This window comes from Microcaecilia unicolor, chromosome 2, assembly GCF_901765095.1.
Source record: "Microcaecilia unicolor chromosome 2, aMicUni1.1, whole genome shotgun sequence".
NCBI classification, from domain to species: Eukaryota; Metazoa; Chordata; class Amphibia; order Gymnophiona; family Siphonopidae; genus Microcaecilia; species Microcaecilia unicolor.
The window spans coordinates 264,979,617-265,051,705 of NC_044032.1; the positions used below are offsets into that span (position 1 = coordinate 264,979,617).

The 72,089-nt window shown below is 44.7% G+C and overlaps 1 protein-coding gene across 1 annotated transcript; it reads right to left on the minus strand.

Annotated features, from left to right (window-relative positions):
- Positions 1-4,223: 4,223 nt before the first annotated feature.
- On the minus strand, positions 4,224-28,271 carry OPN1LW (opsin 1, long wave sensitive). The gene is made up of 6 exons (XM_030192059.1): positions 28,160-28,271; positions 23,979-24,275; positions 23,668-23,836; positions 9,578-9,743; positions 5,856-6,095; positions 4,224-4,340 (listed from the first exon to the last, which is right to left on the minus strand). Exons 1-6 carry the CDS (start codon positions 28,269-28,271, stop codon positions 4,224-4,226), a joined length of 1,101 nt encoding a protein of 366 aa, XP_030047919.1.
- Positions 28,272-72,089: the final 43,818 nt, after the last annotated feature.

Sequence of the window (72,089 nt, forward strand, 5' to 3'; positions counted from 1 at the left end):
AAGGATTGGGGAGAGAGAGGGAAAAACAGATGGAAGGATGGGGAGAGAGAGGGAAAAACAGATGGAAGGATTGGGGAGAGAGGGGAAAAAACAGATGGAAGGATTGGGGAGAGAGGGGAAAACAGATGGAAGGATTGGGGAGAGAGAGAAAGAGGGAAAACAACAGAGGGAAGGATTGGGGAGAGAGAGAAAGAGGGAAAAAACAGAGGGAAGGATTGGGGAGAGAGAGGGGAAAACAGATGGAAGGATGGGGAGAGAGAGGGAAAAAGAGATGGAAGTATTGGGGCGAGGGGAAAAACAGATGGAAGGATGGGGAGAGAGAGGGAAAAACACAGATGGAAGGATTGGGGAGAGAGAGAAAAACAGATGGAAGGATGGGGAAAGAGAGAGGGAAAACAGATGGAAGGATGGGGAGAGAGAGAGAGGAAAAACAGAAGGATGGGGAGAGAGAGAGGGAAAACGGAAGGATAGGGAGAGAAAGAGGGAAGACGCTGGATGGAAGAATGCAGAAAGAAATAGGGGAGACACTGGAAGGATGGGGAGAGAAAGCAGAGCTGCTGGATGGAAAAGGGGAATAGAGAAAGATTGGAGAATAAGAGGAAGGGGCATGGGGAGGACAAGGGTGAGGAAAAGATGAAAAGCCACGGGTAGATGAAGGAAATTAAAGAATGGATAGTAAGAATGAATTAAATCTGGACAGAGAGAGAGCCTGAAAAATATTGAAGAAAGCAAAGAAAAAGGAGACAAAAAATGACAAATGGCACAGAAGAGTTAAGCGAAAACAAAGGAAAGGAGAATCACAGACTGGGACCAATATGGAAAGAAAAACAGTCACCAGACAACAAAGGTAGAAAAAAATCATTTTATTTTCATTTTAGTGTTTGTAATATGTCCAATTTGAGAATTTACATTGGCTGTCTTATTCACTGCTACTACTTAGCAAATCACGTTATTTTTTTCTCCTATAGTACTGTAATATTTTCAATGATGTCTGTTTATATGCGCCATGGCTGGTATAGGGGGTGTGGTTAATGTGGGTGTGGCTATCATAGGGGTGGAGCCATATGTGGTGACCCCGCCCATAATGAGTACCGGCACCTTTTTTTCTACAAAAAAAGCACTGGCTATGCAACACGTCGGGGGGGGGGGAGGAGGGATAGGAGGGAGGATGAGAGGGAAAGGCCAACTTTTAATTTGTGTGGCTCCTGGTCGATATTCACTGCCAGGGCCTGCGTAGCTAAGCAGGTTAATTTAGGATAGCTTTTGAGCTGTTGTGAATGAACTCACTTAGCTATGCCGGCACCCACAAAACCCTAGTTTAATGCCACTGAATATCAGGGGTTAGGTGGAAACAGGCAATTTAAGTGGGCAGGAGCCTCTCCTGCCCACTTAAATTGTTTTGAATATCGGGTGGGGGGGCATTGTTTTTCTTCCAACACCAGAAGCCATTTGCATATATGAATTCACTGTTTGCATGTGAAAATTCCACACATGCCTTAGTAGCTTAACTCTGTCATGGTGAGATGGCAGTCTGGTCTCAGCTTTTCAACTCCTACTCAATGATCCCGCTAAAGCTGTGTGAGAGGACACCAGGGCCGCCGAGAGACTAGGCCGGGCCCGAGGTAGTCGTCACTGCCGCCCCCTGCCGCCCCCTGCCGCACCTCAGTCCCCACCCACCCCCCTCCGTCTGCCACCGGGCCAGGTCCCCTGCAATGAAATCATCATAGCGCCTCACCTGTCACCTTGCTCCGTGACAAAGCGCAGCAGTGGCAGATCGGATTCGCCTCCCTTCGGGCCTTCCCTCCCTGTGTCCTGCCCTTGTGGAAGTTACATCAGACAAGGGCGGTACACAGGGAGGGAAGGCCCGAAGAGAGGCGAATCCAATCTGCTGCTGCTGCTGCACTTTCAGTCACAGGGGTGACAGGTGAGGCCCTGTGATGATTTCAATGTGGGGGGCCCAGCCTGGTGGAGGACGGTCGATGGAGCAGAGGGCGAGTAAGATCAGGGACTGTGGCGCCAGGCCCCCCTTGGAGGCCCGGGCCCAGGGAATTTTGTCCTCTCTGCCCCCCCCCCCTCGGCGGCCCTGGAGGACACCAGTATTCCTGCCAGTGGGAAGAGATGCTACAACATTGTGCTGTCCCTCGTGATTGAAAGCGTGATATTGTAGCATCTCCACCCCCTCCCCTCAACAGGAATATCAGCTGAGGATGCCTGCACAGCTTGAAGCTGCTTAGTGAGCACATTGCTTCTACCCCTATCACACACAATGTAAGCTGGAGAAGCAGGTTTGTGCTGAAAATTTTATAAATGGCACCCATTTAGGCTGAGACAATTGCAGCACTGAAAGATGGCTGTCTTTGCTCCAGTACGATTGTGTCCTCTGCTGGTGAAATGGGTGCAAGAGAGGAACTGCATTTTCTTATTAGCTACTAAGATTTTCTGTTTATAAGAGCGCTACAAAGACAGATGGAGGCCTCAGACCTTGAACTGTTCCATTTCCTTACTAGACAATGGCAAGGGGTAAGGAAGGAGGAAGGGGAGGCGTATTCATTATCCCACATCTAAATATGCAGTGGTAAGAGCATATTGTTTCACAAGAGAGCTATCTTGTTACTATAAATTCTTCATCCAATATTTTTGCTCACACCTTTTCCAGTAGTAGCTCAAGGTGAGTTACATTCAGGTACACTGGATATTTCTCTGTCCCAGGAGGGCTCACAATCTAAGTTTGTACCTGAGACAATGGAGGGTTAAGTGACTTGCCCAAGATCACAAGGAGCAGCAGTGGGATTTGAAACGGCCACCTCTGGATTGCAAGACCGGTGCTCTAACCACTAGGCCACTCCTCCACTCAGTAAAGCATTTAGGGCTAGATTCTATATATCACGTCTAAAATATTGGCCATGGAAAAAACTGCCTAGGCACATACCTCTAAATCTAGGCATAGTTTATAGAATATGCTCAACACTCATTTTCTGCGACTATATTTAATTAAGGCCATTTACACCAATAAAAACGTGGTGTAAATGCTGACGCCTACATTACGCACGGAATGGGCATATTCTATAACAGTGCACATAAATTCTAGGAATACCCCTTTTCAGGTCAGCATCTTAGAGTTTACGCACATCGGTTTATAGAATACGCTTAGATATTTGTGCATGTAAATTCTAATTAATGCCAATTAGTGTCAATAATTGCTTGTTAAGTTCAATTATCAGCACTGATTGGCTTGTTAAGCTAATTATGTTGCACGCACAAATCCAGAATAGGTCCAAATTTGCATGCGCAACTCAAGATGCACTATATAGAATCCAGGGATTAAGGGTGGAGCTTCCAGGAACCATTACTGAAATAAGGTTTTCTCAGGATTTCAAACAGCAAGGACATAACTTATAAAACAAAGTGTGCTGAGAATGTTATAATTTATACAGTCCTTTCACTTTAAAGATTATCTCCCTGCAGTTCAATAGCATTGTTTGAATGGTGTAGATTTGGGGATGGAGAAGGAGACACAGAATCACACATGTATGCCAGAATGGTGCAGATCCTGTTGCATGCATTCTTCTCATCCATTGATGGGATGTTAGAAAGTAAAACCATGTTCACCAAAGATCTTATACATCTGTCACCATTTTGTACTTGGAACAAGATCTGAGCAGTGAAAATGGCAACCAACGTATTAGGTAGCCATTAGCCCCCTAAAGCTATAGCTCTAGGGAATGCCTAGATTTATTTTATCCAAGGTCTATCTCACTTGCACTATAAAATCTCCCACTGTGCCAGTTCAGCTAGGATGGAAAGGAGTGTTTCACAATGTAATCTAGGGTGCTCATTTCACTGCTTTCAAACCCACCAGTTGCAGAACCTCATTTTGATTCCTGTCCTCATTTCCCTATTTACAAGGCCCCTCATATCTTGAGAGCAGTATCTCAGAGAATCTAATGTGCCCTATTCTGCAGAAGCATCTAGAAATTTTACCTTGCCCATAGCTCAACAATTTTGAAGAACAAAGGTGAGTCCAAGAAGTTAATTTGGAAACTGAGTCCCTAATACCATAAAGGAAAACTGTAAGTATGTTTCTGTGTTTACATGTGTGTATTTCTGTATTCACTATGCCCAGAAGATGGGACAGGATCATCACCGTGATGGTAATAAAATTAAGAAGAGGCAGTATAAGAAAGGAATTGAGCGGGCACAAAGAAAGTGTGAGAGCACCAGGCCTATGCTGGTGACACAGAAGAGTTGGAGACAGAGGACACTTCAGTTCTAGATGTAGTAGACAGTTCAGATCCATCATCCACCTTTCTGCCGAAGAGTTGGTATATGCAGTTGCGGAACTGGAAAGACACAGCAGGAGATGTTAGCACTTACACAATGGGTACTGATTCCTACAGTGCAAGAAGAAAAGACTTCTAGCTACTCTAACAGTGATAACATCAAGTCTACTTCTTTAATTAAAACATAACATCAGGACTATGGTGAGACTGTGTAGTTTGTCTATAACACATGTTTTATCAGTTCAAAAATGAATTATTCCTGTGATGGTGACAGTCCAGCTCATTTTCGAAAGTGATCGCTAGCCATCTTCCGACATAAATCGGGAGATGGCCGGTGATCTCAGAAAAGCGAAGAAATCGGTATAATCGAAAGCTGCTTTTTTGACAGCATCGCCACTTTCCCGTCGCCTCGCCAGCGAAAGTTCAAAGGGGCATGTCGCCGGCGAAGTGAAGGCGGGACATGGGCGGGCATGGGCATGGCTACAAGATGGCCGGCTTTCACGGATAATGGGAAAAAAAATGCGGCGTTAAGCAGTATTTCGCTGGCTTTACTTGGTCCTTTTATTTTCACGACCAAGCCTCAAAACGGTGCCCCAACTGACCAGATGGCCACAAGAGGGAATGGGGGATGACCTCCCCGTAGTCCCCCAGTGGTCACCAACCCCCTCCCATACGAAAAAAATAAAAATAAAGCACTTTTTTGCCAGCCTGTATGCCAGCCTCAAATGTCATACCCAGGTCCCTGACAGCAGTATGCAAGTCCCTGGAGCAGTTTTTAATGGGTGCAGTGCACTTCAGGCAGGCAGACCCAGGTCCATCTCCCCCCCCCCCCCCACCTGTTACACTTGTGGTGCTAAGTGTTGAGCCCTCCAAACCCCCCAACACCTGCTGTACCCACATGTAAGTGCCCCCCTTCACCCATAAGGGCTATGGTAATGGAGTAGAGGTGTGGGGAGTGGGTTTGGGGGGGATTTGGAGGGGCTCAGCACCCAAGGTAAGGGAGCTATGCACCTGGGAGTTTTTTTTTGTATTTTTTAAACATTTTTAGAAGTGCCCTCTAGGGTGTCCTGGCATGTGAGGGGGACCAGTGCATTACAAATGCTGGCTCCTCCCACGACCAAATGCCTTGGTTTTCGCCGGGTTTGAGATGGCCGGCATTTTTTTCCATTATCGCCGAAAAACAAAACCGGCCATTTCAAACCCGACGAACTCTAGCATTTGGCAGGGCTAAACCGTATTATCGAAAAAAAAGATGGCCAGCCATCGTTTTCGATAATACGGTTCCGGCCAGTTGTTGCGCCGCTGCCAAAATAGATCACCGGCGATCTATTTCGCCGGCGACGTTTGATTATACCCCTCAGTATCTTCCTGTAATAGTGATAGAACTTTCTCCTTTGTAATGACTGAAGCTCCCTGCCTTTGTCCATAGCATAGCATTATAACCTTTGAATAACTCCATAATAATTCCATCTGTACTGTAACTACTGAATGGTTCATGTACCTTATTGCCTTCACCCCATCTTCCGCCTTCTCTACCCTTTGATAAAGTGCAGGCAAAACATTAGCCACACCCACCTGCCTGTTCATGAAAACATATATAATGGGGTTATAAATTGTGGCGCTTTTGGCGAAGTAAGCAGGTAGAGATGCAGTCAGTGGGTGGAAGGCATAGCCAGGATTGGTGGTAGCAAAGCAAGCAAAGAAGGTGTAGGGTCCCCAACAGAAGATGTAAGCCACGATCATGACCACTACCATTCTGGATACCTCCCGCTCTGCCTTCTGGGTGGATTCTGACTCTTTCTGCAGCTGAGCCACCTGTAAAGGGAGAAGCTACATTGGTCATCTTTTAACAAATTACCATTCCCTTCAGAGCTGTAGCCAGGAAATGTGGCACCTATGACCAAATGAATGAGTATGCTCTTACCACATGCCACCTGTCCACAGGCCGCCTTCGGGAATTCCAGGGTCCCCTGGAGATGGTTCCTCTCCTGGGGAATACCGCTACGCTCTGCCCCACAGGTAGATTAATCCCACTCAAAGAACACAAAATACAGGCTCCTGTGCACCAGTGCTATTTATTGATTCAAAGTTGGCTACAGTTTTCCCTTATCATGGCCCTCCACCTGGCCGGCCTGGGGAATCCTCCAGTCCAGGGATTGGAGGCCAGAATGCTACGGGCCCTGCAGAGTTCCCCCTTCCCTTCTAGCACAGGGCAGGTGATAGTTTTAAGGGTCACACAAATGCCTTTCCCTTAAGCACAGGGACATGCCACAGTTCAAAAGTCTAAAAGTCTTCTCACCTTAAGCCCAGGTCAAGGCTGCAGGTCAAAGTTCCAGAATGACTTTCCCTTAAGCCCAGGGAAAGGCCACCGTTCAAAGTCAAAATTCCTTTCCTCCCCAAACCCAGGTCCAGGCAATAGCTCCAAGTCCCAAGAGGCTTTACCCTTGAACACAGGGAAATGCCACAGTCCAAAAGGTTCAAACAAATGCCCTCTTCCTTGGAGCCCAGGGCAAGGCTACAGTTCCAAAATTCTCTCACTTAGCTGCTCACCTTCAGCTGCCTCTGAAAAAACCCTTTCAGCTGGGGCTGGAACAGCTGCTTGATTTGCCTCCCCTGTCTCACCAGCTTAGAAGCCAGGTTGGCTAGGAGTCCTTTTAATTCCCTTCCCTGCCAAAGCAGTCACCTCCATAGGCTCCGGATCATCAGCCTCAGAGGTTTGAAGCACCCCTCCTCCTCCCATCGCCCCCAGTCCATTAGTTCTTCTCCCTTTATATTCCCCACCTGTTCCTCCCTACCCTTCTTATTTGCCATTCCCCAATCCCTCCCCCCTCCCTCAGCATCCTGGGATCTGTAGTTCCCCCTCTGTTCCCTTTCCTTTTCCCTGTGAGATTGCACAGGATCCTGGTACTTGTAGTCCTCCCTCCGTTCCATGTTTCTCAGATACCTATACCTCCCTGAGGGCGTGGCCTCCTGGCTTCCCTCCCTTCGGGACTTGGGGTTAACCCTTGGGCGGGGAAATCCATCCACTCTACTCCTTTCCCCGGCTCCTTCTTCCCTCACCCTCCTGGGTTCCTCACACACCACAACCTCGCCTCCCCTTTTTAGTAAATACATTCGAGAAGCATCTTCACATGCACATTTTCACATACAGGACTTTTGTATGTGCATTTAGAAGATGTGGTTATCACCCCACCAAAAAAAAAAAAAGTTACTTAGATACGTGCAATTCCTTGAATTCCAGATTCCATTTTCTGAAAAGACAGATATTACAAACTCCCTCATTCTGGGGTCCTTTTACTAAGGTGCATTGAAAATTGGCCTGTGCTGGTGTAGATGTGTGTATTGGACATGCACAGGTCCATTTTTCAGCATGCCTGCAAAAAAGGCCTTTTGGGGGGGGGCTGAAAATGGACATGCGGCAAAATAAAAATTGGTGCATGTCCATTTTGGGCCTGAGCCCTTACCGCTACCCATTGACCTATCAGTAAGGTCTCACGCATTAACTGGGCAGTAATGGTCTACGTGTTTACAATGCTGATTATCGCTCAGTTAGCGCCGTGCACTGGAAAATTTCTGGCACGCTTAGTGAACATGCATAAAAAATGAAATTATCACCCGGGCCACGTGGTAGCCAGGCGGTAGTTTAAAACTGATGCACGTAGGATGCATATATGCGCCTATGCGGCTTAGTAAAAGGGCCCCTCTATGAAAATCCAAACAGATTTATCACAACCTACAAAGACTCCAGTATTCTCCAGTATCAACACAGCTAATAAGAACCTACACCAGTGTTCTAATGAAGAAATTCCTGTTTTCCCACATATTTCGTACGGTATACTAGCATAGAAATAGAAAACCTGAACTAAATATACCAAGCACATGCAAGAGGTCAAGTATGCAAAATATTATTCTGCCCTCCACTGTTTCTAATCTTGGTATCTTGTAAAGTAACAAACTTCACTCAAATATTTTCCCAATTTTGCATTTCATGCTCTTTTATTCTCCATAATTTATTTTTCTTTATTAATCTCTTCTCAATTTCTTTCTTCTATTTTATTTATTCTTTTATTTCTACTTTTAATGCTTTATCTTTTCATTAATGATTCATTTTCCATGTTTTTTAAAAAATATTTCCTCTTCCCTCTCACTCATTCATATCCTTACCCATTCTATTCGCTCAGACTTTCTTCTAGATTTTTGCATCCTACTGTCTCTTTCCTCTTTCTTCTTCTTTTTAGGTCTTCTTTCATTTCTGCTTTTATTTTGTTTTGTTTTTCCTAATCATTCATATTTCATAGTATTTACTACACTCTTCCATTCTATTCCTCCCCCCCCAACTTTTGTTCTTACATACATACCTACTTCTCTTTCCTCTCACACAGTGCTCACTTGCTTCTCTCTAATACATACATCCTTCTTCTCTTTCCCTCACTTCTCTTCTTCTCCATCCTTCCTTTCTTGCCCCCTCATCCTCAATCATGCCTCATTTCTCCAACCCCTCCTTCAATAGCTACTGTACCTGAAACTACTGGAAAAGAGTGAGCTAAAAAAAACAATTCCGTCTCAATTTATTCCTCATTTTTAAATTCCGCCTTACTACCCTTCACACCTTTTCATCTGCTTCTTTTCTCTATCCCTTCTTTCTCTCCTTTGCTTTTTCCTCCACTTTTTCCTTTATTTCCTCTTCCCTTGGTGCTTCATCTTTCCTTCTCTCACCTCTCCTCAACTACTCTCCTGTTAGTCTGTCTGTTTGATGGGTTAGTTTTGCGCAAACCATGATAGGAATGAACTTCACTCCTAAGCCACATTATGCTGAAGATGATCTCAGTCTCTCCAATTTACTGCAAAAATGCGCATCTCAATACATGTATTGTGCCACAGCAAGCCTCCTTCTGGAGTTAATTAAGAGTAATACATACAGGCAACTTATTAAGATTCTTTTTAATTAGATTGCTTGCTGCCACCCAAAACAATTGGGACAATTTCTATGCCCTGCTCAATTCTGTTGGTCTCTGATTGCATTTGTTGGTACCTGAGGCTCTTTTCTTTTTTCTCGCATAGTATAGAATAGTGCTTGGCACCAATACTATTACTACTAATGCTGTTCTTGTGATGCCCAGTCTCCCAGTCTCATAAGGTCTTCTTGTAATTTTTCACAATCCTCTTGCGGTTTAATAACTTTGTGTCATCAGCAAATTTAATTACCTCACTAGTTATTCCCATATCTGCCACCATTTTGATCGTTTGTTAAGGTTGGATGGAGGGGAGACAAATATCTGTTATTATTGGAGGTTTACCTGTCGGATGGCCCACCAAACTTGCAGGTAGCAGAAGAAGATTATGCTGAGAGGAATAATGCAGCAGGTGATCATGAGGACTACCATGTAGGACTGGACACCTAGGTCACTGCTCCCACTGAAGACATCTGGACCACAGGAGGTCTTCAACCCATGAGGCCAAAATCTGCAAGGTAAAAGGAAAGCAAAGGTCATGTGATCGTGGAAGAAGATCTGCAGACTACTGGCTCCTGCATGGCAGAGAAGTTTCATGATTGGAGATGTGATTATGAAATACAAAGACTTAAGGCTTCTGCAAGCATGACCTATAGAAATTTGAGGTATGAGATCCATCAAAAAGTCAACTCAGATCTTAGTGTTTTTGCTAACAGTGCTAAGAACACGGCCTGAGCCAATTCTAATGAGAGCTGACAGTGAATAAGTGAACATTTGGGATTGAATTGAGTCCATGGACTGATACTAACCAGCATGCCAAACAGCTTTTGATCTGTAGGGACTTTCATTCACCAGCTGCCAGGGCCAAATAATGCCACTGAAAATCATTACAGACCATCACAGGGACGGTACAGTACAGAGATGAAACTTACCCAGGAAGCAGCAATTTTCCAGTCCTAACTTTGTCCAGGTAGTTATCTGGGTAGTGGTTTGACTATCCAGATAGCAGCCGTCTCTGAATTTCCATTGATAATGTCAAATACTACAGACAGTGTTTAAATCGGGCTTGTCTAAGTTCAGTCCTTGAGGGCTGCAAGCAGACCAGGTTTTCAGGATATCCCTAATGAATATGCATGAGAGACATCTACATACAACGGATGCGGTGACCATGCAAATGTTTCTCATGCATATTCAGTAGGGATATCCTGAAAACCTGGTCTGCTTCCAGCTCTCAAGAACTGAACTTGGAGGAGCCTGCTTTAAATGAAATGTTCACCGTGGAGTTTGAATATTGACCTATTTAATTTTACCTATGTACCTGATATTCAGTTTCCAGTGGTCAGCAATTTTTTTAAACGGCCACTGCAGGCAAAAAAATCTGGATATTCAGCAGCAGTAGTCAGATAATGGCTGCTGCTGAAAATGCATATAGTTCAGAGAGTGTCCGGGTGATATTCAGCTACTATCTACAGAGCTGATTCCGATACACTCGGATCTGCTCTTTTGCTGTCCTACATTTTCTGGGTAGTGGCGCTACTTGGATCATTTTGGTCTCTGTCCCAACCCTAGTCTCAGACCGCCCCGGCACTCTGGACACTGTCATGGAGGTCTGTAAAGATATTCATTGGTACTGTCCGGAACACGCCACTTAATATATTTCTCAGAGCATTTATCTGGGTGGCAGGTACTGCTAGCCAGATAAATGCTTTTGAATATCGATCCCATAATGCATTTTACCCTTGATCAGTTATTTAAAATGGGCCTGCTGTGGAGGGAGAAAAGCCCCGTATGAAGCTTCAGTTACTTCAGGTTGCCAAGGATGAGGGTGGCCTTGGTCTTCCTGATATTAAAAATTAATAATGTTGCATGTCTCTTGAGGCAAGTGCAGGATTGGGTGGCGGGAGCGAATATCTATTGTAATATTTAATTGGAGCAACAAATAGCTAACCCTTATCATCTATCATATGCCTGAACTCTGTCTAAGACCATTTTTTGATAGATACATGTTAAAGGGACAGAGTTACCACCCAAGATAAGGAGCTAGCTTTAATAGCATCAGTTTGGTGGACATGGAAACGGGTGAAAAAGTGTTATGGTTTTACCAGCAAGTTGTTCCCCTTACATTCCAATAATGGGTAACAGAGATTTCCACCCAGGAATAGAAGGCATGGGTTTCAATAGTTGGTATGATAAAGGAATTCAAGGAGTACAGCATTTGCTGGAGGAAGATACAAGAATACTTCTGCCTTCTGACAGGTGGTATGGACTGGAAGATGGAATAAATATCATGTTCAGATCTCCCACTATGTAAGGGTGGCTGCTGCAACAACACTGACAAGCTTTGGAATTATCAGGCTTTGATAAAATGTGGTCCGAAGAAGGGGAGGATAGAAGGCTAAGAGGAATATATGCCTAGATGCCATCTCTCCCCATTTATTTATTTAAAACATTTCTAGACCGCACTGTCCTAGGCAGGGTATATTTATTTATTTGCAATAACTTTCTATACCACTCTAGCTAACAGGCAGAACAGAGACGTATACAGGCTAAAAAATAGGAAACAAGAAAATAACTCCATTAATGTATAGGAAAGCAGGGTGTTAAGTTTAGAGACATAAGCATTGCAAAAAGAGGGTAAAGCAAACACACAAAAGAAGGACAGGGTGAAAGGGTAACACTCATAATTTCAGCAAACTGTTTCACCAAAAGCTAAGCAGAAAAGCCAGGTTTTCAGCTCAGTTTTAAAATCCTTAAAAGAGGAATTTATACGGAGAGAAAGGGGGAGATTGTTCCAGATATGAGGAGCCAGGAAGAAGAATGCGCTGTGACGGGTTGATTCCAAGTGGGCATGTTTTGGAGAAGGCAGAACTAAGCTGTGATCGTTTAAAAAGGCATACCCCACCGATCCAACATAAATGCCCAATCTCTGCAACACAACTTAACTATGCACGGTTCAACCAGGACACATATCTTCTGTTGCATGATCCCCCAGTGTGGTTGCACCACATTAGCTTTATCTAACTATTTAACCACAACGTCATTTACAGTGGTGGAAATAAGTATTTGATCCCTTGCTGATTTTGTAAGTTTGCCCACTGACAAAGACATGAGCAGCCCATAATTGAAGGGTAGGTTATTGGTAACAGTGAGAGATAGCACATCACAAATTAAATCCGGAAAATCACATTGTGGAAAGTATATGAATTTATTTGCATTCTGCAGAGGGAAATAAGTATTTAATCCCTCTGGCAAACAAGACCTAATACTTGGTGGCAAAACCCTTGTTGGCAAGCACAGCGGTCAGACGTCTTCTGTAGTTGATGATGAGGTTTGCACACATGTCAGGAGGAATTTTGGTCCACTCCTCTTTGCAGATCATCTCTAAATCATTAAGAGTTCTGGGCTGTCGCTTGGCAACTCGCAGCTTCAGCTCCCTCCATAAGTTTTCAATGGGATTAAGGTCTGGTGACTGACTAGGCCACTCCATGACCCTAATGTGCTTCTTCCTGAGCCACTCCTTTGTTGCCTTGGCTGTATGTTTTGGGTCATTGTCGTGCTGGAAGACCCAGCCACGACCCATTTTAAGGCCCTGGCGGAGGGAAGGAGGTTGTCACTCAGAATTGTACGGTACATGGCCCCATCCATTCTCCCATTGATGCGGTGAAGTAGTCCTGTGCCCTTAGCAGAGAAACACCCCCAAAACATAACATTTCCACCTCCATGCTTGACAGTGGGGACGGTGTTCTTTGGGTCATAGGCAGCATTTCTCTTCCTCCAAACACGGCGAGTTGAGTTCATGCCAAAGAGCTCAATTTTTGTCTCATCTGACCACAGCACCTTCTCCCAATCACTCTCGGCATCATCCAGGTGTTCACTGGCAAACTTCAGACGGGCCGTCACATGTGCCTTCCGGAGCAGGGGGACCTTGCGGGCACTGCAGGATTGCAATCCGTTATGTCGTAATGTGTTACCAATGGTTTTCGTGGTGACAGTGGTCCCAGCTGCCTTGAGATCATTGACAAGTTCCCCCCTTGTAGTTGTAGGCTGATTTCTAACCTTCCTCATGATCAAGGATACCCCACAAGGTGAGATTTTGCGTGGAGCCCCAGATCTTTGTCGATTGACAGTCATTTTGTACTTCTTCCATTTTCTTACTATGGCACCAACAGTTGTCTCCTTCTCGCCCAGCGTCTTACTGATGGTTTTGTAGCCCATTCCAGCCTTGTGCAGGTGTATGATCTTGTCCCTGACATCCTTAGACAGCTCCTTGCTCTTGGCCATTTTGTAGAGGTTAGAGTCTGACTGATTCACTGAGTCTGTGGACAGGTGTCTTTCATACAGGTGACCATTGCCGACAGCTGTCTGTCATGCAGGTAACGAGTTGATTTGGAGCATCTACCTGGTCTGTAGGGGCCAGATCTCTTACTGGTTGGTGGGGGATCAAATACTTATTTCCCTCTGCAGAATGCAAATAAATTCATATACTTTCCACAATGTGATTTTCCAGATTTAATTTGTGATGTGCTATCTCTCACTGTTACCAATAACCTACCCTTCAATTATGGGCTGCTCATGTCTTTGTCAGTGGGCAAACTTACAAAATCAGCAAGGGATCAAATACTTATTTCCACCACTGTACATCACTTTGTATTTGTCTACACCGGAGTCTGCAAATGCCTCTCTGGAACTATGTAAGCCACATTGAGCCTACAAATGAGTGGGAAAATGTGGGATACAAATGTAACAAATAAATTAATTAATTAAATAAATGGAGGGTACTGGAGAGGCAATCAAAAATAGTTGAACAAGAGAGATAGTTTGGGATACCAAGTCTAAAGGCCCTGAAAGTGAGGGTGGCAATTTTATAAGTGATCCTTTGCTCAACAGGAGCCGTTCTAACTGAGTAGTTTACTTACAGCCAAAAGATAATAGTCTGGGTGAAGATGAGTTCATTTAGTGATTCTTTGTTGTAGTTGTGTGCATTCTGCTATGCTTTCTGTGTCTTTCATTGCGTACTTTACCGAAACCTTCATGGCAGCGCGTGTCAGTGAACTTCATTTCCACTTGGACCAGCATAGAAAGGGACTGGCAGTCTCGCTAGACCTTTCTGCCGCATTTGATCTGGTTGACCATTCCCTCTTACTCTCATATTTATCTTCCTTAGGCATCACTGGTACAGTTTTTTCCTGGTTTTCTTCCGTTTTATCTCATCGCACATTTCAGGTAATTCCCTCTGACACAACATCTGAGTGGAGAGAACTACATCGGGGTGTACCCCAAGGGTCTGTATTCTCTCCTCTTCTTTTTAATCTCTTCTTGAGTCCTCTCGCTGCCCTCATACAATCCTTCGGAATCTCCACTTATCTTTATGCTGATGACATTCTGCTGCTCTTTCCTATCACCTCTTCCTCTCCTTCCCTTTCTCCATTGCCCCAGGTACAAAATAAGTACCTGTATATAATATGTAAACCACTTTGAATGTAACCACAGAAAAGCGGTATATCAAGTCCCATATTTATCTTCCTTAGGCATCACTGATACAGATTTTTCCTGGTTTTCTTCCTTTTTATCTTATCGCACATTTTAGGTCATTCCCTCTGACCAGTGGCGATCCTAGCCGGCATGACACCCGGGGCCCCCCGGGTGCAGCGCGGCCCCCCCCCTGGTGAAATGACACCCCCCCCGGGTGCACACCGCTGGAGGGGGGTGCCGCGGCGCGCGCCTGTCAGCTGAGTTCGCTGACTTCGCTAACTTTGCTGCAGCTCCCTCTGCCCCGGCCGGAACAGGAAGTAACCTGTTCCGGGGCAGAGGAAGCTGCAGCGAAGTTAGCGAACTCAGCGAACTCAGCTGACAGGCGCACCGCAGCACCCTCCCAGCGGCGTGCACCCGGGGCGAACCGCCCCCCCCTGCCCCCCCCTTGGTATGCCACTGCCTCTGACACAACATCTGAGTGGAGAGAACTACATAGGGGTGTACCCCAAGGATCTGTACTCTTTCCTCTTCTTTTTAATCTCTTCTTGAGTCCCCTCGCTATACTCATACAATCCTTTGGAATCTCTGTTTATCTTTATGCTGATGACATTCTGTGGTTCTTTCCTATCACCTCTTCCTCTCCGTCCCTTTCTCCATTGCCCCAGGTACAAAATAAGTGCCTGTATACAATATGTAAAACACTTTGAATGTATCCACTGAAAGGCGGTATATCAAGTCCCATTCCCTTTCCCTTTCCTTTCCAGATCTGTCTTGACTCAGTTGCTATCTGGCTAAGCGATCATCAATTAGTGCTAAATCCAGATAAAACAGTTGCCTGTTAGTTCTCTGGTTCAACTCTCCCTCCTCCATCACTCTATTTGGCACATCTATTACACCAGTACCTACCTGTCATTATTTGGGTATTATTCTCGATTCCTCACTTTCTTTTTTGCCACAGATCTCCCACTTGACTTAAACTAGTTTTCTAGTTTTCCGCCAGCTACATGTAATTCGCCACATCTTTGATACTTCACAATTCCATGTACTAATCCTCTCTTTTACCACCTGTATTGATTATTGTAATGTTGTGTATGCTGCTCTACCTCATCACACACTAAAGAAACTTCAGTTTGTCCAGAACACAGCCATCAGATTACTCTGCCATGCCCATCGCTATGATCTTTGGATTCAATTCAGAAGGGCTAGGGGAACTGCTTGTTATTCCAGCTTTAAGTAGAACTTTGAGTTTTGTGAGAACTCTGAAATTAGGGTTTACCTCTCTGAAGACTGTTTTAAAACCATTATTCAAAACTCTTCCTTTTTCTGGGATGAGACTTTGAAATATGTTACCATCAGATTTAAGACATATGCCTTCTTACTTTTGAAGATTCATCTGTTTGGTTAATAGTTGAATCTGGCTAGTAGTTGTTGTCAAGGCCTCTTTTTTTTTTTTTTTATTTATCATTTTACATAATTACATTCACATTTATCACATAAATGTAAGGAAATACAGAAATTAATATAAAGAAAAAGGAAAACATTTTCTCTCAACAATATATATATTTATACAATTGTCCACAATTGGAAGATCCAAGATCAGGAAAACAATCTTAAAGAAAATAAGAAAAACTCAAAATGGTTAATCTTACACTTCACATTTTCTGAGGGAGGAAGGTTAATCGGTTATTTCAGCCGGTACAGTGGTAACTGAAGGAAGTTGCTGCAGAGGATTCTTCATCTGTTTCCACAAACTCTTATAATTTCTTAGGTTCAAACAAATAAGTAATAAGGAAATAAAACACTTACAATGGAATCGTGCTAGGAAGGTCCCACCTAGGGCAATGATTCCTGGCTTAAAAGCCAAGACCTCACACCTCCCAGTCTGCGATTCCCTTGATGTGTCAGGAAATATATTCATCTTTGAACCAGGGGCGTAGCCACGGGTGGGCCTGGGTGGGCCCAGGCCCACCCAGTTTTGGTTCAGGCCCACCCAGCAGTGGAGGCAGCGGAGCGGAGGGAGCAGGCTGAGCTCCGATCCCGCATCTGCCTCCCCAGCCTGCCACTGCCCCGCCCCCCGCCGCCGCCGCCCGCCGTACCTTTAAATATTACAGTTTTGCTGGAGTCGCGGGCAGCCGGCATTGAAGACATCGGCAGGCTTACGCCGGTTCCAGCAGCCTTCCCTTCCCTCGTTGTAAGTCGGATGATGGCTCCGCCCTCGTAGAAACAGGAAATACGTCAGAAGAGGGCGGAGCCATCATCCGACTTGCAACGAGGGAAGGGAAGGCTGCTGGAACCGGCGTAAGCCTGCCGATGTCTTCAATGCCGGCTGCCCGCGACTCCAGCAAAACTATAATATTTAAAGGTACGGCGGGGGGGGGGGGACCGTAAGGAAACAGGGCAGACAGGAGAGGAGGGTTGCTGCACATGGTGGAAGAAGGGGAGAGGAGGGTTGCTGGATGGAGGGAAGGGGAGAGGAGGGTTGCTGGACATGGTGGAAGAAGGGGAGAGGAGAGGGCAGGGGAGAGGAGGGTTGCTGGATGAAGGGAAGGGGAGAGGAGGGTTGCTGGACATGGTGGAAGAAGGGGAGAGGAGGGTTGCTGGATGGAGGGAAGGGGAGAGGAGGGTTGCTGGACATGGATGGAAGAGAGGGAAGGGAGAGAGAAGAAATGCTGGACATGGATGGAGGGGATGGAAGAATGAGGAAGGAGATGAGATGAGGGAAGAGAGGAGAAAAACTGCACATGGATGAAGAAAATAGGCAGAAGCTGGATCCACTAGACAGTCAAGTCTGCAGAGGACCCAGCTTTTACTTATGGATATAGAGCAAGAAATGAAGAAGAAAGGAGGAAAGTAAAGAAATAAATGGAAAGGAAGCCCTGGAAACGGAGTTAAGAGGACAGATAGCAGCAGAATCGGATACTGGCCCAGCATGATCAGAAAAACAGTCACCAGACAACAAAGGAAGAAAAAAATCATTTTATTTTCATTATAGTGTTTGGAATATGTCCACTTTGAGAATCAGGTGCTCAACATTAAAAGTTTATATTTATTTACTTATTTATGGCATTTTATCCCACATTAAACATGAATTAAATTGGAACCTGGGATCATTTAATTTTTTTTTCCTGGAGACAGTAATGCATTGCCCCCCCCCCCCCAGGCTCTCTCCCTGGCTATAGCCAGCTCTGCAATTTTGAGGGGAGGTGGACGGGGGGGGGGGGGGGGGAGGTGGACGGGCGCAGAGGTGGACCAGGGAGAGAGCCTGTTGTTAAACATTTACCAGCACACCACTGTCTAGTGCCCACCCATCCAACCTGTTGGCCCACCCAAAAATTGACTTCTGGCTACGCCACTGCTTTGAACCCAAAAAACTATCAACCATGTATAGGAAATACAATTTCAAAACATTGTTCCTATCTAAATCAAAGGCGAAAGTCACTAATAATATAACTCTATCTATAACTTCTGAATTTTCCAAAATGTCAGTTAAACTTACATCTCTTTTCTCTGATAAAGAAAATTTTAAAGGAAATATAAATCACTTTAGTCACCAAAAGGTGGCTATCAGAAAGTATTAGCAAAGTATCAGAGAAATATTTCTTAAAGAATTCAGTAGCTAATATATAAGATATTATAGGTAAATTTATCATTCTCAAGTTGTTTTTCCTTAATTGGTTCTCCAGAAATTCCAATTTTTTACAAGAAAGATGACTATTCTTAATTACCAAATTATCTGATTTTCATAGAGAAACCATTTCCGTAATCAAAGTCTCTATTTTTATATCTTGGACTTCCACTTTGTTAGATAAGTATTAATATAAATTCTTTCACTCACATTCTGAAAAATTTTAAACATCTGAAGAAGAGAGTTATTCACACTCTGCAGCAGTTCCTATAGTACGTCCATTATGACATTATTGGCTTCACCAAGTCCAATTTCTCCACAGAAACCGCTCTAGATATCTTCGGGAGGAAGAGCTCACTCTCCAATCCCCCAGTTGGTTTATTATCCGGAGTCGATGCTGCGCCAGGACCTCCTCGGGTCACGTGAAAATCCTAACCCACTTCGGGCGTTTCCATTATTGACCTCCATAGCGAAGCAATACTGTTTCCGGGTCTTGGAAGGGTCGTGCCAACAGGGGGACTCAATGTCACTCCCTCTCCACTGAGATTCGGCAATAAAGCCTTGCTGTTCCCCGAAGCAGGAACCGATATCCCCGACGTTATGACCCCGAATCTCTCCAAAATAGACTGAGAAGTGGTGGGAACCCCAGCCGTGTTCGAGGAGGACAATACCATGGCTTTGCCTTTCTCTTCCCCATTCTCTGGGGAGCACGCCTTCTTCTTCAGGCATTCTGGTGTAAAACAGGAACTCAACTAACGTACGTCCTCCCTCAACTCCATCTTGGATCCTCCAGGTTGGGACACTCTTTGGTTTCTCCTCAGAGTCCTGTCTGACATGGGTAACCCTACAGCATAGCCCTGAGTCATTGAAACATTGAAGCCCCTCCACCTCTGCAAGGTGGTGTCCCTTCGGAGGGGTTGTCAAGGCCTCTTAAAGTGTAATGTTCTTCAGGCTTTAATATCTAAGAAGATCAGCATACCCAGAAGTCTCTTTTCCTTTTCTGAAATGTACTTTATTGAATAAATGTAGATAAGTTTACTCAGTAGATGTTCAGAAGTTCATGCTAGAGAGTTGCATGGGGACAGAAATCTTACCTATCCCCGCCTATCCCTGCTGGAATCTTACCCGTCCACACCCATCCCCAATGGAATCTTACCCATCCCCGCAAGAATTTAATGGTATATAAACGAAAATTCCAGTCAGCTCTCTCAGTCTGTCTCTGGATTTGAGCCACAGAACCACAGGCAAGGAAGGAATGGAAGATGGAATTTGGAACACTCTGGTACGCACACATAAGATCTGTCTCTGATTCACTGGCACTGGGTGCTGAGAAGTCACCACATTCACTCACCAGTAAGTCAGGTGACAACTGATGCTCGTGCCTGTGTCAGAGCTGAGGTCTGCGCATCAGCCCGGGAGCAAAGAGGTTTAATGGTAACATAGTAAGTGACGGCAAATAAAGACCTGAATGGTCCATTCAGTCTGCCCAGTAGTCACGCTCATTATCAATTCATGATTAAATCAACAAGTGTGATATTATATACTTGATTATGGTCTTTCTTTGGTGTTTCTGGGACAAAGACCATATAAATCTATCTGGCCTTATTTTCCAACTGCTGGAGTTGCCGTTGAAGCCCGTTCCAGAGTCGCCATCTAAGCATCACTCGACACATTCACACAGTGGCATTCCTAGGGGAGGGCGGTGGGTGCGGTCTGCCCTGGGTGCACGCCGCTGGGGGGTGCCACGCACCTGTCGGTGCCGCTCGTTCCGTGCGCCCTCTGCCCCGGAACAGATTACTTCCTGTTCCGGGGCAGAGGGAGCATGGAACGAGCGAAGCAGACAGGCACGTGGCGTCCCCCCCAGCAGGTAAAAATGCACCCGGGGGGGGGGGTTGTTTCACCAGGGGGGAGGAGTCGTTTCACCGGGGGGGGGGGGGAGGCGCTGCACCCAGGGGGGGGGGGCGCATCGGCGATCCGCCCCGGGTGTCAGTCGCCCTGGGAACGCCCCTGCATTCACACACTTGCAGCCAATTAAGGTTAGGTTTTTTATAACTTCCATTTTCTAATTAGAGATCCTCTGTGTTCATCCCACCCCTTTTTGAATTCCGTCATCTTTTGTGTCTCTACCACCTCCTTAATGGAAGACTTTCCGCATTTGTGCTGTTAAAGCAAGGAGGAGACAGAGGAGACAGCACTCAAAGAACTTGGTACTTGGTAGATGAGAGGCTGGTGCAGGTGCAGATTACACTTCCACGGGAAATCCATAGGAATTGTTTCCATCCCCATGGGAATCCCGAAGGAACTGCTTCCATCCCCGCGGGAATCCCGTAGAACTGCTTCCGTCCCCGCGGGAACCCCATTCCCATGCAGGTCTCTAGTTCATGCCCCAAGGAAAAAATCTTTGTAGTTCTGAGAGCTGTAAGGGTGGATGAAGATTAAATAGATGAAAGCAGTTCAGAGATGGGATGCCGGATTTGTGCAATATCTTATGAGAAAGAATGAATGAGGTGAAAAGATGAGTTTTCTTCAGGGGAGCAGAAAGACAAGTGCTGTGGTGCAAAAATATGGAGAATGTGCCTCATGGAGACAGGGAGGTTAGGAAAAGCCCCACACAAGCCCAGGGAGGGGGAAATAAAGAGGCCAATAGGGACAGAACCTGAGATCAGGTACCAGGGGTGTTCACAGAGGGCAGTCCTCAATTGGAGAGAAAGGTCATACCCTAGTTGACCCATCAGGACAGAGATAGTAAGAATAATCAGGAAATGATAGCAGGTAGACAAAGGAGCCAAGCTTGGCTAAAAAGGGGAGGAGGTCTTTGCAGGAAAATAGACCACTAGTATCAGCCTTCATACAAACAAGCAGGAGTGACTATGATACATGTGAGACTACATTTCACACAATGCATTGCTCATATATCTTTGCAGTGAGGACTGCAGCAGTAAAAATCCTTAGAAGTGAGAATAACAGTAAAGGCATTAAATGCATTTTTGGGCCACACTATTAACTAGTGTAAGGCTGTCGAGGGACAGAACAGTTGTATGTCTTTTTTCTTGCCTTGATTCCTTTTTATTATTAAATGGTTTTCTTTTGAAATATTACTTCTCTCTATTGTAGAGCTCTCTTGATATGTGAACCACTGTGAATCCTTTTTGGGAAAGAGGCGGTATACAAGACTCCAATAGAATAGAATACAATAGAACAGAATAAGAACATAAGTATTGCCATACTGGGACAGACCGAAGGTCCATCAAGCCCAGCACCCCGCCCCCATCAGTGACCAATCTAGGTTACAAGTACCTGGCAAGAGCCCAGAACAGTACAATACATTTTATGCTGCTTATCCTAGAAATAAGCAGTGGATTTTCCCCAAGTCCATTTTAATAATGGCTTATGGACTTTTCCTTTAGGAAGCTATCCAACCTTTTTTAAACCCCGCTAAGCTAACTGCTTTTACTACATTATCTGGCAATGATTTCCAGAGTTTAATTACACACAGAGTGAAGAAATATTTTCTTCAATTTGTTTTAAATTTACTACTTAGTAGCTTCATAGCATGTTCCCTAGTCCTTGTATTTTTGGAAAGAGTACACAAGCGATTCACGTCTATCCGTTCCACTCCACTCAGTATTTTATATACCTTTATCATATCTCCCTAGGCTCAGGGCCGATCGTGGGAATTATCTGGCCTGCATCCCACGGGCTGAATATCGACAGGATGGAGTAAATGGTAATATGGAGGATGGAAAGTATGGAGGGGACAGTAAAGTGTGCAGAGCAGTGTAAGGAAAGGGAGAGAGAATTTCAGCGTGATGGAGTCTCCCACTGATGATGACATGCGAGTTTTCAGGAACCCCTTTTGACAAAGTTTATTTATGTGTATGTTGATATGATATGAGACCAGTCCCAAACCTGCAAAAAAAGTAATGCACGTGAAAACCTGCAGTTGATAAATGTGTGAAGCTGGCTTTTCTTCTCTGATTCTTTTCCTTCTCTGCTAGTGTTCATTTGCTTTACAATCTTTGGATGGCTCCATTTGTCCAACGCCGCCGTTTCCTCACAACTGTTGAAGATTAAACAGACATCAAGGATAGGGTCAATATTCAGCCAGCAGTGGTGAGCATTTTTTTTACTACTGCTGGCATTATTCCCAGATATATTCAATGCCAGGCCATGTCCAAGCACCAGCATTGAATATCCAGGTTGTGTGTCTGACAGATGACATGTAATGTGAGCAAATGCAAAGTGATGCATGTGGGAAAGAGGAACCCGAACTATAGATATATAATGCAAGGTTCCAAATTAGGAATCACTGACCAGGAAAGGAATCTAGACATCATCGTTGATGATACGTTGAAACTCTCTGCTCAGTGTGTGGCGGCGGCTATGAAAGGAAAGAGAATGTTGGGTATTAGGAAAGGAATGGAAAACAAAAATGACATTATAATGCCTTTGTATCGCTCCATGGTGCGACCGCACCTCGAATATTGTGGTTGATTCTGGTCACCGCATATCAAAAAAGATATAGTGAAATTAGAAAAGGTATAGAGAAGGGCGACGAAAATGATAAAGGGGTGGGACGACTTCCCTATGAGGAAAGGCTGAAGCGGTTAGAGCTCTTCAGTTTGGAGAAAAGATGGTTGAGGGGAGATATGATAGATGTCTATAAAATAATGACTGGAATTGAACTGGTAAATGTGAATCGCTTGTTTACTCTTTCCAAAAATAGTAGGACTAGGGGGCACGCAATGAAGCTACAAAGTAGTACATTTAAAATGAATCGGAGAAAATATTTCTTCACTGAACATGTAATTAAATTCTGGAATTCGTTGCCAGAGAATGTAGTAAAAGCAGTTAGCTTAGCGGGGTTTAAAAAAGGTTTGGATGACTTTCTAAAGGAAAAGTCCATAGACCATTATTAAAATGGATGGATAAAATCCACTGCTTATTTCTAGGATAAGCAGCATAAAATGTATTGTACTGTTTTGGGATCTTGCCAGGTACTTGTGTCCTGGATTGACCACTGTTGGAAACAGGATGCTAGGCTTGATGGACCTTCGGTCTGTCCCAATATGTCAGTACTTATGTACTTATGTAATGCATCTACTAATATACCATGATTGTTCATTAAGATGATCCTAATAACTAAACCAGTTTCATGGCCTTCATGAACTAATGCGAGACACCCCTGGTCTATAAGGTGCCACTATCCTCTTTGTCTTTCTTGCCTGCTGATGCTCTTGTTGCAGACAGGATCTGTCTGTACTCCTGACACCTCTTAGCTTCTGCATGAAACCCTATGAATGTGTTGCAAGCACAATGCTGCACCTGAAAATTTTACCTGCTCCAGCCAAAAAGCGGTGGGGCACACCAAGTTGCAGACCAAACCCAGGAGAAGATGATGCCAGCTGCTGCTAACTTGCTGTCAAACTTTATGTTGCCAAAAGGCCTGCAGATCACAAACCACCTTTCCCAGGCTATGATTGTTAGGGACCACAGACCTGTGATACCTACAACAGAGCAGATAAGTAAGAAAGCTCATGAAAGTAGACGTGCCACAGAATTATAAACTGTACAGCTCTAACAGTACTGGGAGAATCAGGCCACTATGTGTTGCGCTTGAGAAGGACCAGCATACTTAGGCATACCTACCACACACGGACACTGTGTAACCCTCTAGATTGCACAATGGGTGGCCCAGGATAAAGTAGCCAAAAATCTGATTGACAATACTAATGATGCTGGCGATGATGGTCTCCCCCAGATCAGCCAGTGCCAGATTGACCAAAATCCAGTTCAGGGGGTGCCGCAGCTTCTTGAACTTCATGGTGGCTATGAGGACCAGGCCATTGGTGAAGATGGAGGCAATGACGACAAAAATCATCCAGAAGGTGGTGAGATTGTAGACCCACCGTGGGGCAATGTGGTAGTTGGGGCCCTCAAAAGGACCTGTGGAAAATAAGAGGTTCTCATAATAACTGCCTGCCCTCTGCTTGCTGCCTCTACTCTGCAACCAAGACTTCTAAAAGTGGTACCGCAACTAGCCATATAAGTGGTAGGTTTATAAAATCAATCCTGCCTGTCTGTGGCCACATACTTGCATAAATCACCTATTATATGATACTGACTGGTGTAAAAGTGCATACCATCATTGGAGCCGACTCTGTGGGTGCTTGAGCACCCCCAATATTGAGAAAATTCCTTTTATGGTTCCAGGGAGGGGTTATTTCCATTGGGCTTAGCACCCCCAATAATTTTGAAAAGTTGGCTCCTATGCATACCATACTTTGTCAGTGAGCATACATGGGGCAAAGTTTGGGTGGATCAAGAGCAGAGTTAGCACATACACACATATCTATCAATGTTCAGCCGGCAGTATTTTGTGTTTTTTTAAACGCTGATTGCCGTGTGCAGAATTATGCCCCGATATTCAATGCCAGCACCTATTTGGATACTGCCACTGACATCCGGACTCTTGCTAGCCTTTTCTTGTGACCAGAGTGCATGAGGGCAGGTGCGATATTCAGCTTGTTATCCAGTTAGCTGAATATCGGGTGGTTTTACCTGAACCACCTACAAAAGTAGTGCCCTCCTCCCAGCCCCATGCCACCCAAGATCTGCCCCTCCCAAGATAGACACCACACTTTGGAACTCCTCCCAAACAGTGCCCCATCCTGAACCCTCCACCCAAGACCTGTCCCCCCAAGATAGACCTCCCTCCAGAACTCCCCTCAATTTAAGTAGTACCTCCTCATTGCCCCCCCCCCAGCTTAGCCTCCCCCCCCCCGGAGGTCCCTATGGGCCTCCCTTAAAATGTCCCTAGTCATGTAAGGGGTAGTCATGCAGGAGTGAGGCCCAGTTGCTCCTGCTCTTGTGGTACCAGGTTTCAGAATGGTAATCTCTAGTGGTAGTCTCATGATACAACCTCTAGGGGGTCAGGATCCTAGCAGTACTACCACAAGACTGTCGATTCAGGTCGCCATTTTGAAATCCAGTGTCATGAGGGCAGGAGCAACTAGGCAAAGTTGATCCTGAGAGGGCTGATCTTGGGTGAGGTGGCAGGGAGGGGGCATTACCTGCGTTGGGAGGGGGCTAATTTGGGGCAGACAGATCTTGTGTGGGGGTGGGAGGTTCAAGAGGAAGGCAATGTTTGGGGGTTTGAGAGGGGGGTTTATCTTGGGGGGATGATCTTAGGAGGGACAGAGTGAGAAGGGGGTGCTGCCTTTGTTTGGGAGAGTCAGGAGCTGGAATCTATTGGTGGGGGACAGATCTTGGGTGGGGTGGCCAGGAAAGGTTTGGAACCATGGGCAGTGTTGGGGAATGGAAACAGTGGTGGGAGTAACAGCAGTGGCAACATGGAAGTTATGCAGGTGACATCCAATATTTAGCACAGGCACCCACATAGCTAAGTGGGCAAAGTTAGGACTGCCTTTTGTGCCATCCTATCTGCCCGCGTAGCTAAACAAGCACTGGTACTGAATATCCCCAGTACCCACATAACTGCTGACTCCTCCCCGATTCAACCCTGAGACCACCCTTCTTCTGCCTGGATTCCACATATGGTTGTGCTACTGAGCATGATTTAAACAGGCAAGAACCTTTCCTACCCACTTAAATCACTTTAAATCTTCACTAGCTCTAGAACAGTAAGTGATCACACCTGCAACTCAAGGCATGTTCTCGGCCACATACACTAGTATGTTATAAAGACACCTACTCATCTTTAGAGCATAGAGCTTATGTAGGTACTTCTATAGGTGACTTACTCATAACATCCTATTATAAAATTACCTCCCATGTGTGCCCATATCTTTGTGACAGTGAACATTACAGGTTAGGCTTGTCCACCCCCCAGCCTGCGTGCCAAAACTTGGCACGCCAACCTCTTTTTCTTGGCCCGCAGAAGCTCTGGATGATGTCCTCTGATAGGATCTGCTTCATTGCTGTGACTGGTTTCACCATGAGGTTGAGCCGTGCGGCACTGAAAGTTGAGGTCATTCCCATGGTATCAAGTCTCAGGAAGCAGATCCTATCGGAGGACTTACTCGGAGGTTCTGCAGGTCACTCATGGCAGGGAAGCAAGTCTCCATCAGGTGAGGAGCATAAGACAGGTGAAAGTGGTGTCTGGCAGGGTGCTGAGTTATGTATTTCCGAGACTATTTTTCCTTCCATTTTCAAATGTTGCAGGGGACAGAGGTGGGGATCCTGCCAATCCCCCCAATTCAGAAAAGTTGAATGTCCACACCACTCTGCCACATGGAGGGACAGTGGCAACGTGACCACCGTTCCTGCCAAAACTGTGGCATCCACGGGAATCTGGGCAGGTTCGCCTAGGGGACCGAGGATCCTTCTAAAAGAAGCACATTTACTTTCATTTTTGGTACCCAAAGCTTGTACATCTGTTGAGTCATTTTAAGCTCAGTATCATTAAACAGCAATTATGAAGGCAAATAATGAGACAGTGAGTGATTAATGATAATAAGCATGGTTTTGGATAGACTCCGAGACAATTAATATATGATGTAGCAATTGGAATATGTCTGTTTTTGAAATTTATATCTGCTCTCTCTATTTGTACAGTACAGAGGGACATGCGTTGCTTTCTGCTTTTCTGGTGTTGTACTGTATGCAGAGTGTGGCTTCTTGGGGATTCAGGAAAATGCTGGACTATGGAGCTAGGCCTGTCTGGGAGCCAAGTGTTAATATACTTGTACATATTTCCTGAATACTGTAAATATTGTTGAATTATTTTGATGTTTTTGGCACTTAATTCATGGAGTGTATTCAGTGAATGTAATGTACACCATCTAGAATGGCTGTGCAAATTTTTATAAGTAAATCAGTATTGTTCTGTGTGTTCTTAGAGAATGTGTGATTCTCAGAAACAGTATGAGTGCATGCGCGAACGCGTGTTTCGGCTCTCCAATTGTTACAAAGTATAAAATGTGGCCCACGATAGGAGAAGGTTGGGCATGCCTGTTATAGGTAGTCATCAATATCGTTTATTTCCCTTCCATAACACCGCTTTACTTGAAAAATAAAATCAAAACTGTTTAAAATTATAACAAATTGGGGGGAGGGGGGAAGAAAAGAATAGCATAAATATTAAAAGAATGCGAAGTCAACAGCTTCCAGGGTATCCAACCTGCTGAGTCTCATAATTGGAATATTACTCTACCCAGGTTTGTGAATGAACTAGCTCTATGGCGTCTGTTCTCTCATAATATGCATATAAGACTAGATGTTCTCCTCAATATATGTTTGTGAATCTTATCTTTATATATAATGCTACACCATGTCTTTTTCCATTAATTTCTCTCTCTTTAAACCTGTGCTTTCCAACCTTGGCTTTGCATCTGAAACTCACAGGCTGTGATAGAATGCAGTGACCCTGGGGAGAAAAACCTAATTCAGGCACCACCTTCACAAACCTTCCACCACTGATTAATTATTATTCTTTTCTTTTTGCGACCCAGCTGTTCTCTCCTGAGAACGCTATGAATCCTAGAACTGAAATTTGTAGGGGTTGAGACCTATCAGTGGGCTGGGATCCATCCATCCTTGTGACTCTGGGCAAGTCACTTAACCCTCCATCGCCCAGGGCCAGATACAAATTAAGTACTGCATATAATACATAAACCGCTTTGATTGTAACCACAGAAAGGCAGTATATCAAATCCATAACCCTTACCCTTTACATAGCAATATAACTGCAGCAGATTCCTGGCAGTGTTCCCTCAGTTTCTCTCCATTTCTCTGCCTCTCTATATCCCTGATTGCATGATTCTCTCTCTTTCTCTTTGGGGATCCTTTTCCCAAGATCATACACTCACCTCTTGTGTTGTTGGTATTTGTATACGTGAACAGGTTGCTTCTGGTGGTGTCTTCATCAGCAGCATGCTTGCGCTGCCCTGTGTCCATTGCAGAACCCCATGTTCCTGCCATGACTGAAGGGTTCACTGCTATACTCTGAATACCTAAACACCCAACTCCCTTTTCACTTCCTTCCCAGACTTCTCAGTGTGTTCTGCTTCTTAGCTCTGGTGCTGGGAGATCTGGGCAGGGTGTTTTTATAGTGGCTCAGCGGAATTAGTCTTGGCACCAATAAATGAGCTCATTTCTGATCTCTTATCTGGGCTAGGAGCCTCATGGGGATCCGTGCACCCCCACCACTCTTCAAAATGATCTGTCAGTGTCATAGTCTCAGGCTAAATAGCAGCAACTTTGCTAGAGGCTTCACGTGGCAAGACTCTGTGATCCCTGATTAAAAAGCCAAATGAGAAGGGATTAGGGAGGAAGCACTTATAGTGCTGAGAGACAGCAATCCCCTCTCATCGTCTCAAACTCCTTCAATTTTCTTAATGACTTCAGGGCCCTTTTTACTAAGCCGTGTAGGCGTCTACACGCACCCAACACGTGCCAATTCAGAGTTACCGCCCGGCTACCGTGTGGCCCGTTCGGTAATTTCATTTTTTATGCGCATCCGCTATGGAATCCTTGCGAAAATCGGGCAATAACTCCAACTTGACACGCGTAGACAATTACCGCATGGTTAACTTAAGAGACCTTATGCTAAGTCAGTGGCTGGCGGTAAAGTCTATGACTTAAAATGGATGAAGGACAATTTTTATTTTGCTGCACGTCCATTTTCAGCAAAAAGAAAAGTATTTTTTGCAGGCGAACTGAAAAATGGATCTACACGTGCCCAAAACCCATGCCTACTGTACCGCAGGCCATTTTTCAGCACACCTTAGTAAAAGGACCCCTTAGTTGGTGAAATCAGGAGTATGCTGTCACCACATATGCATTGCGCTGACATTGTACTGTTATTCAAATATTTTTACTGCTGTAATTTACTGCCTACTAGTTAAAAAGGCCCGTTTCTGACACAAATGAAATGGGCACTAGCAAGGTTTTCCTCGGCTCCCCATGTCCAGTGACCCTCCTCTCCCCCTGCAGCCACCCATGTCCAGTGACCCTCCTCTCCCCCTGCGTCCACTGCAGCCACCCATGTCCAGCAAACCTCCTCTCTCCCCTGCCCCCCTCCTGCCACCCATGTCCAGCGACCCTCCTCTCTCCCCTGCCCCCCTCTAGCCACCCATGTCCAGCGACTCCCTGCCCCCCCTGCAGCCACCCATGTCCACGACCCTCCTCTCTCCCCTGCCCCCCTACAGCCACCCATGTTCAGCGACCCTCCTCTCTCCCCTGCCCCCCTCCTGCCACCCATGTCCAGCAACCCTCCTCTCTCCCCTGCCCCCCTGCAGCCACCCATGTCCAGCAACCCCCTGCCCCCCCTGCAGCCACCCATGTCCAGCGACCCTCCTCTCTCCCCTGCCCCCCCTCCAGCCACCCATGTCCAGCGACCCTCCTCTGGACGTGGATCAGCTGTGAGGCATGGGTTTTTTCCCCCCGGGTTCTGAAGTTGACATCATAATGGCTACGGTGATGTCAGCCTGATCTACGGAGCCTAGCAGACCAACTCGGAATGAGCTACGGTCCCAGGCAAGTCAGAACGTTGGAGGTGAGAATTATTATATAGGATGTCCAGGTTATACTTGCTGTACACCACCTTGAATTAATTTCTTCAAAAGGTGGTAAATACATCCTAATAAATAAAGAAATAAATATGTATCGGGAGGCAGAGCTAGGTTTGCCAGAAGATGGCTGCTTAGGATTGCTGCTCCTTTACTTTGTACTCTTTGAACACTAATATTAACTTTCAACTTTGCTACAAATAATATCACACTTACCGATTTATTTAGACATCTCCTGCTACAGAGGCGGCAAATTGGATCAAGTAATAAGAGAATAAAACAAGACTGCCCGACCCCTCTCATGATGGCATGGGAACATCATGAATTCCTCAAACCGATCATGGCAGAGCTTAATGCAATAAAAAAATATGATTCAAGAGCCTCGCAGCTCTTAAACTGGAAATTACTAAGATCAATTGCAAGCTTAAATCATGCGTGGATCGTACAAGACTTGAGAATAGAATATCCGATGTTGAATATGAGCTACATAAATCTGACCGCAAACTCGTAGAATCTCTTGAAGCAGAACTAGAAGAGTTCAATATCAGTTCACGATCAAATAATCAGAGGACTTGAAGGTATGCAACCTGTTATATTCATGGAAGGGTTTATGCCTAAAATACTTAAGTAGAGGAGTGTGGTAATGCTTGAATGTTTTCACTTATATACACTGTCAGCTAGTACATTTGCTTATTTCCGATCTGAGGAAGAAGGGCAACCTTCGAAAGCTAATCAAGAAATGTATTAAGTTATGTCCAATAAAAAAGGTATCATCTTATTTTCTTTTCCATGTTTTATTTTGTTTGATTTCTATTGATGCCTAAAATACTGAAACTAAATTTTTACTTACCCTTTGAGTTGGAACGGGCCCCAATGAATTCCTGCTCACAGTCCACCGACGATGAGAGGCCCCAAACCCTTTATTTTCAAGGCCTTAAGACTACTACTACTACTACTACTACTATTTATCATTTCTATAGCGCTACAAGACATATGCAGCGCTGTACACCATACACAAAAAGACAGTCTCTGCTCAAAGACCTTACAGTCTAGATAAGACAGGTAAACAGACAGAACGATTAAGGGTAAGGGAATAAATAGGTGAGGATAAAGGACAGGGCAAGTGAGTAGTGGTTAGGGGTCAAAAGCAGTGCTAAAGAGGTGGGCTTTAAGTTTGGACTTGAAAACGGCCAAGGACAGGGCTAGACGCACAGGCTCGGGAAGTCTATTCCAGGCGTGAGGTGCAGCAAGACAAAAGGAACAGAGTCTAGAATTAGCAGTAGAGGAGAAGGGGACGAATAAGAGAGATTTATCTACAGAATGGAGTACCCGAGGGGGGGGGCGTAGGGAGAGACGAGAGTGGAGAGGTACTGGGGAGCGGCAGAGTGAATACACTTATCCTATATAATAAAAAGCACCCTCAACATTCTGAAGCTGACTCCGTGGCTTCAGTGAAGGGTTTGAAGCTTCTGAAGCTCAGGCTCCATCTCTGTAAGCTCCGCCCTCGAGTACTTCCGGGTTTGTCACAAGCAGAAGTAACCAACCACATGAGGTTTCTCGGCTTCAGAATGTTGGAGGTGCATTCTATTAAATAGGATCGGTCAGTTCCTTGAAGCACAGCCAGAGCTCAGCATCCTGCACAGTAACGCTCAGACACCAGAGAGAGAGAGGGGGGGGGGGCATGACACCAGAGAGAAGGAAGGAGGGGGGGCCTGACACCAGAGAGGGGGGGAGGTATCTCTGTCACACACACACTCTCTCTCACAGTCAATGTCTTTCTCTCACTCTCACACAGTCTCTCACACACTCTATGTCTCACACTGTATCACATTCACTCTCTATGTGTCACACAGTCACTCACACACTCTCTTGGTCTCATACACTCAGTCTCACAGAGAGTCTGTGTCTCACACACACTCTCTCTCTCGCACACATTGTATCTGTGTGAAACACACTCTATCACACACTGTGTCTCACATACGCACTTGCACACACTCTCATTCTCACACACACACTTTCTCTCTCACAGACACACTTGCACCCAGACTCACTCTCTCTCTCTCACACACACACACACTCGCACATTCACTCTCTCTCTCTCTCACACACACAGTCACTCTCACATACCCTCTCTCAAACATACACACTCCGAGGAAAACCTTGCTAGCGCCCGTTTCATTTGTGTCAGAAACGTGCCTTTTTTACTAGTAGGTCAAGAGAAGCTTGAACTGAATACGGAAACGGATAGATCTTAATTGTACTGGCTTGAAAATCATTATATTACCTGACTTTGCTAAAGAAATAGCTAATAAGAGAAAACAATCACTAGCACTGAGACCGCAGTTGAAACATCTCGGGTGTGGCTTGGTCTTTTTTATCTCGCCATTTTGAAGATCACGCTCCACAATAGTACTATGCATAACTTCACTGATCCAGAATGGACGATGCGTCTGATCGTTTCAAATTCAGTTTGCCTGTTTTGTAGCGCATTACAGTGTACTACCGCCTCTGTTGACTGATAAGTATTATATACAAAAGTATTTCTACTAATATCACATTGTTCTCTACCATGTTTGCAACTTGAACTGTTGTTTTTCTGTCTGATTTTAAGATGACGGTTGCCTAAAATATGATAATATACCCTAATAATGTTCAATATTGAATTATTTGTACAAATTAATGACATGTGCAGATGGACTGAGTTCCCATGCCTTTGCACTGTCTACTTACTTCCTGAGCCCACCAGGGAGATGTTGTTGTTTAAGAGAGACCAATCAGTGGCTAGTTTTCATCTATTCAAAATATAAACACCAGTCCCAAATTGTGGCAAATAAGCTGTTTAACTCAATGGGATCAGGCAAGAGTTTACTCAGGCAAATTTATTCAAAAACGTTTTTAGGTTTTCAAGTTATTTTTCATTCAAAACATTCACATTTCAGACCAGAAGTTAATACTTTCAGGATTGCCCAACTACGGTGACCTCAGCGGTGCTCATTGCCAAAGATGTATATTTGGCAATGTAACTAGCACCCATTCCTTCATCGGCACACCCGATTAATTAAAATTTACTGTATATATAATTTCTCTCTTCTCTATTGATTTTACTTATCTTTTTCTCTTTTTAATGTCAGACCAAGGGATTCAGCTGCCCGACATGCATGTTTCGCTCAGCCATGAGCTGTATCAAAGACATTCCCCTGCAGTCTCCCCTAGCGCCAGCTCTGCTATTATTTAACGGGATCACCCCCTTACAAAGAGTGTGCAGATTGAATGGCATTATTGTTGCAGATTGCTCATTAATGGTTGCTGACATGGAAAATGGTAACACATCTCAGCTGGATGATAGATAAAATAATGATCGTGCCTAATCAATCTTATGTGATTTCAGGGTCAGGCTCACTTATTAAATTTAGTATACTATGATACTGCTTTCTTCATTCAGGGCCTCTTTTACCAAACCCTGCTAGCAATTCCCATGCAGCAATGCTGATGAAGTCCATTCAAAATGAACGGGCTTTGTCGGCATTGCTGTGCTGGGAATTCCTAGAGCGGATTAGTAAAAGGGGCCCTAAACGTAAATGGGTTGAACCACCCAGTTAAACGTAAAAAATTGATTTGGGCTCTTAAGGAAACTGCAGCAAATATTATTTTCTTACAGGAGATGCACTTAATACTAGGCGTCAATCTGCTAAATGGATTAAATATGTGTTTTTCTCACCTGCTAAAAATAAGAAATGTGGAGTATCTATTCTGATTAAGAATAACCCTAATATGAAAATCATTTCTTAGAAGTCAGATGATGCAGGCAGATTATTAAAACTTGATGTGAAAATACATGGTAATCACATATCAATGTCTATGCCCCTTCAATTGGAGAGAAAAATGCATTCTCAAAATTACAAACTCTGAAAATCGAAAATGCTAAAATACCAATATGGCTGGCGACTTCAACCAGGTAATTGATCCATTACTGGATAGGTCCCCTTGCTCCAAAATAATACAACACCATAATCCAACCTCTGATCTAATCAAGGATGGTGGATTTATTTATTTAGATTTGCTCACACCTTTTTCAGTAGTAGCTCAAGGTGAGTTACATTCAGGTACACTGGATATTTCTCTGTCCCAGGAGGGCTCACAATCTAAGTTTGTACCTGAGGCAATGGAGGGTTAAGTGACTTGCCCAAGATCACAAGGAGCAGCAGTGGGATTTGGACCCTACTACAAAAGATTACACATTCTGCTCTCCAGTACATAAATTGTTCTCAAGAATAGATTACTTCCTGTTGGTGGGGGTGCAATTATGAAGTCCTAGACCAGGCCCAAACATTCCTTATATCCCAAACATTAGTGCAATGTACAAATAATGCAATAATTGATCCTTGTCACTATTTCAGATCATGCAGGTATTACCCTAGATTTAACGTTAGATACACTGCCTAAGGCACACCAGATCTGGAGATTTAACAGCAACCTATTACACAATGGAGGAGTGGCCTGATGATTAGTGCAACAGGCTTTGATCTTGGCAACCTGGGTTCAATTTCCACTGCAGCTCCTTGTGATCTTGGGCAAGTCACTTAACCCTCCATTGCCCCAGGTACCATAAAACCTAGACTGTGAGCCCTCTAGGGACAGAGAAAGTACCTGCACTGCGTATGTCTAGAAGTGCTATAGAAATGGCTAGTAGTAGAAGTAGTATGAAGTGATGACTGTATTTAGTATACCCAAACAACCATAAAGGAATACTTCTTATGTAATAAACACCTGCCTCTTGGCTCAAATATTAAATGAGATGCTTTCAAAACTACAATTAGAGGTTGTATAATTGGATACACTAAGAACCTTCATAGATTGCAAAACATAGAACTAAACCAATACGAATTTGAGATTAAAAAGCTTGAAATGGAGTTTATAAATAAATGGAATGATACTATTTATAATAACTTTGGCACTAAGAATATTATTGTAATGGTATCTGAGTAAGGAAAGATATATTCGTACAACAAGCTCATTATTAAATGTCAGCAAATAAGGCTGGAAAGGTCCTAGCAGCCTATCTGAAAGGGAGAAAGAATAGGAATAAAATAATCGCTCATAAGAATACAACTGGCAAAATGGTGAACACTAAGAAAGAAATTGCCATTTAATATATGTCATTTTAAAATTAATTATATTCCTCAGATGCAGTCAAAGATCCCAATGTTATTAAAAGATTCCTACAGGACCTGAAAAGCCCTAAAATAAGTTACAATGGTAGGAAACTACTAGAAAAAGAGATTACGTTTTCAGAAATTGACAGGGCAGTCAAATCACTCACTAATGGAAAGGCCCCTGGAGGTGATGGACTGACAGATGAATTTTACAAAGCCTTCCACTCTCTGTGCTAGCACCTAAATTGTTGGAAGTGTACTCCTCGGTTTTGAATGAGGGAGCGATGAAGCAGGGCATTTTGGCAGAGGCCATAAGGATTGTCCTACCAAAACCTGGACGTGACCCAACTGAGGTTTCTAATTATAGAGCATTATCTCTACTTAATGTACATGCGAAAATCTATGCAAAAATGATTGCTTTAAGATTAATATCCAGAATGTCACAGATTATACATATGGATCAGATGGGATTTATTAATGCGAGGCATTCCTTGCATAATACCAGACAATGCCTACACCTTATACAACTGGCAAAATCTTTAGACTACTCAGCTTTCTCCATATCATTGGATGCAGAGAAAGCTTTTGACAGAGTGGAATGATCATAAATGTTTGAATCTTTAAGAAGGTTTGGGTTTGGTGCAGTGGCGTTCCTAGGGGGGCTGACACCCGGGGCGGATCGCCGATGCGCCCCACCCCCCGGGTGCAGCGCCCCCTCGGAACAGCGGGGTGCCCCACCCCCCCGGCGAAAGAACCCCCCCCCCGGGTGCACGCCGCTGGGAGGGGGTGCCACGCGCCTGCCGGCTCTTCGTTTTCATGCTCCCTCTGCCCCGGAACAGGAAGTAACCTGTTCCGGGGCAAAGGGAGCATGAAAACAAAGAGCCAACAGGCGTGCAGCACCCCCCCAACGGCGTGCACCCGGGGCGGACCGCCCCCACCGCCCCCCCCCCCCTTGGTATGCCACTGGTTTGGTGATAACTTTATATATATGATAAGGTCATTGTACGCTACTCCTAAAGCCAGGCTATATGTTAATGACTTCCTGTCTGACCTCTTTATCTTATACAGAGGAGCCAGGCTAGGCTGTCCCTTGTATCCCCTTTTATTTGATATTGTCCTGGAATCATTACTAATAGCTATCAGAACCGATAAGAATATTGATGCTATTTCCTGGAAAGGCCATAGCTATAAACTCTCAGCTTATGCTGACAATATCCCTTTATACATTTAAAATCTACAAATTTCCCTGGCCTCATTATTAAATTTCATTGAAAACTTTAGTCTATTTTCTGGTTATAAAATTAACTGATCTAAGAAATCATGCCACTAAATGTTCATAGCCAGAAAGGCTTAACATCAAACTTTCCCTTTAAATGGGTCTCCAATAGTCTTAAATACTTAGGTATATATCTCTATGAAAATATCCAAGAAACTATCTGTAAAAACGAACACAGAATTCTTAAAATCATTGATGATTTATATACCCGATGGTGTCCAAAATACCTCTCATGGTGGGGTAAAGTTTCTACGATTAAGATGTCTGTTGCTCCAGTGATACTCTATACCATGAATATGATACCTATATGGTTTTCAAAAATATTTTACAAATAAATGTGACTATATTTATACGGCAACAAGAGCCACCAAGGACCATGTTTCAATGACTCAGAGGGCTATGCTGAAGGGTTACCCATATCAGACAGGCCTCTGAGGAGAAACCAGACAAAGAGTGTCCCAATTAGGGAGAGTGAAAAGATGGCGACCTGAAGCTCGTACACTCAACGGCCCAGCTGACCTCTGAAGTTTTGTCTTTGTTTACTTGAAATTTCCTCTCTGCAATTGCAGTTACCTTAACTGAGAGGAAGGGGACAATCGGGGGGTCAGCCACCGATGGCCAGCATTTTGTCCCCTGTGCAGCAAGTGTGGGACCGCTGCGTGACGAGCTGCCCACAGATGACTGGGTTGGTGAGTCCTCTGATTAGTGCCGGCGAAGGAGCGTTGACGCTCTTGGACCTGGAAACAACTTCATCGCTCCCGAATCATTTAACCACCATGTCCAAGGAGTGGAGGAGTGAGATAGGAGTGTATGCTGAAACGGAAGTCGTTTACAGCTAAACTTGTGTCGGCGGTGCCACTCCTAAACCTGCAAGAGCTATCAGCTTGGAGTTTTTGGCTCCCTTGGAGGTTACATTGACTATCATCTGGAAGGCGCTCCAGGACCTAATGGTGGTAGTAAATAAGTTTGCTTCAGATATAATCTTATTAGTGAGCCACATGGATAATCTAATTAAATCCTTTGAGAATGAAAAATTGATACGGCAAATTAAGTTCTACAGGAATAGGAAATGGTTAAGATTTTGAAGATGATAATAGACCAGAAAAATTTGAACAAAATGAATATTATTACAGATGATTAATACCGAGAATGTTGTTTTCCCAGAGTTCCGGGTACGACTCCTAAAGTTTTTTCCTCTGAAATGATTCCTCTTAGTATTTTATTCAAAAGGAGTGAAGCCTGTGAAACTGGGATTACCTTAATCAGTGGGAATTGGATTAGAGACTCAAGTGTTTGTATTGTTAAATAATTTCTGGTTTTAAAAGAGAAAAAATGAAATCAGTTGAATTATTTCCACTAATATTGGACAATAAGTATGTTTCCAATGAAATTAATTGACTATACACCGTCTTGGGTTTGAAGAAGCCAACCAGACGATCAATGTGGAATAATGATTCAGATAATAAATAACTGGGGATAATCAGGTTAATACCACGTTTTCTTTGTTTACTGTTGTTTAATTGATCTCCTTGTCTTGTTTCACTCTCCCTATTTTGTGGTCTAAGGAAGAGTTTATAATTACCTGATTGAAATAATTCTTGTATTATTTTGTCTGTATTTCTGGCAAATTATTTTAGTGCTTGTAAAATTAAATTCTTATAAATAAAATTAAAAAAAAAAGAGCCACCAAGGATTGCCTTACAAAAACTACAGAAACCTAAAATGCAAGGAGGAGTTAATCTCCCATGTTTCTATGATATCATATGCAAGGTATGATGTGGTACACTCAAATCAAAAAATATCTAGAACCATCATGGCTGCAATAGGGGGGGGGGGGGGGTTGGTTCCAGTAGATCATGCTCCAAGTAACTATAGTCTGAAGATCCCTAAAGGATCACTACATTATAAATTCCACTATTTTAACTTTATCCCAACTAGACATTTGTAGTGCCAACTCTGTTAAAACGACATTGTTTACCTCCTTATGGAACAATCCTGCAATTAAAATGAATAACTCCACCATCTGCTGGATGGATTGGATACACAAAGGAATACATTGTATAAAGGACTTTATGTATGATGGACGCTTACTCTCCTTCGCTGAACTACGTAAAAATTATGGTCTACCCTTTTCTGCTTGCTATAAACTGACACAACTGAGACATACACTAAAACATGTTTACAGAATTGAGAAACCGAGTTCCCAAACACCTTCTCTCTCTCTCTTTGTACTTCCAAATTAAGAGACTGAAGCACGATGTCTCCAACTGGTATAAGCTTATTACAACGGACACTACATATAAAGGTCTCCAAGGGCTAAAATCTATATGATCTGCTATACTACATAATCTAATCTCTGAGGAACAATAGTCATATTGGTGGAACAAACAAACTAGATGTACTCAGTCTACTTCCATAACACAATCAGTATTTTGTATTGGTCACAGATGCATATGGACACCTTCTAAGCATCATAGAATGGATTCCAGTTACTCCAACCAATGCTGGACTTGCCAACTGGATTCTGGTACTCTGGAACACTTATTATTTCACTGCCCTTTGGTTCAGAAGTTTTAGAGGCAAATTTGGGACTATATCAAGAGAATACTCTACACTACTTTACCTTTGACTTATAGCACCGCATTATTCAACATAAATCTTGCACCAATAGAACTCGATGACTTTGACCTGAAGCTTCTACACATCCTAACAACTGTTGCTTTGCATCAAACCAAGCAGAATATTAAACATTTAAACATGTTGAATGCTCATCTCTGGTGGAACTCAGTTCTGCTCATTTACAAATATGAAACAGTGTTGTATAGTAACTAAGTAAATGTAACTAGTTAGTGTATTTAAGTAAATGTTTTGTCAACTTTGCTTATAAAGAAGTACAGGAAATATTTGTTACTTTCACTAAAGTAATAATGTCACTAATTTTTACTACTTTTACATAGTTATGATTGCAGTAAAAGTGGCGGAGAGACCTAAATGATGATTCCTCAGTAAAACAAATGAAACAGCAAATCCTAGAATAGGATTTTGCAGTTGCAAACCTTGTCACACAAAGAGTGGATCATCTCATCTTAAATTCTGCTGTTCAGAGAATACGGCCTATGAGAACAGTGGAGTTGCCTGCGTTTGTTGAATTGGTTACTGGGCTCCAGCCAAACAGAACAGTGATGAGTTGGATCACTTTGAACTAGAGATGAAGCTGAAGCTGATAGCAATTCTTGAACAGACATAAGTCTACCACAACAGACTGCTGGACCAGGGGCGTAGCCAGACAACAGATTTTGGGTGGACTTAGGCAAGAATTGGGTGGGCACCAAGTGTTCTCTCCCCCCCCCCCCCCCCCCACCAAAACAATTCTCAGCTGGTGGGAAAACGCTTCTTTCCACCTTGGCAGCAGGCATGCACTGAAAACTGAGCATGCGCAGGTGTCGTGGAGAGTAGCGTTTTCGTTACCATCAGGGGAAAATCTTCAGGTGGTGGAGCTTGGGATTCCCACCAGTTACCACTAAACATGTGCTACTGTTGGGTGGGCCTGAGCCATAAATGGGTGGGCCCTGGCCCATCCAAGCCCACCTGTGGCTACGCCACTGTACTGGACATCCTGTGGAAAATGTTGCATTGGGGTGACTGTCCACTGGATTGATAGTCTTTAGGCTTGTCTGGTCTTAAGACAAGGGTTACCACACATTTGACATTCTTGCATCAATTCTTGAAGATATTCAATCAGAGTTTGGCACCACATGGAAAACTGTTAGAACAAACATAGACAATGATTCCATCTTTGTGAAAGCCTTCTTTGTAATTGGACAGCATGATAGTGATAACAAAGATGAAAAAGAAAGTGATGAATTAGCACTACTTCTAATGCAGATGATAATGATGATAAAGCATTCTAGTGGCCTAGTGGTTAGAGCAACAGTCTTGAAATCCAGAGGCGGCTGGTTCAAATCCCACTGCTGCTCCTTGTGATCTTGGGCAAGTCACTTAACCCTCCATTGCCTCAGGTACAAACTTAGATTGTGAGCCCTCCTGGGACAGAGAAATATCCAGCTTACCTGAATGTAACTCACCTTGAGCTACTACTGAAAAAGGTGTGAGCAAAATCCAAAAAAATAAAACATAAAATTCTTTGCTATAAGGGAGTCAAGTGTTTCAGACAGAGATTCCTTTGATCAATTCCTTCAGACCCAGTCAGAAGACACCAGTAATATTGCAGATTTGAAGGAACTTTTTATCAGACTGAACAATCCACTTTCGGCTAGTGCAGTTGTTGAACCTTTTTAGCTGTGCTGGATTAATGACTCACAAGCACACTCGCATGAGTGACAGTCATTTTTAGAAATGTAGCTTTACTAAAAGCAAAGTGGATTCAATTGTAGAGCAATAAAGTTGTTGGGATAAAAACATGAACAATAGTTGCATTCATTGTAGTTGTGGTACTTTTAAGTAAATCTTTTCACGTGTTTTTGACTGTACTTTTACTTTTAATTAAGTACTTTGACCTAGTAGTTTGAGCAACACTGGAAACAAACATATGTAATATTAACAGTTTTAAGAATAATTTATGTATATGGACACGATTGAAAGATCACATATTAAAGGAAGATCCACCCTGAACTCTAACATCTTATAGTGATTTAGTTCCACATAAAATGATTCCTGTATTGTATATCACATATCCTCTATATCAACAGTCTGTGTCAGTTCGAACAACTTAATTTCATTAACATATCTACACAATACTCTTATTTGTGTTTAGGTGTTATATGTTCAGTGTAACTTGTATTGTTTTATTTCTAAATAACCCATAAAAATTATTGGACTGAAAAAAGAAGAAAGAAATATGTATCTACGTATATCTATTTATGTATCCATACCCTATTGTAAAAACACAGATGACTAGATAGAGTGAAATCATAGTATGAAAAGAAATCAAGTTGTTCCCCTAGTGCTATTGGCTGAGACACCACATCTCAACATAGATACTGCACTGTATTATTGAATTGCTGATTTATTAAGTGACATCTCCATCTCTGTAAGCTTTGGTTTAGCAATTCACTTGTAAAAGTCCATAGTGTTTTCAGGAACAAAGAAACAAAAGCAACTCTTATGTAACATATTTGCTGTAGAGGCTAGTTTGTAGTCAAAACCAAAGAGTAGGGGTGGACCAAGAAGTCTTGCCAGTCAAAGGTTGATTGAAGTAATTTTATTGGCACCAAATATGTATATGACCCTTTGGTGCCAATAAAGTTACTTCAATCAAACTGTGGCTGGCAAGACTTCTTGGTCCACCCCTACTTTTTGGTTTTGACTGCTGTTACACACGTGGCGGTTTCTTTACCCTGACCTGTTGGTTGCTGCTCTGACATACTGAGGCCAGTTTGTAGAAATGATAGATTCATTTTCACCAGGGCTTTCTTTAGGTCACTACCAATGGAACTGCAGTAGACACCACACTGGAAAGCCCCCTGTGGTGGGCACACCTGCAGCAGTCTAATGATGGCTCCCAGCTATGGGCCTTGAACATCCAGCTCCTGTGATACCATCATGATGAGTTAGCAGAGCAGGGAAAAGGAACAGAAGGGAGACTGGGGTAAAAATGTCCAGGAGAGGAAGCGAGAGAGAGAGAAGGAGGAAAGAAAGAAGTGGAGCAGAGATGAAGAGAAGGTACAGAGGAGGGAAGAGGGCAGGAAGAAGGGAGAGGGATAGAAGATGAGGGACGAACAGGAGCACAGAGGAAATGATAGTGTGAATGGAGGACAAGAGCAGGGCCGTGCCTAGGGTCTCAGGCGCCCCCCCCCCCCGAAAACGATCGCTACACTACCCGCCCTCTTCTCCCCAGATCCTTTTCCTTTTTTTTTGTTTAAATTTACCTCTGTCCGGCGGCAGCATAGCGTTAGTGAGAAGGAGGTGGCGCTCCCCCGCCCCGACGTGTCAGTCTTCCCTTCGCTCAGTGCCCCGCCTTCTTCTGATGTCATTTCTGATGTCAGAAGAAGGCGGAACTGAGCAAAGGGAAGACTGACACGTCGGGGCGGGGGAGCGCCGCCTCCTCACTAACGCTACGCTGCCGCCAGACAGAGGTAAATTTAAACAAAAAAAAAGGAAAAGGATCTGGGGAGAAGAGGGCGAGGTAAGCATGGTGCGGCGGGGCGCCCCCAGAGGATGGCGCCCTCCTGCCATGCTTACCTCGCTTACCATGTTGGCACAGCCCTGGGCAAGAGAGAAGAGGAGGAGAAGGTGGGAATAAAGGAGAAGAAGAGGTGAGGGTTAAGGAGGGAGGGAAGGAGACAGAACAAAGGAGAAAGAAGTGGATGGGAGGAAGATAGCAAATGAAGGCGGTAGAAGGAAATTGGGTAGGGTGGTGGGGAAGAGAGAAGGATGGAAAGTGAGAGAGGCTGGTAAATAAAATGAAGTAAGTGTGAAAAAGGGAAAGAGAAATAAAATAGACAATGGAAATCAAAGAAAAAGGAGAGGAAAAGGAAATAGAAGATCAGAGTTATGAAGAAAGAAGTAGAAAACAAAGGAAATAATATAAAGGAATACATGGAATGCCATTTAATAAGTAAACATAAAGAATAAAGAAAAGAAAATGAAGGGGTCAATATTCAAAACAATTTAACCAGCCAGAAATGGCTCCTGGCTGGTTAAATCACTTGTTCAGGGCTAACCAGTCATTTTCAGCAGCACTTAACCAGCTAATGCCATTGAGAATGTCTGGTTAATGCCAAACTCAAAAGCAGCTATTTTGAGGGCATCCCAGGGTGGAGTCAGCACTTGGCCAGTTAAGTGTCAATGTTCAGCACTTAACCAGACAAGGTCACCACATAAATATGACCACATAAAAGTCAGTCCCAACTTTATGTGGTGTCCCACAGCTAGTTAAGTGCTGAATATGGTGTAGCTGGCTCCAGAAACCCGGAAATTCAACGCTGGAGCCTGGCCATGGCTCGACATTGAGCACCACCAGCTGAGTATTGACCCCCGAAGAGTTTCCAGAAAAAAGGAACAAGAGAAACAGAAGGAAAGGGGCCTTAGAGAGACTGGAAAATATTGCATCGACTTTTGTTAAGACATAGAATATCGAGGGCAGATGACAGGGGAGGTGGGGAGACACATGTAAGACAAGGAGAGGTTTGTTATTGTTCTTGGGCTCCAAGATGTCCTGAGTGATGAGAAGCTGGAAAGGTTAAGAAATGGGCATGTGTGAAAAGGATAAGCACCCTCCTATCCTCATGGACACCAATCTACTCAGATTTTCGAGATATTATTCATGAATATGCATGGGACAGATTTACCTATAACTGAAGCAATGTGCACACAAATCTAATCTCATGCATATTCATTAGGGGTATCCTGAAAACAATGGACTGGAACAGAGAAGAATCTAGAAGAGGACTTTTCCAAACCTGGATTTAGTTCTTGCAAATCTGTCTTGGTGACTATTTTGAAGTCTCAGCCTAGGTCCCTTCCCCTCTTGCTCTTGCTATAATCAACCAACATATGTGTGTTCATATGTGACATATATAATGTGTGTGTATATTTACTGTATATCTATATAAAAGAAAAGCCTTACATTTCATTACTGCCTCAGGCCCGCTCCAGCCTAAGATGGATCTGATTGTCATGTTCTTTAGAGCAGGGCTTCTCAACCCAGCTGATCAGGTTTTCAGAATACCCTTCATGAATATGCATGAAATAGATTTGCACACCAAGGTGTCAGTGCATGAAATCTATCTCATGCATATTCATTGTAAATCATGAAAACCTGACTGGCTGGCTGAGCTCTGAGGACTGGATTGAGAAGTACTGCCCTAGAGGTATGTCTCCAGTCTAATGAATCCTTTAGTTCAGCAGTAGTTGATTTTATTTCAGTGTTTCCTCTGAACAGTCCTCCCATTTCTAGACATAAGAAGGCAGCAGCAACAGAGCTCCCAAGTTACCCATTTCCAGGAGGGAGATTTCAGGCCATTCCTGGATTTCTGCCAACCTCATCCTGATGCATTTTGTGACATGCAGCACTGATTTCAGGGACTACAAATCCCACACTGTTTTAGGATGTAAGTTTAAAACCAGGGCTGGCCAAAAAAAAACAGCCTACCTCCTGGAACTGGGTAACATAGCTCTGCAGCAAGTTACAGAGGATGTCACTGTTTTTATCATTTATCGTTTATTTATTTACTATACCTTTTCTTATTGCGTTCACAAAACAGAACGGTTTACATCATAAAAGCTAAAATGTATATTAAAAAACATAAAGAAATCCATTAATTTGATAGGAAAGCACTGCAAAACACTAACATTCGTACTAAAAATATATAGACAATAAACAACCATCCATGCCAAAAATATAATTAAACATATTACTTATTAAAACGTATTCATTCTGTCTGTTTTTTCCCTTTCATCCCAGATTATTATCGAACGTATTTTGAAACAAATATGTTTTCAGAAGCTTACGGAAATGAGTATAAGACTCTTCTATTCTAATAATTTTTGGAAGACAATTCCAGAGTGAAGGGGATAGAAAAAAGAAAGCTGAAGTTCTTGTGGACTCCCATCTAGCCTTTTGGGGTCATGGAATTACTAATCTATTATCTGTAAGGGATCGAAGTATCCATATGGGAGAGAATGGTATAATAAGATTAGCTAAGTATGATGGAGTCAGTAAATGTAAGGCTTTATTTGTCAATACAAGAATCTTAAATTTTATTCTGGCTCCAACTGGGAGCCAGTGAAGATGATACAAGAGAGGTGTAATCCTATCATATTTTGAAGCCCTACAAATAATACAGGCAGCTGTATTTTGTATCATTTGTAACCATTTTATATTGATCTTAGTAAGGCCTGCATAGATAATATTGCAGTAATCCAAACGTGTCATAATACATGCATATGTTAGGGTACATAGTGAATCTTTGTCAATTGAATTTCTAATTGAGCGCAATTTTCGTAGATGATAAAAAGATTTCTTTACTATCTCAGATATTTTCTGTGTGCTTCCGCTTTGCTTTGCTCCATATTCCTCACAACACTCTTCAGTGTTCAATAAAATAATATTATTAAAGCAAGCCTCACTTTCTTGCATGCGCATCGCACTCCCCCCCTCCTTCGCCCTTGGTTAGACAGCATCAAGGTGTATAATTTAATTCAAGCTCTTATTGTAAAAACCCTGGGACAGATGTACTTGGGCTTATCTCTCCTGCTCTCTGCTTGAAAATCAAAGTGTGGTGGGGGGGGGGGGAAGAGATCTCAAGTTCATTAACATCTCATCTAATTAGAAGTGGCAGCGCATGACTGCAAAACTTTAATCCTCTCCCCCCCCCCCCCGCCCCTTCACCTTCTTCCAGTGGATTTTTGGTTCAAATCAGGATAAAGCTCTTATGCACAACGTGGTATTTTAATTCTTGATGCTCTGAAGGGAGGGAGTTGCAGAAAAATCACAAGAGCAAGGTAAAGGGAAGCTTATTCCTGCCCTGGTATGGGACAGGGTGGAGGAAGAAGGGGTCAAGCATTGCTGCTAGATTGACAGATGAGAGTTGGAAAATTGCAAGCTTAAATCCAGAAGTCTTTTGCTTGGGATCAGACAAGCTGCAGTTGTGCCAGAGGGTGTGAGGGGAACAGGACAGACAGCCATAGCAGCAGCATGCTCCAGAGGCTAACAGAGGTATAAGGACAGGCTGTGTTGTTACCAGTCACACATGCGAAACTCTGTAAACATTACATTACTGTACCACAAAAGCATTGGGCTCATGACCCTAACAGGGGGATGATCAGAAGCAAATGCGGGAGCTAGAGGCTGTTAGCGCCATACTAGCGCTGGCGTTTGCTACCGCCCCATGATCAGAGCCCTCGAGCGCGTGAAACAACGCGCTCAAGGGCTCTGAATGCAGCTAGCATGCAAATGCATGCTAAACAGGGCTAAACATATTCATCCCCAATGATCAGTTGCCAGCGCGCCAAAGGTTGGGTCGCTGGCTGCGGCAAACCCTATGCCAGCTCCGAGCTGGCGTTAGGGTTTGCAGATCATTGGGGAGGAATGGTGAGCCCTGTCCAGCATGCAGGTGCATGCTGGCAGGCCCCCATTCCTCCCAACAAGGCAAACCTGCCAGCGACAGGGGGCTGGAGGTCCGGCGGACCTCCTGTCACCTCGACGATCCCCCCCCCCCCCCCGGAAGTCCAGGCCAAATATATTCCCTGTATTAAAAAAGGAGGAACGAAGACCAAATGACAGCCAGCATGGTTAAAAAGTGAGCTGAAGGAAGCTATTAGAGTTAAAAGAAAATCCTTCAGAAAATGGAAGAAACAGACTGAAAACAATAAGAAACAGCATAAGGAATGTCAAGTCAAATGCAAAGCACTGATAAGGAAGGCAAACAGAGACTTTGAAAAAAAGATTGCGTTGGAGACAAAAACATGTGGCGGGGCATTTTCGAAAGGCACGTCCCGATCCAGGGGCGGGGAAATCCGTATTTTCGATACAAGATGGACGTCCATCTTTCATTTCGAAAATACCGGCAGGGACATTCAAATCCTTAAATTTGGTCGTCCCTAGATTTGGTCGTCCTTAGACATGGACGTTTCTGATTTTTGGCGATAATCGAAACCAAGGACATCCATCTTAGAAATGACCAAATGCAAGCCATTTGGTCATGGGAGGAGCCAGCATTCGTAGTGCACTGGTCCCCCTGACATGCGAGGACACCACCCAGGCACCCTAGGGGGCACTGCAGTGGACTTCATAAATTCCCTTACCTTGTGTGCTGAGCCCCCCCCCCCACCAAAACCCACTACCCCCAACTGTACACTACTACCATAGCCCTTACGGGTGAAGGGGGCACCTAGATGTAGGTACAGTGGGTTTGTGGTGGGTTTTGGAGGGCTTGCTGATTCCTCCACAAACATAACACATGGACATCCTTGACCCATAATGGAAAAAAAGGGCGTCCCTGATGAGCACTTGGACGACTTTACCTGGTCATGTTTTTCTTACGACCAAGGCACAAAAAGGTGCCCGAAATGACCAGATGACCACCGGAGAGAATTGGGGATGGCCTCCCCTTACTCCCCCAGTGGTCACTAACTCCCTCCCACCCTCAAAAAATATCTTTACAAATATTTTTTACCAGCCTCAGATGTCATACTCAGGTCCATGACAGCAGTATGCAGGTCCCTAGAGCAGTTTTAGTGGGTGTAGTGCACTTCAGGCAGGCAGACCCAGGCCCATCTCCCCCTACTTGTTACGTTTGTGGAGGAAACAGTGAGCCCTCCAAAACCCACCACAAACCCACTGTACCCACATCTAGGTGCCCCCTTCACCTGTAAGGGCTATGGTAGTGGTGTACAGTTGTGGTTAGTGGGTTTTGGGGGGGGGGGGGTTGGGGGGGCTCAGCACACAAGGTAAGGGAGCTATGCTCCTGGGAACAATTTATGAAGTCCACTGCAGTGCCCCCTAGGGTGTCCTGGCATGTCAGGGGGACCAGTGCACTATGAATGCTGACTCCTCCCACGACCAAAGGACTTGCATTTGGTCATTTCTGAGATGGGCGTCCTTAGTTTCCATTATTGCCGAAAATCAGAAATGACCAAGTCTAAGGATGACCATCTCTAAGGACGACCAAAATTTCAAGATTTGGGCATCCCCAACCGCATTATCAAAACAAAAGATGGACATCCATCCTATTTTGATAATACGGGTTTCCCCGCCCCTGCATTGGGACGTTTTGCGAGGACATCCTCAACAAAACTTGGGCGTCCCTTTCGATTATGACCCTCCACGTCTCTGAAGTTACAAGACAATTCAAATCGAATCTGTTGGTACGAGGCAGTACACTTTATTTTACTCAGAGACGACATTTCATGTGCTCCATTGTCAATCAGTATACACTTTGTGCATCTACTGATCGACCCCTGATGAAGGCTTTTTTAAAAGCCGAAACACGGACCGTGTAGTGTCCCAATAAAGCTTTCCTGGAGCATCTCACCCTTTGTCTTGGATTGATCTCTTGAAGTTGTGTTTTCCACTTCCTTTTTTTGTTGAATTTTTGTGGAAACTACGAACCCCTTTTGTTTCTAGGGCTAAAACTTCAGCATTTTGGTCTAGACCTGTTTTTAGAACAAATAAGGCACAAAAAGGTGCCCTAAATGACCAGATGACCACTGGAGGAAATCAGAGATGACCCCCCTTACTCCCCCAGTGGTCATTGGCCCCCTCCCAACACCCAAAGATGTGAATAAAAATAGTATTTACCAGCCTCTATGACAGCCTCAGTTGTTATAGCCAGGTCTATTAGAGCAGCATGCAGGTCCCTGGAGTAGTCTAGTGGTCAGTACAGTGCACTGTGGAGAAGGGAACTCAGGCCCATATTTCACTCTACCTGTCACACTTGTGGTGGAAAGTGTGAGCCCTCCAAAACTGACCAAAACCTACTGTACCAACATTATGGAAAATGTAAACCATATTGAGCCTGCAAATAGGTGGGAAAATGTGGGATACAAATGCTACAGATAAATAAATAAATATAGGTGACCCCTTCACCCATAAGGGCTATTATAGTGGTGTACAGTTGGGGCAGTGGGTTTTGGATCAGTTTTGAAGGGCTCAGCAGACAAGATAAGAGGGTAATGGTGAGATGTATACCTGGGAGCTTTTATATGAAGTCCACAGCAGTGCCCCCTAGGGTGCCCCTTTGCTCTTCTGGGATGTCTGTGTGGCCAGTCTACTAAGATTGCTGGTTCCTCTTACATCCCAGTTACTTGATTTTTTGCATTTTGCACTTGGACATTTTTTTATTCGAAAATGGACCAAAAAGATAAATGCACAGAGCACAAAACCATCTAGCATGTGGCCATTAAAAAAAAAATTGACATTTTGCTGTTTCAAAAATGGCAATATTTCCTATTCATATTTGGTACGTTTAGCACAAAACATTCAAAGTCCAATTTACCGAAAATGCCCCTCCACGTATATCCTTCCAAAGATCCATAAGTCATTGTATTCACACCCCCCCCCCCCCCCCCAGTAGAACAATTATCTCCACTACTGGATCCCTGCTTGAGCCACTATCAATCTTCACTGATAGATTTTTGCAACCCTTTGTTCATCAAATTTCTTCCTATGTCCGGGATTTTACAGACATATTGAATACTTTACATGCTATGACATGCACAGAAGATATGATTTTGATCACATTAGATGTTGAAAGTTTATATACCAATATACCTCAGAAGGAAGTAATTGAAATTATCAGGATCACTGTTATCAAAAGGGATTTTCATCTAAGGGCTCTAGTGAATTTGTAGTGCAACTTACAATTATTGTCCTCACAAAGAATTACTTTTCTTTTAATGGTAAATTTTATCAGCAAATAAAAGGGACAGCCATGGGAGCAACCATGGCCCCATCTATAGCCAACTTGTTCATAGGCCATTTTGAAGGAAAATGCCTTTCAGAACCAATGATGTTTATAGCGATATAGTGATGACATTTTTATGAATTGGAAAGGTACAGAAAGTGAGCTTAAATGTTTTTATGTATGGCTAAATGGTCTTAATATAAATTTAAAATTCCAGATGCATTATGATATGAGAAGTGTTCCCTTTCTTGATATAAACAACACAAAGCAGAGGTAGTCCAGAGAGGGAGCAAACTCAAGGTTCGCCACAAGCAAATTTATCAATCATTGACTCAACTTGGCCAAGTTTTGGTAATTATGCCTTTGTCAGGGTTCAACAAATGCTCCAACATCATAAAACAACACAAGTAGCACATATAATCTTGTATCCAGTGCAGCTGCCAAGTGGGTCGCACACTGGACACCAAATACTCTGCTTTGTATTGCTGTTTCTGTTGTGCCTGCAGAGTGTTTTGCTTCTGTTTTGTTCCCATTTCTTGATATAAACATCAGTATAGATGGGGTCAAATGTTTCACAGATAACCATCATAAACCCACAAATGTGAACAAACTTTTGAATTTTGATAGCTGTGATTGTACATCTTTCAAAACAAACCTCTCCTATAAGTCAATTTTTGAATCTGAAAAAACTATGTTCTGACACTATTACTTTCAAGAAAAGATTATATGATATGAAAAAAAAGATTTAGAGAAAGGGATTATCCTGTTCTATTATTGAGAAGTGTCATCAGAAAGATGCAACATGCAATAGAGAGAGTTTATTAAAAACTAAGGAGAGGGTCACATGGTACCATGCTAGTGGGCAGACGCTGAAATGTGGAGCTGTTGCATTTCCTCCTGAATACCTTCCCTACCTGTATTCACATCAGCTTGTTTGAATTATTCTTATTTAACACACACCAGCCTGTTTCTTACCAGTTTAGGGAGTGGTGGTGGTCCAGATGGCGGTGAAACCCCCTAGATGAAACAAGGAGAGGGCCAAAGCTCCTGAAGGCAAGATGGCGAACATTCAGGCCCCCCTGAGCCCTTCCATTTGCTCCAAGGGGATAGCCAAAATTACTGCGGAAGTCATGATGGCAGTGGAGGTCACTTTGGATAAAAAGCTGCAGGCCATTTTTGATCAGGCTGAAACAGCCCATGAACAACTAGACAGCTTCAGGCTTGACCTGGATCAGCTGCAACAGCCCATCAGTGATGTGGAAGACAGCATGGCAGTGGCAGAGGGCCAAAAGGATGTTGTGCAAGAAAGGCTGGCTGAGCTTGAAAGTAAGGTGGATGATCTGGAGAATGCACAAACGAAGGGTCCACTGTAGTGGAGGAACAACAGAATCCCACAGGAAGTAGAAAGGACAAAAGAACAGTGGAAAGTGGACAATGGCTCTTCTAGGACAAACCAAAATGACTCCAAAAGTTCAAAGATGGCATGTTTATTGATGATTGAAGGCGCAACACAGCACTGTGTTTTGGCAATAATGCCTGCCTCAGGAGTCTTTCCGCTAAGTCTGTAGATTAGAACCATCTAATGTATCAATGTGCCAAAAGTTATAAATGATCTTGAAAAAGACCTTTTTGTTAATCATCTATAAAAGCCAAGCGCACTTTGAAAATGTCACCTTCTTTGAACATTTTGAGTCATTTTGGTTTGTCCTAGAAGAGCCATGTCCACTTCCCACTGTTCTTTTATCTTCTGATCTGGAGGATACGCCAGACGGAACAATTTGCATTTAATTGGGCTGCCAGAAACTCGTAAAGACAATGACTTAGTTGGTTTTCTGGAGTGCTGATTGGTGCAGTCATTGCAGCTCGACACGCATCTGGGCTCCTTGAAGGTGGAGCGAGCTCATCGGGTGGGCCCTTGCGACCATCCGCTAACCGGCCGCCTGCTGTTATATTAAAGATTTTGAATTATGGTCACAAGCAGGCTATACTATGGGTGATTCAAGTAGGACTTCCACTGTCATACGAAGGGAAAAAAATATTGTGCTTTCAGGACTATTGCTATCGTGTGGCATTGGCCAGGAAGGCCTTCACACCTATCTGTGCAATACTGTATGACAAGAAAATTAAATTTTCTTTACTATACCCAGCAAAACTCAGAGTGCACTACGAGGGCGCTGAAAAGCTCTTTGAGGATGCGGGGCTGGCTAAAGACATCCTCAATTCTTTAAACATCAGTTCTACTAGCACTATTTCTTCAGCACCCCAGGACTGGGGACTTATTGGGGTCTCCTTGATAGATTTCGTGGCCTTGTGGAGTCTCTTGTACTTAATGCAATTTGGAATGGATGACAGGACTGCTTATGGCTGAAACTCTGAATAATATTTACATTTCAATTATGTGAATAGTTCTTTGCATTATGGAGTCTGAGAGCTCTGTTTCTACTGATCAATATTTCGGTCTAATGACCGAGAGCACCAGGATGTTTGAAGGACTTGCTGACTGCTCTAGTGGGCTGAAGACCATTGTCATGCTCTTCATTAGTGGCACAGTGATGGGTGGGGGGGGGGGGGGGGGGGGGGGGGGGGGGAGAGCCTCTTATGCTGAAGCTCGTCTGGGGCTGGAAACGGGGAGGCCCTCTCAGCTCCAGTAGCAGAGCATGTTTTGTCTCAGCTGTATAGGATTCTCTGACTGAGAATCGGTGTCTCCCTTCAGCTTGTTTTATTTCACATGACCTGACTATTGTTGTTCCTGTATTTTCAAAAACTGATGGTGACTCTTGTTTTGTATTTAAAATGTTTGTTGTCTCATGCATGTCATCAAATAAAATGTTTAAACATAAAACCTAAGGAGAAGATAAGAACTATTAAGGTTGCATGTGTGCTACCGTTTACTTATATGTCTAATCGCATTGTTCTGATTCTCAAACAACACTGGCATATTGTACAAAGTTTAAAACCTCTCTCTGATAAGAACTTCTGGTAAGGAATTTGTTTTGAAACAATTTTCCAACTGTAAGACGGAGAATGTTGTATATGCTGCGCTTTGCCCTTGTGGTTTGGCTTACATTGAAAAAAAAACAAGAGGGGATTCAATATCAGGTTAACGGAATATAAAAGTGCTATGAAGAGACATATCAAAGAGAAGCTGCTGGTAAAACAGTCTTTAAAAATTGGCCACGTTTGAAGAATATACAGTGGGGGAAATAAGTATTTGATCCCTTGCTGATTTTGTAAGTTTGCCCACTGACAAAGACATGAGCAGCCCATAATTGAAGGGTAGGTTATTGGTAACAGTGAGAGATAGCACATCACAAATTAAATCCGGAAAATCACATTGTGGAAAGTATATGAATTTATTTGCATTCTGCAGAGGGAAATAAGTATTTGATCCCCCACCAACCAGTAAGAGATCTGGCCCCTACAGACCAGGTAGATGCTCCAAATCAACTCGTTACCTGCATGACAGACAGCTGTCGGCAATGGTCACCTGTATGAAAGACACCTGTCCACAGACTCAGTGAATCAGTCAGACTCTAACCTCTACAAAATGGCCAAGAGCAAGGAGCTGTCTAAGGATGTCAGGGACAAGATCATACACCTGCACAAGGCTGGAATGGGCTACAAAACCATCAGTAAGACGCTGGGCGAGAAGGAGACAACTGTTGGTGCCATAGTAAGAAAATGGAAGAAGTACAAAATGACTGTCAATCGACAAAGATCTGGGGCTCCACGCAAAATCTCACCTCGTGGGGTATCCTTGATCATGAGGAAGGTTAGAAATCAGCCTACAACTACAAGGGGGGAACTTGTCAATGATCTCAAGGCAGCTGGGACCACTGTCACCACAAAAACCATTGGTAACACATTACGACATAACGGATTGCAATCCTGCAGTGCCCGCAAGGTCCCCCTGCTCCGGAAGGCACATGTGACGGCCCGTCTGAAGTTTGCCAGTGAACACCTGGATGATGCCGAGAGTGATTGGGAGAAGGTGCTGTGGTCAGATGAGACAAAAATTGAGCTCTTTGGCATGAACTCAACTCGCCGTGTTTGGAGGAAGAGAAATGCTGCCTATGACCCAAAGAACACCGTCCCCACTGTCAAGCATGGAGGTGGAAATGTTATGTTTTGGGGGTGTTTCTCTGCTAAGGGCACAGGACTACTTCACCGCATCAATGGGAGAATGGATGGGGCCATGTACCGTACAATTCTGAGTGACAACCTCCTTCCCTCCGCCAGGGCCTTAAAAATGGGTCGTGGCTGGGTCTTCCAGCACGACAATGACCCAAAACATACAGCCAAGGCAACAAAGGAGTGGCTCAGGAAGAAGCACATTAGGGTCATGGAGTGGCCTAGCCAGTCACCAGACCTTAATCCCATTGAAAACTTATGGAGGGAGCTGAAGCTGCGAGTTGCCAAGCGACAGCCCAGAACTCTTAATGATTTAGAGATGATCTGCAAAGAGGAGTGGACCAAAATTCCTCCTGACATGTGTGCAAACCTCATCATCAACTACAGAAGACGTCTGACCGCTGTGCTTTGCCAACAAGGGTTTTGCCACCAAGTATTAGGTCTTGTTTGCCAGAGGGATCAAATACTTATTTCCCTCTGCAGAATGCAAATAAATTCATATACTTTCCACAATGTGATTTCCCGGATTTAATTTGTGATGTGCTATCTCTCACTGTTACCAATAACCTACCCTTCAATTATGGGCTGCTCATGTCTTTGTCAGTGGGCAAACTTACAAAATCAGCAAGGGATCAAATACTTATTTCCCCCACTGTAAGTTCTGTGTACTGGAAACACCAAAGAAATCCTGGTGAGGTTGATATGTGGATAACCTCCTGCTCAGGTTGGAATAGAGGCTTATTTTTTAATTCAGCACATTGTTCCCTGGAGGTCTCAATATGGACACAGATTTATCTGTATTTTTATAAGTTGGTCATTTCAAATCAGTAAAACTAGGACACCTTTTTTTCAGTCCTGCACAGCATTTAATATGCCCTGTTTGATAATATCTACCTGAATTTGTGTTCTTATTTGTTCTACCTTCGTTTTTGTGGTTTTTTAAAAAGTTTTTTTTATGTATGGTCTCTAATTTAGAAAAGATAAAAGCAGTATATATGGACTTTTATTCATGCAAATAACAAACTCCTTGCATCGCCCAACACTGGCCGTGTTTCGCCCACAAAAGGCTGCCTCAGGGGCTATCTTGTAAATTTAAGTGGCAAGCAAGTATGTAGGATGTCAGCAGAATGTTGACAATGTCCAGGTTGAAAAAAACAGCACAGATATTGTTGCAGAAACAGAGTCCTTGTAAAATTGCTTTCACAAACTCCTCTCACTATCGTTTTCATTCATTTACATTTTGTATGCTTTAAAAAAAAAAACTTGTGGAAGTAGTTTTAGCATTTTTCTCTTTTTATAGGTTGCTGTCTCCTTTTTTAGAGATTTTTAAAATGTCTTCTCCATTTTTTGGCACTATTTTTTAGCGGGCTGTTGCATTTTTTAGCAGAAATTTAGCGCAATCTGTGTGTTTTCTTTTATTTACTTTTATGATTACCCCATTTGTTTCTAGATTATCTGGATTTTTTTTCTGTCTCCATGACCTTTGACCCTTGCCAGCATTTTTTTAAAGGAGTCAAGCAACTATATAGCAGATTGCTGCTACTGTGGGCACTGCTACATTTTTTGTGAGAGGCTGCCATCTCCTGGATTGAGCTGGTAAGCTAATAATATTTGTGCTGCTGGATTTCATTATTACTTTTACCAAGCTGGAGCTCTTAATATGTTTTTTTTTTCCATTATTACTCTTTTCAGTATTATGTTGAAAGTGATCTTTCTTAGAGATATTTTCACCTATTGAGTTGTCATCCTGTTATTATCTCTATGATATGTGTCCTCAGTTTTTGGCTTGTTTTTACAATGAATGTATATATGTAATCTAATGCAAAAAAAAAAAAAAAGGGAAGAGAGACGCCACATCGGACAAACAAGTCAAAGCAACAGGGAAGGAGGGAAATCACCTCTCCTTCTAGCCCTGGCCCTGTTGATTTGCAATAGTAGAAGCGGAAACAATGCAATGTAATATTAAAACCCAGCAATAACTAAAAGAGTCACCCTGTGGAGAGATAACATCACCCAGGGCTGCTACTACGGTAAAAGCCACTTGATTTCTCTTTAGGCTGGTAATTCCATGTTGTACTCAAAGGCATGTTAGTGGAGTAATGCTGCCACTCTGTGGCTGCTGTATAAATTGCAAGTGTCCTTCCTGTCTCATCAGCTCATAACCTTGGGGTCATCTTCAACTCCTCCCTCTCCTTCTCTGCACATATTCAGCAGACTGCTAAAACCTGTTGTTTCTTTATCTATAATATCACCAAAATTCGCCCTTTCCTTTCTGAGCACACTACCAGAACCCTCATCCACATCTCTCGCTTAGACTATTGCAACTTGCTTCTCACAGGTCTCCCATTTAGCCATCCCTCTCCTCTTCAATCTGTTCAAAATTCTGCTGCACGACTAATATTCCGCCAGTGTCGTTATGCTCATATTAGCCCTCTCCTCAAGTCACTTCACTCGCTTCCTATCCGTTTCCGCATACAGTTCAAACTCCTCTTATTGACCTATAAGTGCATTCACTCTGCAGCTCCTCAGTACCTCTCCACTCTCATCTCTCCCTACATTCCTCCCCGGGAACTCCGTTCACTGGGTAAATCTCTCTTATCTGCACCCTTCTCCTCCACCGCTAACTCCAGACTCTGTTCCTTTTATCTTGCTGCACCATATGCCTGGAATAGACTTCCTGAGCCGGTATGTCAAGCTCCATTTCTGGCCGTCTTCAAATCTAAGCTAAAAGCCCACCTTTTTGATGCTGTTTTTAACTCCTAACCCTTATTCACTTGTCCAGAACCCTTATTTTATCATCCTCACTTTAATATTCCCTTAACTCTTGTTTGTCCTGTTTGTCTGTCCTAATTAGATTGTAAGCTCTGTCGAGCAGGGACTGTCTCTTCATGTTCAAGTGTACAGCGCTGCATACGTCTAGTAGTGTCGCGTGCACGAGGACCTTGGCACACTGTCAGACTTCTTCCCCGGGAGCACTGGTTTCGTGAGTCCTTGGACCACTACCGTGGAGCGGCAGTGGCAGGCAAGATCACCTACAAGGTAGAGAGGAGACAAGACTGGACTGGAACCCCGGACTGGAGTTCTACACAGGAATACTCAGAACTGGAACGCACTGGAGTGGGGCCCGCTGGACTGGACACACTGGAGTGGCCCCACTGGACAGGAACATACAGGAGTGAAACCCGCTGGACTGGAACACACTGGAGCGGAACCCGCGGAACTGGAACACCCTGGACCTAGGCTTCACCTACACTTGACTGCCTTCCCCCTCGGGTTGAGCCCTCAGGTTCTGGCAGCCGGTAGGGCTTACAGGAACAGCAGGAATGAAGATCCAGGAGTGCCCCCTGGCACCTAGGCGAAGGCAAGGCAGAAAATGTCTGGGTTCCGGCAGCAGGCAGATTCAAAGCAATGGTCAGGACAAGGAACCAAAGTACGGCTGGAGCCTCAGTGTCAAGGAGTACTGGCAACAGATAGAACAAGGGCAGAAGCTCCAGAAGCAAAAGAAACACACACGGAAAACCAGCAGGCTAAACACAAGAAGACTAGTCAACTGTACAAGCTAGTAGGAAAGCTATGCCCAAGCAAACCAGTCATACACACGAAACATACATAAAGCAAAACACAGGAAAGCTGTACACAGGCTGACAATGCAAAGCTGTGCCCAAGCTACCAAGTCATACACTAGGAACAAACACAGAGCAAACTCAGAGAACTAGGAAAGCTGTATACAAGCTAACAAACAGACGGTGCCTAAGCTGGCTAGTCTAACACTAGGAACAAACACAGAGAACTAGCACTAACTAATCATGCACTGGAAACCAACACAGAGAACTAGCAGAGCTAGGCACAGGCTACAAGCCAGACGGTGCTTAAGCTAACTAGACATGCACTGGAAACAAGCACAGAAACTCACACAGAGCAAATACAGAAGGGCTGGAAACCCACAAGCGATAAACACAGAAGGGCAGAAACCCACAGGCGATAAACACAGAAGGGCTAAAAACCCACAGGTGATAAACACAGAAGGGCTGAAAACCCACAGAAGGGTAGGAGACCCACAGAGTAAAAGACAAGGAAAGCAAACGGTGCTAACAGCACACTAACCTCGGGACCTAAAGCACTGCGGAGGGAATGGCAATGCAAAGGCCAGGACTGTAGTTTCCAAGTCACTAATAAAGCCCCTCAACACCAGAGCCACAGGTGCAGCAATCACCTTGCAACCAAACAGAGGCTTGACACTCAGAGCAGGCATCCCATAGAAAGTAACAGCGGGAGCCATCTTGGATACTGGCAGAGACGAAGAGGCGGCAGCCATCTTGGAAGAGGCAAAGCCCACACAGGTGAGATTCAGTAGGGCAATCAGCACACAGAGCCAGAGAGAAACTAAGACAGAGACAGACACAGAGACAAGCAGAAGCCAGCACAGCCACTGACTCCCAGAAACAGGGTGAGTATGAGGGTGGTCACGGCCACAGACGTGACAGTACCCCCTCCTCAAGACCCCCCTCTCGGTCTCCCTGAGGAGGTCAGGTGTCCAGGGGTAACTGTGGTGAAACCTTCTGATCGGTTTCAACCCCCAGACATGGATCACTGGACTGGAAGTCACAAAGAAGTTCAAAACTGGCAGACAGGAGCGGAACTTGTCAACAGGAGGCTCCTTCCAATCACCGCTGGGCCAACTCAGGAACTTGGATGCATCAAGAGGAACCATGTTCAAAAGGCACCCTTCTCCGAGGGAACCCAGACTGAACTCAGGAAGCAAACCGGGACTGGGACCCGGACTAGAGTCAAAAAGCAAACCGGGCCTGGGACCCAGGCGGGCGTCAGAAGCTTGACTGGAACTGGAACTCAGAGCAGGCTCAGCATCTTGGCTGGAAGTGGAACTAGGAACGGACTCAGCATCTTGGCTGGAACTGGAGCTCGGAGCAGGGTCAGCATCTTGGCCGGAACTGGAACTTGGAACTGGCTCAGCATCTTGGCTGGAACTGGAGCTCGGAGCAGGGTCAGCATCTTGGCTGGAACTGGAACTTGGAACAGACTCAGCATCTTGGCTGGAACTGGAGCTCGGAGCAGGGTCAGCATCTTGGCTGGAAGTGGAACTTGGAACGGACTCAGCATCTTGGCTGGAACTTGGAAGAGATTCAGCTGCAAGGCTGGATGCCCCCCTCTGGCCGGACTGGGACGTCTCTCTAACATTAGCTTCAGGCAGCGTCTGCCGAGCAGGGTTCAAGAGGAGACGGCCCTGGGATCCCCAGAGCATGCTAGCAGGCTGAAATGCAGAAAATGGGTTTCTCCGGGCCCCAAGCCGTTGAACACATCTTCTCTCAGCTATTGCTTCGGACTGAACAGGAGCTGAACCGGGACCGGGACCCGGACTGGTATCAGAAGCTTGACTGGCAGGGCCCCTCAAACTGGACTCAGGAGCTTGGCTGGGAGCGCCCCGCGAACTGGACTTTAACTGAGGCTTGACAGAACACACCCTTTGGACAGGGATCAGAGGCTCGAGCGGAAGCGCCACTCGAACTGGCCTTCGGAGCTTGATTGGAGGTACCCTCCAGACTGGAAGCGGAGGTGCCACCTGAACCACCCTGTGGACTGGCATCGGAGGCTTGGTTAGAAGCCCCCCTCGAACTGGACTTAGTGGCTTGACTGGACGGGTCACTTGAACAAGAACCGGAGACTTGACCCGAAGCGCCACTTGCAAAGGAATCTGAGGCTCCATCGAAGGCTTCCCTCGGACTGGACTTGGAGACTTCAAAGGGCGTGCCACTTGAACGAGGACTGGAGGCTCGACCTGGAGCGCCACTTGCATAGGAATCTGAGGCTCCGTCAGAAGCACCCCACGGACTGGACTCAGAGGTTTCAGAGGGCGTGCCAGTTGCACGAGGACTGGAGGCTCGACCTGGAGCTTCACTCGAACAGGAATCCAAGGCTCCATCGAAAGCCTCCCTCGGACTGGACTCGGAGCCTTAAGTGGCATCGTTACTTGGACTTGAATTGGAGGTTCAGTATGAAGCATCCCCTGGACTGGACTCAGGCTCTTAAGCGGCCGCGCTACTTGAACTGGGGTCAGGGGCTTGGTCCGACGCCTCACTCGGCCCGTCCTCAGAGACCTGGTCAGGACCGTCCCTCGGAACGAACTCAGAGGCTTAACTGGCGGCTTCACTCGACCCGGAATGGAAGGCTCCACTTGAAACTCTCCTTGGACTGGACTCAGCGCCGGTGGACTGGAATCCCGAATAGGAACCAACCCGCTATGGTACCGCAGGCTGCTCTGCTGAGGAGACCAGAGCGGAGGAATTCCCCGGCGTCTTCTTTCGGCCTCAGCTTCTGGAGTATCCCGCAGAGCTGGCTCCTCCAGGAGTCTGAGGCGGTACTCACAGAGCGAGATAGCAGGATTCATGTCAGAAACTGGGCTATGGCGGACCAGACGCCACCAGAGACGCTTTCTTTCAGCTGCTGCTTCAGGAGTAGCCTTCAGGGCTGGATCAGACAAAAGTTTATCTCGGTACTCCCGAAGCGTCATAAAAGGACCCAAAAAAGAAACTGGGCTGACATAAAGATCAGAGTCAAAATCAGAAACTGCACCCGGATTGTCCACAGGGAACGAACTCATGGGCAGGCAGCCCACTGGGAGTGATGATCTTGCCGGACTCAAGGCCTTTGCATTCTGTCGCGTGCACGAGGACCTTGGCACACTGTCAGACTTCTTCCCCGGGAGCACTGGTTTCGTGAGTCCTTGGACCACTACCGTGGAGCGGCAGTGGCAGGCAAGATCACCTACAAGGTAGAGAGGAGACAAGACTGGACTGGAACCCCGGACTGGAGTTCTACACAGGAATACTCAGAACTGGAACGCACTGGAGTGGGGCCCGCTGGACTGGACACACTGGAGTGGCCCCACTGGACAGGAACATACAGGAGTGAAACCCGCTGGACTGGAACACACTGGAGCGGAACCCACGGAACTGGAACACCCTGGACCTAGGCTTCACCTACACTTGACTGCCTTCCCCCTCGGGTTGAGCCCTCAGGTTCTGGCAGCCGGTAGGGCTTACAGGAACAGCAGGAATGAAGATCCAGGAGTGCCCCCTGGCACCTAGGCGAAGGCAAGGCAGAAAATGTCTGGGTTCCGGCAGCAGGCAGATTCAAAGCAATGGTCAGGACAAGGAACCAAAGTACGGCTGGAGCCTCAGTGTCAAGGAGTACTGGCAACAGATAGAACAAGGGCAGAAGCTCCAGAAGCAAAAGAAACACACACGGAAAACCAGCAGGCTAAACACAAGAAGACTAGTCAACTGTACAAGCTAGTAGGAAAGCTATGCCCAAGCAAACCAGTCATACACACGAAACATACATAAAGCAAAACACAGGAAAGCTGTACACAGGCTGACAATGCAAAGCTGTGCCCAAGCTACCAAGTCATACACTAGGAACAAACACAGAGCAAACTCAGAGAACTAGGAAAGCTGTATACAAGCTAACAAACAGACGGTGCCTAAGCTGGCTAGTCTAACACTAGGAACAAACACAGAGAACTAGCACTAACTAATCATGCACTGGAAACCAACACAGAGAACTAGCAGAGCTAGGCACAGGCTACAAGCCAGACGGTGCTTAAGCTAACTAGACATGCACTGGAAACAAGCACAGAAACTCACACAGAGCAAATACAGAAGGGCTGGAAACCCACAAGCGATAAACACAGAAGGGCAGAAACCCACAGGCGATAAACACAGAAGGGCTAAAAACCCACAGGTGATAAACACAGAAGGGCTGAAAACCCACAGAAGGGTAGGAGACCCACAGAGTAAAAGACAAGGAAAGCAAACGGTGCTAACAGCACACTAACCTCGGGACCTAAAGCACTGCGGAGGGAATGGCAATGCAAAGGCCAGGACTGTAGTTTCCAAGTCACTAATAAAGCCCCTCAACACCAGAGCCACAGGTGCAGCAATCACCTTGCAACCAAACAGAGGCTTGACACTCAGAGCAGGCATCCCATAGAAAGTAACAGCGGGAGCCATCTTGGATACTGGCAGAGACGAAGAGGCGGCAGCCATCTTGGAAGAGGCAAAGCCCACACAGGTGAGATTCAGTAGGGCAATCAGCACACAGAGCCAGAGAGAAACTAAGACAGAGACAAGCAGAAGCCAGCACAGCCACTGACTCCCAGAAACAGGGTGAGTATGAGGGTGGTCACGGCCACAGACGTGACAAGTAGCGCTATAGAAATGATAAGTAGTAGTAGTAGTAATGTTCATGTCAATACTATTTTTATGAGAATGGGATTTACATCTGTAATTTGACTTTATTGCTTTTGGCTCAAGGCTAACAATAGATTACCAATTGAATATGGCTATACACGTCTGATCCTCTAAGACAATTGAATATGGCTATACATGTTTTATCCTCTATATATGGCTATATAAGGTTGATCCTCTATATATGTAATTTCTTGCCAACTTACGGTCTTTATGTGGCATTTTTATATGATAATCCTTAGATCATTCGGTCCCATGCTAACTTTCTGTCTTTACATGATACTTTTATTTGATGTTTTATATGTTGTTTCTCGATAGACTCCTGATGCAGGCCTGATCGGCCGAAACACAGCTTTGTCGAGTCTTACTCATTGACAATTTTATTGTGTTATTTATTTTTGTTTTATCTTGTCTACCAATAAAATATTTTTTAACTGGATTTTTACTCCAGCGTCGTCCTCTTTATTTTTTGAGTCATCTTCGCTGTTTTTCTTCTGTTTATGTTTTTTTGTGAAGACTGGTTTCTTCTGTTTTTTTGCATTGCAATCTTTAATTTCTGGAGAAATAATAGCACACTTCCAAGCTGAAAGGACATCACCTAGGTGCAAACTAGACAAAATCATTTGATAAATAAATAAATGAATGGATGTAGTTTGGACTCCAGAAATGTTAAGAATTTAGAGGGAAGAGAATCTTGAGGGGCTGTTGTAAGGCAGATGGAGTGTGTGGCCTCATGAATTTAATCCAGAGGTGATAGTGTGAAGCAGATAAAGTACTCCCAAGTGAGGTAATGCCTTCTAAAGGCTCAGGTTCAAGACTATTGCATGCTAGTGAAGTTGTAAATATTGACTCATTGCAATAAGAGGATTTTATTAGAAATGAACTACACGAAGGCATTTACAGAGATCTCAGAGGAGTTGTCTCCTTGCACTCTAGGATGACTAACGGTTTTGAGAATGCCCTTTAGTGAGAGCTGTGAGAAAGTCTCCTACCATTGTAAATTCAGAATATCCTTATAAAGGACTGTTAGACTTCCTCTTTTTTTCTCTGTCTGGAGGAGTGCCTTGGTTCAACGCTGAGATAATAGCATCAGACAACTCATTTTCTGTTAACATAAAATATCTAACCCATGATCAAAAATAAGGTCTCTGACCAAATGATGTTTATCGTATGAGGAGCAAATGTTTAACAGTCCTCTCTCAACTGTCATTTGACTAGTTAGAGGCAAAGGAGTGACAGAATTTGAATGAGATGTCTTACCTGCAGGGGATATGGATCACATTAAGGTAGCAACCAACATTCCCATATAACTGAAATCAAAGTTGAAGAGTTCCATGGATGATAAGCATAGAAAAGATGAACACCAGACGCTGAAGTAAAAATATTAGAGGATGCATGGTTATTTTTGATGGTGCATACTCAGGGTGAGCAGGAAGGAATGCACTGAGGAGCACAACCTGCTCCTTATATGCACTCCTTCAGCATACACCACAAAGATAAGTTTAATTTAAAGAGAGGTCCTAATGATGCTACCTCCAGTGGGTGGCAGTGGGGCAGAGCTGCACAGCACTGCAGTCAGGAGTAGCTGGTTTATCAATAGAAATCAAACAAAATAAAACATGGCAAAGAAAATAAGATGATACCTTTTTTATTGGACATAACTTAATACATTTCTTGATTAGCTTTCGAAGAAGGGCATGCTATCCTCCCTCCTTCCAATCCTCCCTATTCCTCGCTAAACAGGACTATTACACCCAACTGACTAATTCCCTCAGCTCTAACCCACGTCGTCTCTTCGCCACCCTCAACTCCCTCCTCAAAGTGCCCTCCGCTCCCCCCCCCCACCCCCTCACTCTCTCCTCAATCTCTGGCCGACTACTTCCGTGACAAGGTCCAGAAGATCAACCTCGAATTCACCACCAAACCTTCTCCTCCTCTTCATCCTATAACCCACTCTCTCAACCAACCTACCCAGGCCTCCTTCTCCTCTTTTCCTGCTATCACCGAAGAGGAAACCGCCCATCTCCTCTCCATCTCGAAATCCACCACCTGTTCCTCAGACCCCATCCCCACCAACCTACTTATCACCATCACTCCTACTATCACCCCCACCATCTGTCATATCCTCAACCTCTCTCTCTCTACTGCAACTGTCCCGGACACCTTCAAGCATGCTGTGGTCACACCACTCCTCAAAAAAACATCACTTGACCCTACCTGTCCCTCCAACTACCACCCCATTTCCCTACTACCCTTCCTCTCCAAGATACTTGAACGCGCCATCCACAGCCGCTGCATTGATTTTCTCTCCACTCATGCCATCCTCGATCCGCTTCAATCCGGCTTTCACCCCCTACACTTGACAGAAACGGCACTATCTAAGGTCTGCAATGACCTGTTCCTCGCCAAATCCAAAGGTCACTACTCCATCCTCATCCTCCTCGACCTATCCGCCGCTTTTGACACTGTCAATCACAACCTACTTCTTGACACACTGTCCTCCTTTGGGTTCCAGGGCTCTGTCCTCTCCTGGTTCTCCTCTTATCTCTCCCATCGTACCTTCAGAGTACACTCTCATGGTTCGTCCTCCTCCCCTATCCCGCTCTCTGTTGGAGTTCCTCAGGGATCTGTCCTTGGGCCCCTTCTTTTTCAATCTACACCTCTTCCTTAGGCTCCCTGATCTCTTCTCATGGTTTCCACTATCATCTTATGCTGACGACACCCAGCTTTATCTCTCCACACCAGAAATCACTGCGGAAACCCAGGCCAAGGTATCGGCCTGCTTATCCGACATTGCTGCCTGGATGTCCAACCGCCACCTGAAACTGAACATGGCCAAGACTGAACTTATTGTTTTCCCACCCAAACCCACTTCTCCTCTCCCTTCACTCTCTATCTCAGTTGATAACACCCTCATCATCCCCGTCTCATCTGCCCGTAACCTCGGTGTCATCTTCGACTCCTCCCTCTCCTTCTCTGCGCATATCCAGCAGATAGCCAAGACCTGTCGCTTCTTCCTCTATAACATTAGCAAAATTCGCCCCTTCCTCTCCGAGCACACCACCCGAACTCTCATCCACTCTCTCATTACCTCTCGCCTTGACTACTGCAACCTACTCCTCACCGGCCTCCCACTTAGCCATCTATCCCTCCTTCAGTCCATTCAGAACTCTGCCGCACGTCTTATCTTCCGCCTTAACCGATATACTCATATCACCCCTCTCCTCAAGTCACTTCACTGGCTTCCGATCAGATACCGAATACAGTTCAAGCTTCTCCTACTCACCTACAAATGCACTCGATCTGCAGCCCCTCCTTACCTCTCTACCCTCATCTCCCCTTACGTCCCTACCCGTAACCTCCGCTCTCAAGATAAATCCCTCCTTTCAGTACCCTTCTCCACCACCGCCAACTCTAGGCTTCGCCCCTTCTGCCTCGCCTCTCCCCGTGCTTGGAACGGACTCCCCGAGCCCGTGCGCCGGGCCCCCTCCCTACCCATCTTCAAATCATTGCTCAAAGCCCACCTCTTCAGTGTCGCCTTCGGCACCTAATCACTACATCTCTTCTCAGGAAATCTCATATACCCCAACTTTACATTTCGTCCTTTAGATTGTAAGCTCTTCTGAGCAGGGACCGTCCTTATTCGTTAATTTGTACAGCGCTGCGTAACCCTAGTAGCGCTCTAGAAATGTTAAGTAGTAGTAGTAGTAGTAGTAAATGTATTAAGTTATGTCCAATAAAAAAGGTATCATCTTATTTTCTTTTCCATGTTTTATTTTGTTTGATTTCTACTGATAATCTTTAAGAGTGGACTAACACGGCTACCACACCCTCTACTTAGGAGTAGCTGGGAAATTCGGCAGACAGCAAGGCTGAGCCTAAAAAACAGCACAACGTAGAGTAGGTTTTCCTTCCTGGAACTTAATAACTTGGCAGCTCTCTAGGTCTAACCAATAAGCCACTCGATTCGAAGCATGTGCTTGCCTAGTCCCCATGTGCTCACTCACAAACTATTACAGTGACCAGTGGCATACTGGGGGGGGGGGGCAGTCCGCCCCGGGTGCACACCGCTGGGGGGGTGCCGCGCGCCTGTTGACCGAGTCCGCTCGTTCCCTCCCTGCTGCTCCCTCTGCGCAGAACAGGTTACTTCCTGTTCCGGGGCAGAGGGAGCAACAGGGAACGAGTGGACTGGGAGCCGACAGGTGCGCGGCACCCCCCCCCCCCAGCAGGTAAAAATGCATCCAGGGGGGGTGTAATTTCGTGGGGGGGGGGGGGTCGCGCTGCACCCGGGGGGGGGGGGTGCATCGGCGATCCGCCCTGGGTGTCAGCCAGCCTAGGAACACCACTGACAGTGACTACACCAAGAGCTAGCCTCTGCACTTTTCCCCACTACTTCTGGAGAGGTGAAATATGGTAGGGGGAGGGGGTGGTGTTGCGAAAAGGAGTTGCGGGGGGGAGGTCTATGGTAAGGGGCCTATATATATATGTTTGCCTAGGGCCCAATACAGTGTTAATTCAGCCCTGGTAATAACAACAGTAACAAATATTCATTCTTCACATCAGAAGTTGTGACCCCACACTGACCAATTGATTTTGCATTCACCCTAAAGATGGCTGCATGTATGTTTAAATTTGTTTTTATTTTAACATAACAACTAACCAATACATTGCATATTATCTTGCACTTTATAAGTTACAAGTTTACATTCTCCGACAGGGATTCCTGAGGCTAACTTTCCTAGCCATGTGTACATTTTACGCTGTACTGTTCCATTATACAAAGTTATACCAATATGCAATGTACTCTCCATTCTATTTCTAATCCCTACCCTCCTTAACCCACCCTCCCGCCCTTCTAACTTCCAAAAAAAAAAAAAACGTGGACAGGGGGAATACAACACATTCCTATATTCACTGCAATCAGTTCAATTTAACAATCGACTGCGTGCTTGATGCGTTAATGTCAGCCAAAATGGTTCCCATGTTGCTATGAGTCTGCGGCCTTGTATGCTATCCAGATCGGTGATGCCCAGTCTGTCCATCCTCAACTGTTCCATCATGTACATTTGCCATCGCTGCAAGCTGGGAGGAGGGGGCTGGAGCCATACACACAATATTGATTTGATGCCAAATATCACTGTATGCCTGACAAAAGATCCAAATCCTCTACTAACAGATTTCCCTCCATTCCATTGTCCAAATAGCAACACTGGAGAGACCTCCACTTTTTGGTTCCACCACCTCAATATCATTTTTATGAAGGAATCCCAAAAGTGCTTCACTGGCTTGCAATGCCAAAACATGTGCCCAAGACGTGCTCGTTCCTTCCCACATTTTGGGCATCTTCCTTCCCCCCCAAACCCTGCTTGTCTTGCCCGGTTAGGTGAAACAAACAGTCTCATAATGAACTTATACATCATCTCTTTGAGCAGAACTGAAATGACTTGTTGATGAATGGATTTGATAGAGGTTTGTAACATGTTGCAGGGTACCTTGATTCCCAGATCCAAAGTCCAAGCAGATGCAATTTCACCATAGCAAATGTCTGGTGTGTTATCTTGCAGAAATCTGTGATGGAATGATAACGACACTCCCTGTGTTCCCCCCAAGGTAAGGGCCTCAGAAAGGACCTACTACTACTATTTAGCATTTCTATAGCGCTACAAGGCATACGCAGCGCTGCACAAACATAAGCTGCTCAAAGAGCTTACAATCTAATAGACAAAAAAATAAAGTAAGCAAATCAAATCAATTAATGTGTACAGGAAGGAGGAGAGGAGGGTAGGTGGAGGCGAGTGCTTACAAGTGGTTACGAGTCAAAAGCAATGTTAAAGAAGTGGGCTTTCAGTCTAGATTTAAAGGTGGCAAAGGATGGGGCAAGACGTAGGGGCTCAGGAAGTTTATTCCAGGCATAGGGTGCAGCGAGACAGAAGGCGCGAAGTCTGGAGTTGGCAGTAGTGGAGAAGGGAACAGATAAGAAGGATTTATCCATGGAGCGGAGTGTGGAGAGATACTGCGGAGCAGCAGAGTGAGTACATTTATAGGTTAGTAGAAGAAGTTTGAACAGGATGCGAAAATGGATAGGGAGCCAGTGAAGCGACTTGAGGAGAGGGGTAGTATGAATAAAGCGACCCTGGCGGAAGACAAGACGGGCAGCAGAGTTTTGAACCGATTGGAGAGGGGAGAGGTGACTAAGTGGGAGGCCAGCAAGAAGCAGATTGCAGTAGTCTAAACGAGAGGTGACAAGGGTGTGGACGAGGGTTTTGGTAGAGTGCTCGGAAAGAAAGGGACGGATTTTACAGATGTTGTAAAGAAAGAAACGACAGGTCTTGGCGATCTGCTGGATATGAGCAGAGAAGGAGAGAGAAGAGTCAAAGATGACCCCAAGGTTTCGAGCTGAGGAGACAGGGAGAATGAGAGAGCCATCAACAGAAATAGAAAACGGGGGGAGTGGGGAGGTGGGTTTGGAGGGAAAAATGAGATGCTCGGTTTTGGTCATGTTTAATTTCAGGTGGCGTTGAGACATCCAGACAGCAATGTCAGACCTCCTGTACATCTTATGTTAGATCAGTCCATTGCAGAGAATTTACCTAATGTTGTAATTGTATATACGCAGAAAGATTGGCCTGATTCAGCCCATATTTTTCTTAGAGTTCATTAAAGGTTTTGATTTTCCCTTCATCCCCCACAACATTGAACAAATACCCCAGGCCTTTCGCCTCCCAAGTGGAAAACGTCCCCCCCCCCCCCCCTCATCGCTGGTGGAAATGCTGGGTTCCCCGTTATAGAGAGGAATGGAGTCACCGATGCCGAAAAGCCAAACATATGACACAACCATCTCTATGTTTTCCTTGCCGCCCAGTATACTGGAAACTTCTTAAAGACTCCAGATGGCAAAGATTTGGTAGCATGGAGAATATGACTCAAATGAATAGGGTAAATGGCACATCCTTCTATTGCTGTGGCCGAGAATTTTTCCACCCCCCCTAAGCCAATCATTTATGTGCGTCATCTCACAGGCGACTGACAAATGTCTAATATTCAGCAATCCCATCCCTCCGAAGCTCTTAGGTGTCTGAATAACCTCAATGGATAACCTTGGCTTCCTCCCTTTCCACAAAAACAGCTGCACCAATCTGTGAAACTGTCTCAACTCTCTGGTTTGTAAATATAGTGGCAACATTTGGAAAGTGTATAGCTAGCAGGGAATAATTATCATATTAACAAGATGGATCCGTCCCCATAGGGAGACAGGATAGACATTCCATATTTGCAGTTGTCTAGCTGTGTCCGATAACAAGATCTGCAGATTCGCAGAATATAGTTTAGTTAGATCTGCCGGTAAAGTATGCCTAAATATTTAAGAGTTGTACCTGCCCATTGGAGGGGGAAACACCCCTTCCAACCTAACCTCACCCCTTCTTCGATTGGGAGGGCCTTGGATTTGCCCAAATTTAGAGTAAATCCAGAGAATTGGTCAAATAATTGTATCACCTTAAGCAAGTTAGATAGTGAGGTCTCTGGTTCAGTCAGGGTGAGAAATAAATCATCGGCAAAAGCCAATACCTTCACCTCCTGCCCTCGCATTACCACTCCCTGGATGCTTGTTTCCTGGCTAATTTTGCAAATCAATGGTTCTATGCAAAGCACAAATAGTAAGGGAGATAAGGGGCAGCCCTGCCGGGTCCCCCTTTGTATCTGAAATTGTGTTGTCCGTTCTCCATTCACTAAGATTTGTGCCATGGGTTGATAGTATAATGTTTTAATGGCATCTAAAAACCACCCCCCAATGCCCACCCTGTCCAATATTTGATACATGTATTCCCACCGCACTTTGTCAAACGCTTTTTCTGCGTCTAGGCTGACTGCAATTGTATGTTGCCCTTCTTTTCCAGTGTTGGACATTGCCATCAGTATTTTCCTAACATTCCTTACCGACTGCCGGTCTCTAACAAATCCAGCCTGCTCATCTCCTATCAAGCTGGGCAATAGTCCTGCCAACCGGTTTGCTAACATTTTAGCCAAAATTTTTATGTCTAAATTGATAAGTGAGATCGGTCGGTAGGAATCAGCTTCATCCCTGGGTTTTCCTGGTTTTGGCAATATTGTAATTAGGGCTGTGTTCGCATGGAGGGGCAGCTCCCTTAGTTCTACCGCTGATTGAAAGTAAGCCAATAGTGGCTTCAACAAGGAGGTTTGTAGGATTCTATAGAAAGCTCCTGAAAACCCATCGGCCCTGGGGGCCATTGAGGGACTTAAATTCTTGATAATTAATTGAAGTTCCTGTGTTTGCTTTCCCCACTGCTTGCGTTATCTGTTCCAGTTGTACCTCGGTAAATAACAAAGTGGGTGCGCCATGGTCCTCCATCTTGTCTTCAGCCGGCTTCTGCTTCTCTTTTAATTGTCTTTTGCGATTTTCCAGCCATTTCTCTCTTCGGAGTGTTCAAATATCTGTCCATGCGATTCTTAATCTCACTCAGGGATTCAGCCTTTTTCAGGGAGAGTTTTATGACGATTTTGGTTGCAGTGGGTTCCCTGAGAGGAAAGTGCGTCCTTATCCCCTCATGGCATCACGTGGTCTCCCGGCTGCATATATTTAAAAACAAAACAAAAAATATGTATGTAGATTAACCAGGTCTGTCCATAAATAAAAAATTATTGTTAGTGCCATTTTCATGAATGTACAGTTTCTATCAAATAGATAGGGAACAGGCCATACTGTTTGGCAACACCCCATCATCACCATGGGTACTGACCTGCAGGGCACCACAAGGATCAATACTATCATCTATTTTGCTCAATATCTACCTCAAGCTGATTCAGTCATGGACACTCAGTTCTACATCTACGTGGAAGACATGCAGCTTCTCATACTCAGACCTATCCAGAACCCTGAATAAGAACGGGCTAAAAACAACAAACTTTGCCCAAATCCAAGTAAAACCGAGCTCCTGTGGGTCCTCAACACAAGTGGGCTCATACCTGATATCAAGATCTATTTTAAGAAATATGAACTTCCTCTTAAATCACAAGTCAGAAACCTTGGAATACAGCTAGAACAAACATTTACACTGATTCTGGCCCACCTACTGCTGCCCTTTACCAACTTTAAAGTATCTCTGGATTTAAGACAGAACTATTGTCAAGAAAAGTAATCAAGAACTTATCTCTATAGTTAAGTTGTCCTCAGCTTTGTAGGGGTGGGCCTCATCAAACTCTTTCTCATGATCCGCATCTAACCCTATGTCCTGGGGCTCTTTCTCAGCGTTTGGGTTTTCTGTCTCTATCTCAAGGGGCTGGGGTTCTTCCTCTAACTCTAGTTTTCCTCACCCTTCCTCTTCCTCCTCTCTAACTGCCTCTGTTTTCAATCCCATCCCTGATTGAAACCCCACCTCTCAGGTGTGTTCCTTGTTTCCTAGGGGGCTTATCCTCGACTTCCCCACGCTATGGGCCCCTTTTGCTAAGCGGCGATAAGCCCAATGCGGGCTTACTGCTCACTAAACAGGAAGTACCACTGGGCTACCGCAGCAGCCCAGCGGTACTTCCCACCTCTAGAAACACCGTCATATCTAGTGCTACAAAAATATATTTATTATTGCAGCACCAGAGTGTACCCAGCAGTGATCAGGCAGTGCCGCGTGCTGCCCAGTTACCGCCGGGTTAGCGTGGGAGCCCTTTCCGCCACCTCAATGGGTGACAGTAGGGGCTCTCCCCCCCCCACAAAATGCCATGTGGCAAGCGCTTTACTTGCCGCACAGCCATTTCCTGCAGAAAAGAGAGACTTCTCTTTTACTCACTGCGGTATAAGGGGGCCTCGGCGCGCATGAAAAACATGCTCTGAAGCCAGCGCAGGCCCCCTTTTGCCACAGCTTGGTAAAAAGGGCCCTATGTTTGACTTATCCTTGCTGTACACTGACTTGAGTGAATTTATTCAAAAAGGCAGCAAGTAAATTGCAATAAATAAATGAAAAAAAATAGAACTCATCAGAGTGCTATACACAGAGACTTAAAAGTAGCAGATTCCCTCACTTTGCTCAT

Excerpts from the sequence above, each read along its gene's own strand:
- OPN1LW (XM_030192059.1), bottom strand. The coding sequence starts at position 28,271 with ATGGCAGGAACATGGGGTTCTGCAATGGACACAGGGCAGCGCAAGCAT. Across the intron at positions 24,276-28,159 it reads AAATACCAACAACACAAGAG|GTCCTTTTGAGGGCCCCAAC; the intron begins GTGAGTGTATGA and ends TATTTTCCACAG. Across the intron at positions 23,837-23,978 it reads TTACACAGTGTCCGTGTGTG|GTATCACAGGTCTGTGGTCC; the intron begins GTAGGTATGCCT and ends GCTCTGTTGTAG.